Here is a 72,089-nt window from a genome sequence, read left to right on the forward strand (position 1 = left end):
AGTTTGATTATGAGAGGCGTCATGACCTCTACCTCGAGATGCTCGCTGATAACCACCACGACCTCCTTGAACCGAAACACCATTCGTTCGGTCACGTAAAACAGGGCAATTAAACTTCAAATGGCCCTCTACCCTACAATATGCACACTGATTATATCGCAAAAACAACAGATGATGGACCGAATGTGGATCAATGTCACACACTCACCCCAGTCCAAGGATCTGGGCCCAAATCCATCGTTTTTTTGCACTCCACACCACCCTGGGTTAGACAATGGCGATATGCAAATCAGCTCTGACCCTGTGCCCCATGGGAACAGTCCAGTCCGAACTACAAAAGCCATGTCCTTAGACAATGGCGATATGCAAATCAGCTCTGACCCTGTGCCCCATGGGAACAGTCCAGTCCGATGTTCGGTCCGGTCCTCGGATGCTTGATTCCGTTCTGGGAAGGACATGGCTTTTGTAGTTCGGACTGGACTGTTCCCATGGGGCAACAGGGTCAGAGCTGATTTGCATATCGCCATTGTCTAACCCAGGGTGGTGTGGAGTGCAAAAAAACGATGGATTTGGGCCCAGATCTTTTGACTGGGGGAGTGTGTGACATTGATCCACATTCAGTCCATCACTTGTTGTTTTTGCAATTGCCGCCCTAAGTGCGCTGGGGATGCCCAGACGTGGGTCCCAGGCACTCCACACCAATTGGAGTCAAGCTAGCCGGGCTGATGAGAGGTGTTACCTCGAAACCGGTCCGGTCCTCGGATGCTTGATTCCGTTCTGGGAAGGACATGGCTTTTGTAGTTCGGACTGGACTGTTCCCATGGGGCAACAGGGTCAGAGCTGATTTGCATATCGCCATTGTCTAACCCAGGGTGGTGTGGAGTGCAAAAAAACGATGGATTTGGGCCCAGATCTTTTGACTGGGGGAGTGTGTGACATTGATCCACATTCAGTCCATCACTTGTTGTTTTTGCAATTGCCGCCCTAAGTGCGCTGGGGATGCCCAGACGTGGGTCCCAGGCACTCCACACCACTTGGAGTCAAGCTAGCCGGGCTGATGAGAGGTGTTACCTCGAAACCGGTCCGGTCCTCGGATGCTTGATTCCGTTCTGGGAAGGACATGGCTTTTGTAGTTCGGACTGGACTGTTCCCATGGGGCAACAGGGTCAGAGCTGATTTGCATATCGCCATTGTCTAACCCAGGGTGGTGTGGAGTGCAAAAAAACGATGGATTTGGGCCCAGATCTTTTGACTGGGGGAGTGTGTGACATTGATCCACATTCAGTCCATCACTTGTTGTTTTTGCAACTGATTATATCCAAGCATAGATCTGGAGGCAGAGGAGTCAGAGCGTGACTGCATTCTAGAGGACTGTGCCTGTGGTCGATACTGCACATGCTGCTATTGTGAATCATTCTGATTCGAGCGCGGAGGATACGCTTGCTGCAACAATACCTTAGTTTTTAGCTCCTTAGTTTTCTTTTCTGCAAGCTCATTCTCTTCTTTTTCCCTATTCTCATAATATTGAGCCGTTGCTAATATTTGAGCCGTTGTTGAGACAGCCCAAGCACTTTCAGAATTTTTCAATTTGTTGCATAACTCAGGCAACAGATTTAACACAAACTTATCGACAAACAATCGCTGACCTCCCTCAGTGCTCATGTCCTGACCACTATGATCGATAAATGCTTCCTCAAACCTAGTAAGGAAATCGGAGACACTCTCGTCTTTCTTTTGCTTGCAAGCAGACAATTTATCCCAGTTCACCCTCATCGCTGGCATAAGTGTTTTCATGAGCGTAATAATTCTTTGGGGCAGATCCGTAATTAACTGTTCAGGCTTAGCCCCACCAACTTGCCGTCCATCAGCCGCTACAAGTGCAGCCCAATCACCACCTAACTCAGCTGCATGATTCTCTTGACGAATGTTCGCCCAAACTGGTTGCGGTACGACATTACCAAACAGCATGTCGATATCAGAAAGGTTCATAATAGAAGCATCCACAAGTTGTGATAACTCCTTGTAATAACCTGCCAGATTCTTCCGTGGATCAGGCAAAGATTGCTTCACCTTCAAGACTTCTGATCGCTTCCATGGGAGGTGTATCCAAACTCTCTGGAAGTGTGGCAAAATTGGGGGATTAGCAGCAGCATTACCTGGCATCCACACTGGGGGAACCTCTCGCATAGGATACTGACCAGATGTCGCTTTCTGATCATCGGAGTCGTCGTCAAACGACACTCGAGAAGGCACTTTGGACCTAAAAGCTAACAAACGCTCAAATGCACGCCGCACATCTCCACCTACGATCATACCATTCGAAAACTGACTCTGAAGTTCAGTCAAATCGGGCGGTACAATATCTAACTCATCATTATCCCACTCTTCTCTCAATAATTTACACATCTCTTCGAACACGAATCTCTGTGTGGGCTCATTAAACTGAGAGAATGTATCGAAAACTATGCGCAAAGTGTACGTAGCAGGGTGTCTAATCCACCTACGCGCCATAGTTACTAGCGACGCACTCTCCCTTCCACAGGGAATTTGACTTCGTCTCTGTGGGGTTTCAGAGACGTCGGATTCAAGGAACGATCAGAGAAGTGGAGAATAGACAGTAGCAACAGAAGTAGAAATACGATTATGAACAGAAGAAGAAGAAGAAAGAAAAACAGGGGCAACAAGATTAGGAGTAAACGTAGGAGCAGTAGGAAGAGGAGGAGGTGGTAAAGGAGCAGGGCCCACTTGAGGAACAAGGGAATTCGGAGGAACAGGACCAACTACGAGCTGACCAGCAGCCGCCGGAACAACAGGCGGAAGAACAGGAGGAACTATGGGAGCTATAGTACCCTGTACATAAGGAGGTGGTGACTTTAGTAAATAAGATAACAAAGGATCCTCTTTCGATGCTTCTTCCTTCTTTTCAGAACTCGACGGTAAAACCGGATAACATTTATCCACCGCCATGCTATGCTGTCTAATAGAAACTTCTTTTTCCTTCTCTGCCTTGTCTCGCTGATGCTGTTCTGCACCTTGCATCATCGAAATGATACCCTCTCTCTTATTTCTCTTAGTCAGCTTGATTTCTTTCTGTCTGGCCTCTTTGCGCCATAACCGAAAGGAATCAAACATCGCTGGCCTAGCTTTCTTTTTAAACAATTTTGCTTCGAGATTATCTAAAATCTCAGTTTCAAAACTACCATGGGGTGGCCAACTAAGTATGCCATCCTTTCTTGTATAGCGGATCCAGAATTCATTATAGACAATAGGGCCTACTCCATGTCGACTATAGAGCTCATAAATCAGAGTTCCAACTGGAGGTATCGGACACGAGTCCTCCAACCGGGAATCCGTGTTGCAACACTTAAGAAGACCAAACAAAATACTACGGCCAGGCATCGTGCACACTAACCGAATTTCAAACTTCAAGGGTTATCGAATTACAATATCCTCGCAAAAATACGAGACCCTCGGTTTTTGGCAATTGCAATCGTCAAAGAAAAACCCAACAACTAATAATCAACAACTAAGAAGCACAAATGCAATGGAACCATGCAAACAACCAAGTTTCAACAACCAAAGTACAAAGCAAATGTCCCAAAAAGGAACCAAAGAACCAACAACTAAGGACTGGGAGCGACCCACGAATACTTAACTGAAAGAACAATGGCGTCACCAGGAAGGCCCGTCTATCGTCTCGCCGTACAAAGGACTACGCCAGGCGCCAAGACAGGTCGACAGTCAGGGCATCAGTCCGTCGCAGCCGTCAGGAAGCGGGAATCTTCGCGGGAAAAATCTTCGGACCACTTATTTCGACAACAGGATCGATGAAGCGGGGTGCAACTTCCCTCGGAGATTTCACACGAAGTTCCTCACGATCGTCAGGCTTTGGACCGGTACCGCTGATGTCGCCCCACATTGGGCGCCAACTGAAGGACTGGGCTAAATTAAGACCCAGCGGTGCCAGGGCATAACACCTGAAACCTGCGTGGGGATACCTGTTCCGGCGTACAAATTACAGAGACACAGGACACTTCCTTCGGCGTCAAAGATCAGCGTTTATTTACTGCAGGGACACAGGAATCGCTAGAAGTACAACAAAGTGTAGGTTCAGAGAGTCTGCTTCAAATTGCAAAAGTGGATCGCTCCTTTTATACACATTTTCGCCATGGCACAACATACGAACAAAAGGTTACAACTCAGTTCCCACAGTAAACTTCAAAAGGGTTGCATTCATATTTTCAGAAGCCCGGAACATAATTACAGTAACATTGCCGGTTCCCAACTGTAGAGGCACACTATCCCACCATTAGGCACATTCCACTCTGGTTGTAAATGAGCAAGGAGAAGGGACAGGAACAGGTGCAGGAAAGAGACAAACAACAGATTGAAAAGAGTGTGGGGGCAATATCGGAAGCATGTTCACAGGATCAAAGGATTCAAGCCTAGCGCATGCAAGGCTGAAACAATAGACCCGCACGGCAAGATGAGCCTCGAGCTGAGCCATCTGCCTTTGCCGTGTCATTCCCCTAGCCATAAAGACACACTCAAAGGATTCTGCATTTTCCACAAGTGTTTAGGCATCCCAGGGTCATCAAGCGGACATTGTCCGTTCGCCGGCTACGTGAGGGCAAGAAACAAAATGGATGCCGTATCTAAAATGGAACCCGAGGGTTCAGATGAAGAAACCCATAAATAAGACAAACCCTTCCGAGTAGTGTAGCAAAAACACGTACACCTACTAAACTCATCATTTGCGGTTCGTAGATATGAAACTCGTCCATATTCGATCAAACTCAAAACGTCATTACGATTCTCACGGAACCTCAGGGGTGAAAATTGCAAAAAACACAGTTGATGGACAGAATGTAGAACAATGTCATACATTCACCCCAGTACAAGGATCTGGGCCTAAATCCATCGTTTTTTTGCACTCCACACCACCCTGGGTTAGACACTGGCTATATGCAAATCAGCTCTGACCCTGTGCCTCATGAGAACAGTCCAGTCCGAACTACCAAGCCATGTCTTTCCCAGACCGGAATCAAGCATCCAAGGACCGGTTTCTGGCTATCAGCCTTCTTCAGCCTGGATAGCTTGACTCCAGTGGTGTGGAGAGCCTGGGACTCACGTCTGAGTATACCCAGCACACTCGGTGTGAAAATTGCAAAAAACACAGTTGATGGACAGAATGTAGAACAATGTCATACATTCACCCCAGTACAAGGATCTGGGCCTAAATCCATCGTTTTATTGCACTCCACACCACCCTGGGTTAGACACTGGCTATGTGCAAATCAGCTCTGACCCTGTGCCTCATGGGAACAGTCCAGTCCGTACTACCAAGCCATGTCTTTCCCAGACCGGAATCAAGCATCCAAGGACCGGTTTCTGGCTATCAGCCTTCTTCAGCCTGGATAGCTTGACTCCAGTGGTGTGGAGAGCCTGGGACTCACGTCTGAGTATACCCAGCACACTCGGGGTGAAAATTGCAAAAAAACACAGTTGATGGACAGAATGTAGAACAATGTCATACATTCACCCCAGTACAAGGATCTGGGCCTAAATCCATCGTTTTTTTGCACTTCACACCACCCTGGGTTAGACACTGGCTATATGCAAATCAGCTCTGACCCTGTGCCTCATGGGAACAGTCCAGTCCGAACTACCAAGCCATGTCTTTCCCGGACCGGAATCAAGCATCCAAGGACCGGTTTCTGGCTATCAGCCTTCTTCAGCCTGGATAGCTTGACTCCAGTGGTGTGGAGAGCCTGGGACTCACGTCTGAGTATACCCAGCACACTCGGGGTGAAAATTGCAAAAAACACAGTTGATGGACAGAATGTAGAACAATGTCATACATTCACCACAGTACAAGGATCTGGGCCTAAATCCATCGTTTTTTTGCACTCCACACCACCCTGGGTTAGACACTGGCTATATACAAATCAGCTCTGACCCTGTGCCTCATGGGAACAGTCCAGTCCGAACTACCAAGCCATGTCTTTCCCAGACCGGAATCAAGCATCCAAGGACCGGTTTCTGGCTATCAGCCTTCTTCAGCCTGGATAGCTTGACTCCAGTGGTGTGGAGAGCATGGGAATCACGTCTGAGTATACCCAGCACTCTCGGGGTGAAAATTGCAAAAAACACAGTTGATGGACAGAATGTAGAACAATGTCATACATTCACCCCAGTACAAGGATATGGGCCTAAATCCATCGTTTTTTTGCACTCCACACCACCCTGGGTTAGACACTGGCTATATGCAAATCAGCTCTGACCCTGTGCCTCATGGGAACAGTCCAGTCCGAACTACCAAGCCATGTCTTTCCCAGACCGGAATCAAGCATCCAAGGACCGGTTTCTGGCTATCAGCCTTCTTCAGCCTGGATAGCTTGACTCCAGTGGTGTGGAGAGCCTGGGACTCACGTCTGAGTATACCCAGCACACTCGGATGAAAATTGCAAAAAACACAGTTGATGGACAGAATGTAGAACAATGTCATACATTCACCCCAGTACAAGGATCTGGGCCTAAATCCATCATTTTTTTGCACTCCACACCACCCTGGATTAGACACTGGCTATATGCAAATCAGCTCTGACCCTGTGCCTCATGGGAACAGTCCAGTCCGAACTACAAAAGCCATGTCTTTCCCAGACCGGAATCAAGCATCCAAGGACCGGTTTCTGGCTATCAGCCTTCTTCAGCCTGGATAGCTTGACTCCAGTGGTGTGGAGAGCCTGGGACTCAAGTCTGAGTATACCCAGCACACTTGGGGTGAAAATTGCAAAAAACACAGTTGATGGACAGAATGTAGAACAATTTCATACATTCACCCCAGTACAAGGATCTGGGTCTAAATCCATCGTTTTATTGCACTCCACACAACCCTGGGTTAGACACTGGCAATATGCAAATCAGCTCTGACCCTGTGCCTCATGGGAACAGTCCAGTCCGAACTACCAAGCCATGTCTTTCCAAGACCGGAATCAAGCATCCAAGGACCGGTTTCTGGCTATCAACCTTCTTCAGCCTGGATAGCTTGACTCCAGTGGTGTGGAGAGCCTGGGACTCACGTCTGAGTATACCCAGCACACTCGGGGTGAAAATTGCAAAAAACACAGTTGATGGACAGAATGTAGAACAATGTCATACATTCACCCCAGTACAAGGATCTGGGCCTAAATCCATCGTTTTTTTGCACTCCACACCACCCTGGGTTAGACACTGGCTATATGCAAATCAGCTCTGACCCTGTGCCTCATGGGAACAGTCCAGTCCGAACTACCAAGCCATGTCTTTCCCAGACCGGAATCAAGCATCCAAGGACCGGTTTCTGGCTATCAGCCTTCTTCAGCCTGGATAGCTTGACTCCAGTGGTGTGGAGAGCCTGGGACTCACGTCTGAGTATACCCAGCACACTCGGGTGAAAATTGCAAAAAACACAGTTGATGGACAGAATGTAGAACAATGTCATACATTCACCCCAGTACAAGGATCTGGGCCTAAATCCATCGTTTTTTTGCACTCCACACCACCCTGGGTTAGACACTGGCTATATGCAAATCAGCTCTGACCCTGTGCCTCATGGGAACAGTCTAGTCCGAACTACCAAGCCATGTCTTTCCCAGACCGGAATCAAGCATCCAAGGACCGGTTTCTGGCTATCAGCCTTCTTCAGCCTGGATAGCTTGACTCCAGTGGTGTGGAGAGCCTGGGACTCAAGTCTGAGTATACCCAGCACACTTGGGGTGAAAATTGCAAAAAACACAGTTGATGGACAGAATGTAGAACAATGTCATACATTCACCCCAGTACAAGGATCTGGGTCTAAATCCATTGTTTTATTGCACTCCACACCACCCTGGGTTAGACACTGGCAATATGCAAATCAGCTCTGACCCTGTGCCTCATGGGAACAGTCCAGTCCGAACTACCAAGCCATGTCTTTCCAAGACCGGAATCAAGCATCCAAGGACCGGTTTCTGGCTATCAACCTTCTTCAGCCTGGATAGCTTGACTCCAGTGGTGTGGAGAGCCTGGGACTCACGTCTGAGTATACCCAGCACACTTGGGGTGAAAATTGCAAAAAACACAGTTGATGGACAGAATGTAGAACAATGTCATACATTCACCCCAGTACAAGGATCTGGGCCTAAATCCATCGTTTTTTTGCACTCCACACCACCCTGGGTTAGACACTGGCTATATGCAAATCAGCTCTGACCCTGTGCCTCATGGGAACAGTCCAGTCCGAACTACCAAGCCATGTCTTTCCCAGACCGGAATCAAGCATCCAAGGACCGGTTTCTGGCTATCAGCCTTCTTCAGCCTGGATAGCTTGACTCCAGTGGTGTGGAGAGCCTGGGACTCACGTCTGAGTATACCCAGCACACTCGGGGTGAAAATTGCAAAAAACACAGTTGATGGACAGAATGTAGAACAATGTCATACATTCACCCCAGTACAAGGATCTGGGCCTAAATCCATCGTTTTTTTGCACTCCACACCACCCTGGGTTAGACACTGGCTATATGCAAATCAGCTCTGACCCTGTGCCTCATGGGAACAGTCCAGTCCGAACTACCAAGCCATGTCTTTCCCAGACCGGAATCAAGCATCCAAGGACCGGTTTCTGGCTATCAACCTTCTTCAGCCTGGATAGCTTGACTCCAGTGGTGTGGAGAGCCTGGGACTCACGTCTGAGTATACCCAGCACACTCGGGGTGAAAATTGCAAAAAACACAGTTGATGGACAGAATGTAGAACAATGTCATACATTCACCCCAGTACAAGGATCTGGGCCTAAATCCATCGTTTTTTTGCACTCCACACCACCCTGGGTTAGACACTGGCTATATGCAAATCAGGTCTGACCCTGTGCCTCATGGGAACAGTCCAGTCCGAACTATCAAGCCATGTCTTTCCCAGACCGGAATCAAGCATCCAAGGACCGGTTTCTGGCTATCAGCCTTCTTCAGCCTGGATAGCTTGACTCCAGTGGTGTGGAGAGCCTGGGACTCACGTCTGAGTATACCCAGCACACTCGGGGTGAAAATTGCAAAAAACACAGTTGATGGACAGAATGTAGAACAATGTCATACATTCACCCCAGTACAAGGATCTGGGCCTAAATCCGTCGTTTTTTTGCTCTCCACACCACTCTGGGTTGGTCACTGGCTATATGCAAATCAGCTCTGACCCTGTGCCTCATGGGAACAGTCCAGTCCGAACTACCAAGCCATGTCTTTCCCAGACCGGAATCAAGCATCCAAGGACCGGTTTCTGGCTATCAGCCTTCATCAGCCTGGATAGCTTAACTCCAGTGGTGTGGAGAGCCTGGGACTCACGTCTGAGTATACCCAGCACAGTCGGGGTAAAAATAGCAAAAAACACAGTTGATGGACAGAATGTAGAACAATGTCAAGCATTCACCCCAGTACAAGGATCTGGGCCTAAATCCATCGTTTTTTTGCACTCCACAACACCCTGGGTTAGACACTGGCTATATGCAAATCAGCTCTGACCCTGTGCCTCATGGGAACAGTCCAGTCCGAACTACCAAGCCATGTCTTTCCCAGACCGGAATCAAGCATCCAAGGACTGGTTTCTGGCTATCAGCCTTCATCAGCCTGGATAGCTGTTGAAAAAGCTTTATTCGAGTTATACACTCATAAAAGCACACACATATAAATTCATACATTTTTTTTAAAACTTCAAACATTCTGTTACAATAAATTTATAATTGAAAATACATAATACATAAGCATTAAAATTGTTGCCAATTAGGATAAAATAAGCTTTTTCATAATATGCGAAAACTAGATGCATGTTGAGATATAGAGACCTCCGCGTTACGGACCATTCCCAAAGTTTATACAATAAAAACTCATACCATACATATTAGCCGCATTTTGTAGTTAAAATTCATATATATCTCCCAGTAGATGTTTGCAAGGATAAGTCAAAAAATGGAAAATGTAGAATTCAAAACACATTAGAGGATAGAGCCCTCCTCCTTATGGACCATGCCCATCCCAAATATTTTGCTGTTCCAACTACGATGGACATTTCAGTGGAGGAACAAGTAATTCTCAACCCCTCAACACCGCTTAGGACACCAAGGTTCCTACAGACTGGAGCCAACCAAGATTTTCTTGGATTTACATAAGCATCGCATAAAAAAAGAAAATGTGCGATGCTTTCATTGGGGGCCCCACATGACGGGCAGCACAAACTACTACTAGTTCTCCAGCTGGACGTCAAACACCTCAGGGGGAGAGAGCCTGCCCTTAACTGGAAAAATAATTTCCTGTCTAATGGGACGGTTATGCTGTCCCAATACTTTTCTAGGGATGGTCTTTGTTTAATTTCCATAAATCTACCCCCCATGGATTCCGAGGTTACGCTCCTCCAAAGTTTCTGATCAATGTGGTCCCAATATATTTCTTTGATACTGGATTTACTAGGGAATACTTCCCCGAGGGGGTTTTCCCATAGTTTGGAGAGCCCAAGCTCAGCAAGGACGTCCCTTAGCATTTTTAGCCATTTAATTTTACGAAAAGCATCTGATTTGGCTAATGCTAAGAACCCCTCAGCGTAGTGTCTTATTTCCACGGTTGTCCATAGCCGTCTCCAATAGAGGATAGGCCTCAGTCGGGCACGGTCACTAAGCGATCTTCTGCCTAGATCAAGGCCAAGCGGTATTAATGGGGTACTTTGGGGAAGACTAGTTATCCCTCTCACAAACCTGTTCTCAGATCTTTGAAGGGTGGTAAGACTCTCAAAGCCCCAGACTTCAGCCCCATAAAGGGTTGCGCCCAAGGCTTTTGCGTCATAAACCATAAGAACAGGTTTTATAGGCCTGGTTTTGGATTTTACTTGCTCGACCCTAAGGGCTCCTGAAATCTGCTGGTGTTTCAACACCGCCTTCTCTATGTGTCTTGACCAACCAGGTTTACTTGATATCTCCACCCTGAGGTATGTAAAAACATTTACTAACTCTAATTTGATATTGTTCAAGAATACCTTGGGTTGAGATTGGCGCTTTTGCCCAAAGGCCATCAACTTGGTTTTATTTACATTAACCTCGAGACCCCGTTCTTTGCAAAATGTGTCAAATATGTTCAGGGCTCGCTGGAGACCCGACGGGGTCTTGGACACAATCAAGGTGTCGTCGGCGAACATCAGAATTGGAACTCTGATGCCCGCTAACGAAGGTGCGTCAACCATTGCGTCCAATATCCTATCTACAATGCCATTAATGAACAGGGAGAACAGCAGGGGTGCCATTGCACATCCCTGCCGTACCCCCCGCTCAACTGGAAAGTTGGTAGTGGATTCCCCATTCCTCCCCCACTGAACCTTGGCATAGTTGCTTTCGTGAAGACGCATTATCAGCGTGAGCAAATCAAGTGGGACCCCTATTTTGGACAGAACCTCCCACAGCGTGCACCTGGGCACCAGGTCAAAGGCAGCCCTTAGATCTAAAAATGCTACATAGAGGCTGCCTTTACCCAGGAGTACAGTCCCCCACCGTAGCATGGTGAAGCGAAAAATTTGATCGACCGTACTGGTTGCGCGTCTGAATCCTGCCTGGAAGGGGGATAAGGCATTGTTGTCATCTACCCAGGCCATAAGTTTGTCGACCAGCATCTTCCCCACTACTTTTTGCATAGTAGCCAGCAAACTTATTGGTCTATAGTTTGCCGGGAGTGACCGGTCGCCTTTCTTAAAAATCGGTATTATTATTGCCCCCTTCCATATATTGGGGATTTTTGCCCCTTTGGCCAAGCCGTTTCCCAACAAGGTCACATATTTTGCCCACTGGACCTTGTCGTGTTTGAAAATGTCTGAAGGGATTCCATCAAGCCCAGGGGCTTTTCCCCCCTGCAGAGTTGAAATTACGAGTTCCGCGTCCTTAGTTAGGAATAGATCACCCTTGCAAAAAACCATAGGGATTGGTTCTATGGCCACTATATCCCTACACTCAGCATACTGGGGTTTAAAATACTCGACCCACAATGCCTCATCGACATTGTTGTCGGGATTATTGGGGGCGCCCCCTCTTCCCCATTTCACAATTTTCCAGAAAATTCTGGAATCCTTTTGCCCTGAAGCCTCAAGAAGCTCCACCCAGTACTCCTCATCCCACCGCTTCTTAGCCTTTCGGATGCTGTCATTATAATATTTCCTGGTGGCGCTAATCGAGGCCTTGTCCCTGCTTTTGAGTGCTCTGCCCAACTCCAGTCTAGCTACCCTACACTGTTTGTTGAACCAGGTTGCCAATGTGATTGGTACTTTTCTGTTAGTCTTCAATGGCTTAGTAAAGTGCGGTTTTATCGAAGAGAAGAATGTGTCATGTATATCAGTTATTTGGACAGAGCCTGGTAATACAGGATCTACTTTTTCCATGGCGGCAATAGCATTGTCTACCTCCAAATTGATGGACTCCAAGGTGGCCAAATTGGCCAGGACATATGGCCATTTCACCCTTCTTGAGTCATTGGCCATAACAGGTACGCTCCCACTACCTGACACTGGGTTGGCTCGTGCGGCCCTCCACCATGAGTGGGAGACACAGAGGGGGTTATGGTCACTTTCTACTCTCCCCACAATTTCCATGTCACACACGCCACACCATAACTCAAGACTACAGATGACATAGTCGATCCTACTTTTATTATGTCCATTGTCGAATGTACAATTACCACCTTGGTCGCTTTTTGTCCTGCCATTAAGGGCCCTCAGACCATACTCCAGACATAACGCATTCAACGACAAAATATCTTTTGTCCACCGCTTCACAGGTAGGAGGTTTAGGTTTGGGATGCCCCAAAGGGCATCTTCCTCTAGTCCTATTGGGTATGCAGTATTTTCTAGAGGCTCGAATGTCCTATTCAAGTCACCAGCCAAAATTACTCTGTTTCCAAGTGACTGGGATTCGAGGGAGGCGGATAGAACTTCTAAGGTAGCAGAATTCCCAAGACTCTTGCCCCTGGCATATATGTTATAAATGTCTATCATGCCACCCTTACCTACAGATAATCTCAATAATTGTATATCCTTGCAACCTAGATCAATCATTTTTGCTTTTACATTTGAATTTTGCTTGATCCAAACTGCGAGGCCTCCCATAGGTCTACCCCTGGGGCCTCTCGTTGCTGGTATACAGAAATTTAAGTAACCCGGGAAATAAATTGGGTCACAAGCCCACGTCTCTTGGAATAGGCACATTTCAAACCCACTTACAAAATCAATCCAATGCTGTGACAACAATCTAGCCCCCAGCCCCGCTATATTCCATGACAGACGTCTCTCCAGGGTATTTTCTATACAAATCCCCTTTTCGTTAGGTGCCGTGGGCGGCAAATCATCCTGCTTCCCGCAGTCACAATCCTCACTTAAAACAATATTTATACAATTTGCATCTGTACCCTCCTTGGTGCAAATGGTAGTTGGGAGGGCCGGTTCACCCACACACCCCTCAGAACATACAATGATGCCCCCATCCCTCACATTCGCCACTTCGGATTTTTGGCTCGTTTCCTCTTCATAGGGCATCAATGTTACATCAGGGTAACTTCCCCCAACCATTTCCTCTTCCAAACGTAATTGTTCAACTGGTCTCTGTCAACATCCCCACCTCGTCTGCCCCTGCCCATTATAGGGGTTAAATGCCTGTATGTAGCAATTATTTGTTCTAGATATGGGAGCAGCAGGGGGGCCAGCCTCTACCCAGGTACAGAGACTGGGTCTCGATTGCTCCCTGCAGCCCCCTGGGTAGATCACCGGTCTGGGATAAAAGAAAGTGAGGTCCACAACCCCAATCCCACCAATACTAATGTTCCAACCAGGTCCCGTAATCAGCCCCACAACCCTTGGATCCTGGAAGTTGATTATAATACACTCACCCCCCTGTTTTTTTAAGGTATTCCCTATACAATTTACCCTTCTGGCCCCAATTATCAGGCCATCCACTCCCCCTGGCAGGGGTCTATTGACACAAAGCCAATGCATGGCCTTGTTTTTTAGCGTGTCATAAGTTTCTCTTTGACCCTCCGTTAGGGGTGGAACGTTAGTAAGTATGGCCACATATGGGTAGGAGTCCGGGGTGAGCTGTACTGGCGGGATCCTAGTCGGCAGTTTGGTTATTTGGGTCTTTGTTTGTGCTTGTTCTAAAGGAACACGGCACTGTGTAAGGATGTTTTCCACTGTCACACAAGTATTAGTCCCATTCCCGATGCGATGAGCATTGTTCCCGGTGCCATTACTAGAGTGGATTTTATCATTTCCTGACCGTTGGACCATAGTTTTTCCCGGTCCGGTCGGCAAAAGTGTGGCATTTTTGCTAATTGTGGTGGGTGGGTTTTTTACACTATCCTTACTACCCTTGTTGGTGATGTTATTGGGCTTAGTTTTCCCGCAATTACTAATGATTTTGGTGGGCATTAGATCAGTTACATTCTTACTATTCCCCCCTTTATTATCCTGTGCAGGAATACCACTTACAGGCGGGGATTGTAAGTCAACCAACACGACTCCTTGATCTTTATCGACTGTCTGTTGATGTTTCCCAGTCTCGCCCATTTTATTGCCAGACTTAATTAAAGATTTAATAGAAAAAAAGTTATCTAGGCTAGCTTGTTCTAGATGGTCAAGTTGTTCAGCTAGCTTTTTAAGTCTATGCTCTACGGGATTTAGAAGGGAACGCATTATTTTTTCCACTTCTAACAGAAGATCGTGATTGGGAGATAGTAACCCCGAGGGTGCTATGATAGTTGGATCTGGGGCTGGCACCGCCAATGTTGTCGAGGGCACCATAATTATAGGATCCACTTCTACTGGGGCTGCTTCAGCCTCCCCCATTGGCATTAATACGCCATTCTTTGAAGGGACATGGCTTGAAGACAATTTAGTACCCAGCTTCCTGTACTTTCTTGCAGGTTTTTGAGGTTGAGATTTTTTTACAGTAACTCCCCATTTCCTTTTGACGCCAGGCTTGGATTTAATTGCTTCCAATTGTACACAGTGTTTTTCTAAAGCTCCTTTCCCTTTAACTAATTGGCTAGGTACATCAAAATGCGCAACAGATAGATTAGTTGCTACAATGTCCGATGAAGATTTAACAGCTAACTCAGTATGCAAAGGCAAGTCGAGTAATAGGTCCTGGGTGGCTGGTAAAACAATAGATGACAGAGGTGTAACCAGCGCAGGAAAGTTCAGGCCTTGATTTTTCTCAGGCGGGTTTTTCAAAAGCTCTATCGAGAGCCTACGCCCGGCTCGTCTTTCCGCCAGAGCGATCTCTTTGTCAATATCCTGTGGCAAACGCTTGAAGTAGGAGTCAAGAGGGCCCATGACAGCAGGCTCTGCTTCACCCATAGGAGGCAACAGGGTAGAGATACTTGTTGAGCAAGCCATAGTGCAAGAAACCCCCCTTCTACCCACCAATAAGCTAGCAATTCACGAATCAGTTACAAAATCAGTGGGTTAATCAGTACCTGGACCGTAGATGTTCATGGGGTGGCCCAGCCCGGCCTCCAGCGGCCCCGGACGGCCACAGACGGTCCCGCCCTTGTCCCGGGCTTCTCCCGCGCGCTCTCCCGCGCTGCGGGAGTGTAATCAGTTATTATAGGACTTGCACACAAGAGGTGGAAGGGGTGGGAGGGGTCGGGGAGAGCGGCCCAGGTGATGCTGCTCCGGGCTGGCGCTCGCTCCTGGGAGATGAAGTCCCTCAGGGAGCAGGCGCGCTCGCTCGCAGCCCCGTTGCTGACTTCCCTCAGCTGTCCCTTTAGAACTCCAGGCGGCAACCCGAACACTCCAGCGATGCGGGACCCGCGGAGCGGGTTCTGCGAGAGGTAGGCAAAGACTGGAAAGACTGAAAAGCTGGTAGGCTGGTAAGCTGCAAAGTACTCAGTCCCAAACAGTAGGCAAAATGCTGAAAATACAAAAAGGCGTCCCGCTCTCGATCACAGCTGATGCTGCTTAAGACTGCTCGGTGGAAGGGTGGGAGTGGTCGGGGAGAGCGGCCCAGGTGATGCTGCTCCGGGCTGGCGCTCGCTCCTGGGAGATGAAGTCCCTCAGGGAGCAGGCGCGCTCGCTCGCAGCCCCGTTGCTGACTTCCCTCAGCTGTCCCTTTAGAACTCCAGGCGGCAACACGAACACTCCAGCGATGCGGGACCCGCGGAGCGGGTTCTGCGAGAGGTAGGCAAAGACTGGAAAGACTGAAAGGCTGGTAGGCTGGTAAGCTGCAAAGTACTCAGTCCCAAACAGTAGGCAAAATGCTGAAAATACAAAAAGGCGTATAGCTTAACTCCCAGGCTCTCCACACCACTGGAGTTAAGCTATCCAGGCTGATGAAGGCTGATAGCCAGAAACCGGTCCTTGGATGCTTGATTCCGGTCTGGGAAAGACATGGCTTGGTAGTTCGGACTGGACTGTTCCCATGAGGCACAGGGTCAGAGCTGATTTGCATATAGCCAGTGTCTAACCCAGAGTGGTGTGGAGAGCAAACAAACGATGGATTAAGGCCCAGATCCTTGTACTGGGGTGAATGTATGACATTGTTCTACATTCTGTCCATCAACTGTGTTTTTTGCAATTTTCACCCCGAGTGTGCTGGGTATACTCAGACGTGAGTCCCAGGCTCTGTACACCACTGGAGTTAAGCTATCCAGGCTGATGAAGGCTGATAGCCAGAAACCGGTCCTTGGATGCTTGATTCCGGTCTGGGAAAGACATGGCTTGGTAGTTCGGACTGGACTGTTCCCATGAGGCACAGGGTCAGAGCTGATTTGCATATAGCCAGTGGCTAACCCAGAGTGGTGTGGAGAGCAAAATAACAATGGATTTAGGCCCAGATCCTTGTACTGGGGTGAATGTATGACATTGTTCTACATTCTGTCCATCAACTGTGTTTTTTGCAATTTTCACCCCGAGTGTGCTGGGTATACTCAGACGTGAGTCCCAGGCTCTCCACACCACTGGAGTTAAGCTATCCAGGCTGATGAAGGCTGATAGCCAGAAACCGGTCCTTGGATGCTTGATTCCGGTCTGGGAAAGACATGGCTTGGTAGTTCGGACTGGACTGTTCCCATGAGGCACAGGGTCAGAGCTGATTTGCATATAGCCAGTGTCTAACCCAGAGTGGTGTGGAGAGCAAAAAAACGATGGATTTAGGCCCAGATCCTTGTACTGGGGTGAATGTATGACATTGTTTTACGTTCTCTCCATCAACTGTGTTTTTTGCAATTTTCACCCCGAGTGTGCTGGGTATACTCAGACGTGAGTCCCAGACTCTCCACACCACTGGAGTTAAGCTATCCAGGCTGATGAAGGCTGAAAGCCAGAAACCGGTCCTTGGATGCTTGATTCTGGTCTGGGAAAGACATGGCTTGGTAGTTCGGACTTGACTGTTCCCATGAGGCACAGGGTCAGAGCTGATTTGCATATTGCCAGTGTCTAACCCAGAGGGTGTGGAGAGCAAAAAAACGATGGATTTAGGCCCAGATCCTTGTACTGGGGTGAATGTATGACATTGTTCTACATTCTGTCCATCAACTGTGTTTTTTGCAATTTTCACCCCGAGTGTGCTGCGTATACTCAGACGTGAGTCCCAGGCTCTCTACACCACTGGAGTTAAGCTATCCAGGCTGATGAAGGCTGATAGCCAGAAACCGGTCCTTGGATGCTTGATTCCGGTCTGGGAAAGACATGGCTTGGTAGTTCGGACTGGACTGTTCCCATGAGGCACAGGGTCAGAGCTGATTTGCATATAGCCAGTGGCTAACCCAGAGTGGTGTGGAGAGCAAAAAACGATGGATTTAGGCCCAGATCCTTGTCCTGGGGTGAATGTATGACATTGTTCTACATTCTGTCCATCAACTGTGTTTTTTGCAATTTTCACCCCGAGTGTGCTGAGTATACTCAGACGTGAGTCCCAGGCTCTCCACACCACTGGAGTTAAGCTATCCAGGCTGATGAAGGCTGATAGCCAGAAACCGGTCCTTGGATGCTTTATTCCGGTCTGGGAAAGACATGGCTTGGTAGTTCGGAATGGACTGTTCCCATGAGGCACAGGGTCAGAGCTGATTTGCATATAGCCAGTGTCTAACCCAGAGTGGTGTGGAAAGCAAAAAAAACGATGGATTTAGGCCAAAATCCTTGTACTGGGGTGAATGTATGACATTGTTCTACATTCTGTCCATCAACTGTGTTTTTTGCAATTTTCACCCTGAGTGTGCTGGTATACTCAGACGTGAGTCCCAGGCTCTCCACACCACTGGAGCTAAGCTATCCAGGCTGATGAAGGCTGATAGCCAGAAACCGGTCCTTGGATGCTTGATTCCGGTCTGGGAAAGACATGGCTTGGTAGTTCGGACTGGACTGTTCCCATGAGGCACAGGGTCAGAGCTGATTTGCATATTGCCAGTGTCTAACCCAGAGGGTGTGGAGAGCAAAAAAACGATGGATTTAGGCCCAGATCCTTGTACTGGGGTGAATGTATGACATTGTTCTACATTCTGTCCATCAACTGTGTTTTTTGCAATTTTCACCCCGAGTGTGCTGGGTATACTCAGACGTGAGTCCCAGGCTCTCCACACCACTGGAGTTAAGCTATCCAGGCTGATGAAGGCTGATAGCCAGAAACCGGTCCTTGGATGCTTGATTCCGGTCCAGGAAAGACATGGCTTGGTAGTTCGGACTGGACTGTTCCCATGAGGCACAGGGTCAGAGCTGATTTGCATATAGCCAGTGTCTAACCCAGAGTGGTGTGGAGAGCAAAAAAACGATGGATTTAGGCCCAGATCCTTGTACTGGGGTGAATGTATGACATTGTTCTACATTCTGTCCATCAACTGTGTTTTTTTCAATTTTCACCCCGAGTGTGCTGGGTATACTCAGACGTGAGTCCCAGGCTCTCCACACCACTGGAGTTAAGCTATCCAGGCTGATGAAAGCTGATAGCCAGAAACCGGTCCTTGGATGCTTGATTCCGGTCTGGGAAAGACATGGCTTGGTAGTTCGGACTGGACTGTTACCATGAGGCACAGGGTCAGAGCTGATTTGCATATAGCCAGTGTCTAACCCAGAGTGGTGTGGAGAGCAAAAAAACGATGGATTTAGGCCCAGATCCTTGTACTGGGGTGAATGTATGACATTGTTCTACATTCTGTCCATCAACTGTGTTTTTTGCAATTTTCACCCCGAGTGTGCTGGGTACACTCAGACAGGAGTCCCAGGCTCTCCACACCACTGGAGTTAAGCTATCCAGGCTGATGAAGGCTGATAGCCAGAAACCGGTCCTTGGATGCTTGATTCCGGTCTGGGAAAGACATGGCTTGGTAGTTCGGACTGGACTGTTCCCATGAGGCATAGGGTCAGAGCTGATTTGCATATAGCCAGTGTCTAACCCAGAGTGGTGTGGAGAGCAAAAAAACGATGGATTTAGGCCCAGATCCTTGTACTGGGGTGAATGTATGACATTGTTCTACATTCTGTCCATCAACTGTGTTTTTTGCAATTTTCACCCCGAGTGTGCTGGGTATACTCAGACGTGAGTCCCAGGCTCTCCACACCACTGGAGTTAAGCTATCCAGGCTGATGAAGGCTGATAGCCAAAAACCGGTCCTTGGATGCTTGATTCCGGTCTGGGAAAGACATGGCTTGGTAGTTCGGACTGGACTGTTCCCATGAGGCACAGGGTCAGAGCTGATTTGCATATAGCCAGTGACCAACCCAGAGTGGTGTGGAGAGCAAAAAAACGATGGATTTAGGCCCAGATCCTTGTACTGGGGTGAATGTATGACATTGTTCTACATTCTGTCCATCAACTGTGTTTTTTGCAATTTTCACCCCGAGTGTGCTGGGTATACTCAGACGTAAGTCCCAGGCTCTCAACACAACTGGAGTTAAGCTATCCAGGCTGATGAAGGCTGATAGCCAGAAACCGGTCCTTGAATGCTTGATTCCGGTCTGGGAAAGACATGGCTTGGTAGTTCGGACTGGACTGTTCCCATGAGGCACAGGGTCAGAGCTGATTTGCATATAGCCAGTGTCTAACCCAGAGTGGTGTGGAGAGCAAAAAAACGATGGATTTAGGCCCAGATCCTTGTACTGGGGTGAATGTATGACATTGTTCTACATTCTGTCCATCAACTGTGTTTTTTGCAATTTTCACCCCGAGTGTGCTGGGTATACTCAGACGTGAGTCCCAGGCTCTCCACACCACTGGAGTTAAGCTATCCAGGCTGATGAAGGCTGATAGCCAGAAACCGGTCCTTGGATGCTTGATTCCGGTCTGGTAAAGACATGGCTTGGTAGTTCGGACTGGACTGTTCCCATGAGGCACAGGGTCAGAGCTGATTTGCATATAGCCAGTGTCTAACCCAGAGTGGTGTGGAGAGCAAAAAAACGATGGATTTAGGCCCAGATCCTTGTACTGGGGTGAATGTATGACATTGTTCTACATTCTGTCCATCAACTGTGTTTTTTGCAATTTTCACCCCGAGTGTGCTGGGTATACTCAGACGTGAGTCCCAGGCTCTCCACACCACTGGAGTTAAGCTATCCAGGCTAATGAAGGCTGATAGCCAGAAACCGGTCCTTGGATGCTTGATTCCGGTCTGGGAAAGACATGGCTTGGTAGTTCGGACTGGACTGTTCCCATGAGGTACAGGGTCAGAGCTGATTTGCATATAGCCAGTGTCTAACCCAGAGTGGTGTGGAGAGCAAAAAAACGATGGATTTAGGCCCAGATCCTTGTGCTGGGGTCAATGTATGACATTGTTCTAAATTCTGTCCATCAACTGTGTTTTTTGCAATTTTCACCCCGAGTGTGCTGGGTATACTCAGACGTGAGTCCCAGGCTCTCCACACCACTGGAGTTAAACTATCCAGGCTGATGAAGGCTGATAGCCAGAAACCGGTCCTTGGATGCTTGATTCCGGTCTGGGAAAGACATGACTTGGTAGTTCGGACTGGACTGTTCCCATGAGGCACAGGGTCAGAGCTGATTTGCATATAGCCAGTGTCTAACCCAGAGTGGTGTGGAGAGCAAAAAAACGATGGATTTAGGCCCAGATCCTTGTACTGGGGTGAATGTATGACATTGTTCTACATTCTGTCCATCAACTGTGTTTTTTGCAATTTTCACCCTACTGCGAGTGGCAAAGTAAGTACATACAAACATGTCGCAAATTACGATCTGTCGCAAAATGGACCTTTGCACATGCAACTTACCATGAACTGAAAACAGGTGGTAACAGGGCCCAATCTAAAAAAAACAGTCCTGGAATGCATCAGAGACTTTCTAAACAATGGCTGCCTAGTAAGTGCTAGGAGGCAAGGTTGGGCTGCTCAGCAGAGTAGTCAGAGACAGGAGGGGATCTTCAGTGCCAGGCTGACCATGTTTGTAAAGATAGAGGAAGAATATATAGAAACAATACAGGCTGAGCAGCAATGTGATCCTGGAGCTAATAGACATCCTAAAGCAAATCCTGGATAGCAGTGAACTGCGTAGCAATGCTGTCCCCACCCATGTCCAGGTGTTGTGCTCCTTCCACCGATTGGCAATTGGTAGCTATCAAAATGTCATCATAGTGGCCGTAGGGGCATCTCAGAGTGAGCTATTGTGATTCTTTGGCAAGTATCTAGACGCCATGATCTATCACATCACAACCAACACATCTACCTGCCTAGGGATGATGTAGAAATTCAAAATACAATAACCCAATTTTACAGGAAAGCCTGACTGGGAGTGTGTCCTTGAAGCCTTGGGCCTTTGCAAAACAATATATATATATATATATATATATATATATATATATATATATATATATATATATATATATATATATACAAATCATTTTCTCCTTCCTTGCAGATCGAAGAAACCAAAGGACACTGTCGGGTTTCAGGGGTTGCAGTTTATTAAACTTCTGTGCATGACCGGTTTTGGCTTGTGCCTTCTTCTGATGCAAAGTTCAATTGCGTGCTCTCCTTTCACACGATATTATATGGGCTCCTCCTTCTAATGTTTCGGGAGCCTCACCTGCAACGGATCATCAGATTGCGCCAATGACTAGGACTACCAGTCCCATAATGCTGCATACTGTCAGTCCGGTGCAAAGGAGAGCCGCCACGATGTTATACGCAATAAACGCCTCCTGTCCCCTTCTTTCTTGCCACACACTTCAGGGACACAAGCTTGGAGACGCGAGTGTGTTCCCAGCGTCTCGCCGAGCAGTCTTGGCCCGCCGTACAACAGCGGCTTCTTGGTACCTGGTGAGTGGGTGGCGGGTCACAAATAAGTTCGATGCCTCGACGTAAATTCACTTTTCCCATGTCTTTGTGACCGCTTTTTGTGAAAGGGTCCTTGGTAGCGCTTCACGGGATGGCGCGTAGTATGCAAATCATTTTCTCCTTCCTTGCAGATCGAAGAAACTAAAGGACACTGTCGGGTTTCAGGGGTTGCAGTTTATTAAACTTCTGTGCATGACCGGTTTCGGCTTGTGCCTTCTTCTGATGCAAAGTTCAATTGCGTGCTCTTCTTTCACCCAATATTATATGGGCTCCTCCTTCTAATGACTTGGGAGCCTCACCTGCAACGGATCGTCAGATTGCGCCAATGACTAGGACCACCAGTCCCATAATGCTGCATACTGTCAGTCTGGTGCAAAGGAGAGCCACCACGATGTTATACGCAATAAACGCCTCCGGTCCCCTTCTTTCTTGCCACACACTTCAGGGACACAAGCTTGGGGACGCGAGTGTGTTCCCAGCGTCTTTCCGAGCAGTCTTGGCCCGCCGTACAACAGCGGCTTCTTGGTACCTGGTGAGTGGGTGGCAGGTCACAAATAAGTTCGATGCCTCAACGTAAATTCATTTTTCCCATGTCTTTGTGACCGCTTTTTGTGAAAGGGTCCTCGGTAGCGCTTCACGGGATGGCGCGTAATATGCAAATCATTTTCTACTTCCTTGCAGATGGAAGAAACCAAAGGACACTGTCGGGTTTTCAGGGGTTGCAGTTTATTAAACTTCTGTGCATGACCGGTTTCGGCTTGTGCCTTCTTCTGATGCAAAGTTCAATTGCGTGCTCTCCTTTCACCCGAAATTATATGGGCTCCTCCTTCTAATGATTTGGGAGCCTCACCTGCAACGGATCGTCAGATTGCGCCAATGACTAGGACCACCAGTCCCATAATGCTGCATACTGTCAGTCCGGTGCAAAGGAGAGCCGCCACGATGTTATACGCAATAAACGCCTCCGGTCCCCTTCTTTCTTGCCACACACTTCAGGGACACAAGCTTGGGGACGCGAGTGTGTTCCCAGCGTCTTTCCGAGCAGTCTTGGCCCGCCGTACAACAGCGGCTTCTTGGTACCTGGTGAGTGGGTGGCGGGTCACAAATAAGTTCGATGCCTCAACGTAAATTCATTTTTCCCATGTCTTCGTGACCGCTTTTTGTGAAAGGGTCCTCGGTAGCGCTTCACGGGATGGCGCGTAATAAGCAAATCATTTTCTCCTTCCTTGCAGATCGAAGAAACCAAAGGACACTGTCGGGTTTCAGGGGTTGCAGTTTATTAAACTTCTGTGCATGACTGGTTTCGGCTTGTGCCTTCTTCTGATGCAAAGTTCAATTGCGTGCTCTCCTTCCACACGATATTATATGGGCTCCACCTTCTAATGATTGCATCAGTGATGTCATGAGTGATGTCACTGACCATGTCATGAGTGATGTAATATGTGACGTCATCAGCAGTGCATTGCGGGCGCGCAAGTTATAGTTAGCTGAACTAACTATAACAGGGGAATTTCATAGGTTTTGTATGCGTAAAATGACCAGCTAACTATAACTGGTGTGAAACCTATGGTTTTTTCAGTGAATATATATATATTACCTACTGGCGTTCGCCAGTAGGTATATATAGTTAGGATTTTTTCTCTATGGGATTTTTGAAAATTCTATGTCTAATAACTTTGGCGTTTGTGGACGGAATTGGCTGAAAGTTTCAGGAAAATGGAACATTTTGTTTCTGAGCAGCCCCTGACAATTGGGGGGGGTTTCATCAAGGGGGGGCCGAGAAAAAAGGGGGGTCCCAAAATGCGTTTTTCCCATGTTAATTTCCATAGGGCGGTTGGCCTCACTTTTAGCTCGAACAGCTGAATGGATTTGCACGAAACTTGGCAAAATTGTAGGGACTGTTAGCCCGATGTGCCTTTGCTAGGTCTCAATATATGTGCTCCAGTGGATTTTGAGTAATTTAGGTTCAAACAAAGATATATATCTGGGCGGAGCCTAACCACACATCTGATCTGATTGGCTGTCAGCACTTCATCCAAGAAGTGTTGGCAGCCATCTTGGGACCAATATACATGATAGCACCTCATTAAAAAGCATTGTAGTTAATAGAGGGTTTTAGGACTTTAGTTACATTATAAATCATTTGTTGATGGTACCATACTCGTTTTAGGAATTGTGGTGGGTTCTAAGGTGATTTTACCATGTGAAAAAACCTTCTGCTGTGATATCATGAATATTGTTTGAAAGAAAACTAATATCTCATGATTTTCCCACAGTGGTTTGGAAGGGGATCTATAAGCTAAACTGAAAGAATATTTTCTGTAAATTCACATTATCTTTCTCAGTCATGTGAAAATGAAGTCTGACATTCTCAGTAAAACATGTACATCCAACAAGGACAGAGACTGTCAGTTGATTCCTTTGTGCTCTACTGCAGCCTCCTAAAGTGTTCTAAAGAACAACTAGAGCGCTAACAGTCCTACGTATTACAAAGGTATAGCACACCTGGAGCCATTGTGATGGGAATAAAGTGGTAACTCTTAAAACATTTAATTTAAAAAGGAACAAAATGAGGGGGTATATTATGCAATAGAAGGTATTATTAGTGCTGCAGAAAGAAAAATTAGGGCACATTTTGAGTGACTTTTCAAATCCTCTTCTATTTCATTAAAAAATTCTGACATGCAGTCTCCCAAAATGGCCACCAGAGACAAAAGAGCCCAAATGTAGCCCAAATATCACCCAGATGTAACCCAAGTATAGCCGAATGACAGAATGTCCCAGAGTGTTCTAAAGAACAACTAGAGCGCTAACAGTCCTACTTATTACAAAGGTATGGCACACCTGAAGCCATCTTGATTGGAATAAAGTGGTAACTCTTAAAACATTTAATTTAAAAAGGAACAAAATGAGGGGGTATATTTTGCCATATGAATTATGATTAGTGCTGCAGAAAGAAAAATTAGGGCACATTTTGAGTGACTTCTCAAACCCTCTTCAATTTCATTAAAAAATTCTGACATACAGTCTCCCAAGATGGCCACCAGAGACAAAAGAGCCTAAATGTAGCCCAAATATCACCCAGATGTACCCCAAGTATAGCCCAATGACAGAATGTCCCAGAGTGTTCTAAAGAACAACTAGAGCGCTAACAGTCTTACTTATGACAAAAGTATGGCACACCAGAAGCCATCTTGATTGGAATGAAGTGGTAAGTCTGAAAACACTCAATTTAAAAAGGAACAACATGAGGGGGTTAATTTTGCCATAGAAAGTATGATTAGTGCTTCAGAAAGAAAAATTAGGGATCATTTTGAGTGACTTCTCAAATCCTCTTCTATTTCATTAAAAAAATTCTGACATGCAGACTGAAACATGCACTTTGAATACCAGCAGCAGACGTCCCTGGTGAGCAGTAGCTTTACTACAGTGATCTAATGTGCAACTAGAGTGCTAACATTCAGAATTTATGGCAAATGTGTGACACATCTGAATGCCTTCTTGATGGAACCAAAGTAAACAAGCATTGAAAATGCAATAGATCTCGCCCTCGTTTAAGTTAAAGCCATTCTGTTTGTAATGAGGTGGCTTTTTAGCTTTGATTTTATTAGTGTTTTTTCAACTTTCATGTAAATAACATGCATCTGTATGCATATAAGTATATGTATGCATGCATTTATGTTTGTATTTATATAGATATACAGATGATATATGTTTATATATGTATGTATATATATATATTCACTGAAAAAACCATAGGTTATAGACCATATATAGTTAGGAATTAGCATTTACAAAACCTTGAAAATTCACTGAAAAAACCATAGGTTATAGACCATATATAGTTAGGAATTAGCATTTACAAAACCTTGAAAATTCACTGAAAAAACCATAGGTTATAGACCATATATAGTTAGGAATTCGCATTTACAAAACATTATTTTACTCACACAAAACCATTGAAATTCCATATATAGTTAGTTGCACTAACTATATATCGCGCACCCGCAATCCACTGCTGATGATGTCACATATTACATCATTCATGACATGGTCAGTGACATCACTGATGACATCACTGATGACATCTCAAATGACATCACTGATGACATCACTGATGACAACATCCAGTGACTGTATGTTTCTGTAAAGTTAAAATATGTCTTACATATTGAAGAATGAGTGGATGTATAAGTGTCTGGATGAAGGATTTAGTAGGTGCATGACTGACTGTATGAGTGAGTGATTAAATGTGTCTCACTGAGTGCATGGGTTAGTGACTAAACGGTCTTAATTTGTGCATCATTATGTCTGTTGTTCTGTAAACTGTTGCATTTGTTGATAAGTATCTATATGAGTAACTATATGGGTTATTGATTGGTTGCCCAAGTATTTGTATGGGAGACTGAGTGTGTGTGTGGGTGGCTGGGAGGTGTATGACTCTGTGCATAGATGTGTGAGCAGTTGATTCACTAGATGTATGGTTTCAAAAGTGCATGTGGAAACAGCTGTATGGGCGGTTGACTGTGTGCATGAGTGTATTGGTGAGTGAATGGATATCTCAGTGCTACATGTCAAAGTAAGTACATATGTAAAACACAGTACATGTGAGAGTTGACATATATAAATAACTGTGCATAAGAGCCAGTGAATGTGTGAGTGGCTGTATGGATCATTGTGAACTTGTATCAGGGATTGTATAAGAGAGTAAATATGTGTTAGTATATGTTTGAATAAGTAAAGTTTATATAACTGTATAGTTGAGGAAATGGAGGTGTGATTGATTCTTTGCATGACTGACTAGGTGTGTGAGTAACTCCATGGATGAGTGACAGTCTGTGAGTGTCTGTTTACACTGATTGTATCTAAGGTTATATTAGAGTCTGAAGAGGTTCATCGTATTATCACATGAATGATATCATCAGTGATGTGATCAGTAATGTCAAATGAGATGTCATCAGTGATGTCATCAGTGATGTCATTTGAGATGTCATCAGTGATGTCATTTGAGATGTCATCAGTGATGTCATCAGTGATGTCACTGACCATGTCATGAATGATGTAATATGTGACATCATCAGCAGTGGATTGCAGGCGCGCGATATATAGTTAGTGCAACTAACTATATATGGAATTTCAATGGTTTTGTGTGAGTAAAATAAGGTTTTGTAAATGCGAATTCCTAACTATATATGGTCTATAACCTATGGTTTTTTCAGTGAATATATATATATATATGATAAAATGATATAATTGAAAGTATTTGGTACAGTAAGATGTTGGTATTAAGTGGTTAATATTCACTTGAAAGGGTTGCAAGGCCTCTTTGTAATGTTTTATATACCTCCATCTCTAGGGTAACAATTATCTCTAAAAGGGTAAATATATTTTTAGCAGTATCAGTGACCATGATGTACGGCAATGGCTTTTAGCTGGGTATAATGTGTGACTGTAATTTAGAAGCAATACATGCTTAGCAGATTTCTTGTCGGTGTACATATTTCAAACTATCCATGCAAAATGAATACTCAGTATAGGGGAATATGCAGCCTTTTCATTGTTCTCTTAACCATTACAAATGCAGGAACAATATTATAGTGTATTAAAAGATGTAACTTCTACTTCCTGATATCTGCAGGACAATAATATTGTATACATGCTGAACTTGACCACTTTTTACGTTTTCTAGTCACTGGATACGGCAACATGTCTAAATAAGCATTAACTCCATTAGCGCTTGAATGTTTCTAGAGAAAGCTTGACACATACATACTGAAGCCACAAATCTTCACATTGCAAGAAGTAACACAAAATAATATTCTTGCTAACAGCATAAAAAGCTTAATAAATGCTCATGCTTCTTGAAAGTTTCGTACCAAGTGGAAAACATACGAGACGAGAATAATTAAGAACTACTGACTGAATGACAGAAAGGTTAAGCTGTATTTTCAAAACACCCCTTCAAAATTATTCTCTTTTGCAAACTACCAGAGATCAACGGAGGCCAAATCACAAAAGCATTTATCGATGTTAGAAGCAGTACTACAGGATATTATTTTAGGTACTTCTACATTATTTTGTGAATAGTCCCTGAAACTTCCAATTTCCTAAAATTAAAAGTGCAAAAATGACACAGTCTTTTCAATTGGTACGAACTCAATATAAATATGGATATTCCCTTAATTTTCCCATTTTATTGACATTTGAGACGCTTTCGTGTCAATTTATCAAGGCATGTAAGAGTACCAAAAGAGAGCTACAAGAGTTCTACTTTATGTACTTCAGAATGACCTTGTGAATAGATCCCATTGTATTTGCTGCATGAATTTTAAACTTTGATCAGACATGGTCTTATAAGCTAAATTAAGGTTCCACATTTAAAATTATATTACTTATAATTGTGAACTATTCTTTTCTGGGAAAATGGGTGAAAACGGCTTTTCGTTGAGGTTTGGTTGATCTACCAGAAACAGATGTGGATAAACATAAAGAATTTGATAGTAAGTTTGATTTCATATCTGACGAAATAGTCAGATGAAAAGTTTTGGGGTTGATTTAAAGACAGTCAAATGCCCTTTTGCTGTTTGCGGACCATTGGTAAACGGATATCCTCTGCATGGTAAATTGCTGTACACCCCTGCCCCGAGTTACTGAACTGCATGTGAATCTGGTATCCTGACTTTCTTATGGCCCAGAACCCGCCATACCCTGCAAGCATGCTGAGGCATTAGCCCAAATGTGTCTGTTCCCCATAGTTGGGGTCTGAGCATAAATGACTATTTCCATAAGCGTACCCCTTTAGTGACACAAAACTACATTGTTTGCCCATGCAAAATGCACAGCAGCTATGGTGGCAGCCTACCATTGTAGAATACATAATGTGGTTACAGAACTTGTTCCTGTTCTCCAGAACCGAGCACCTTGCATATTTGCCCGCTAATGTAAGGTTACTCTCATCTGGCATGCCCAGACCCTTTATGACAACCATCTGTGTCTGACTAATGAGTATTCTGAGTATTGTTTGTCCTAGCAGGAGTCTGTGGGCCCGATTCACAGAACTAACTTAAGACAAAATCCTAAACTTACTACTTTTGGTATTCACAGAAGTTAGGATTTTGTCTTAAGTTTGTCTTAAGGCAGACTTAAGACAGACTTAAGTTAGGATTTTGTCTTAAGTCTGTCTTAAGTCTGTCTTAAGACAAACTTAAGACAAAATCCTAACTTCTGTGAATACCAAAAGTAGTAAGTTTAGGATTTTGTCTTAAGTTAGTTCTGTGAATCGGGCCCTGTGTTGGTAAGGAATGTATGCATGCTATAAACTTGGGGATTCATTTTTGATTACCCTTGGGTTTGACATAGCACAAAATGTAAGTATTGATACAAGCTTCCCAGACAGGGGAAGTGTATTGCCTGCATTCCTGAACTTGAGACTGTAGCCTCAGACACTGAAATATGGAGGCATGGAGACATGGCTGTCCTTAAAAAGTCAACGTAACCTATTTAGCAAGGGTCTGCAGATTAAATCTTCCTGAGTCCAGCCACTTGGGTTATGGTAGGGGAATGAGAGTGTATGAGCATATTCCTTGTGCTTCTCTTGAGTGGCTGATCCAGGAAGGCTGATGACAGCTAGATACAGAGCTTTCACACTCATTTTGCTCGTATTATGAGTAATCGTACTTTGATCATCATTACTACCTGCTATGAGAACCATCACCTTGCAGAAATATTTGTCTGCACTGTGGAAAGGAAGTGAAGCTATGATAAGAAACCACTCCAAACTGTTTCCTAAATTTTAGGCTGTTTATCCACATCTTTGTATAAAAGTGGGTTCCACACTTTCCCACTTGGTTCTAGTTCCAAACTACTTTAGATACAGAGGTTGAGGGTACTCTGTAGAGTACTCAAAGAGCTCCTATAATCCAGGACTGGTATTGCTGATAGCTGGTCTACAAGAGGCGAGGGAACATCTCCTGTCAGCACTTCACATCTTGCTGTAGAAGTTATGCATCTGCCTGAGACCTGAGAACCTGTCTGACTGCTAAGAGGGAGGAAGGAGAGTGCCTTGTACCACCGAACCGCTGGCTAAGGAGAGTGGCTTGTCCCACAGGAGCCGTTTGGTCGATGAGGCAAAACCTTGCTATTAAGTCAGGGAGAGAAGCAGCCAAGAAGAACCATTTGCTCCCAGCCTCCATGTTCAAGCAAAGAGCTAGTTTGTTAAACAAAGATGCATCTGAGCACCCACCTCTGAAATTTCCACAATGCTGCCTCTACAATCCCCATTGACGACAAGCATGAATGTTTGATCCATGGAAAGAGCTGCTGCAAACCCTTGTAGAGATGATCAGAGTGCCTATAAACAATTAGGTAAAGGAAACACCTGAGCAGCATTTAATGTGGATGGTCTGAACAGAGCTGCTTGGTGGGACTAGTGTAATGCCTGAAACCTGCAAAGCAGAAATGCGCGTCATAGACTACAGTGAAGCTTTTAGTTTAGCAACAGTGACCTGCACTGCTCTTAACTGAGAGATGTCTATTTTACTGTGTAATGAACCTCATAGACCCAGTAGTATTTATATGTCAATAGTGCTGCTTCATCTTTTCAGTATTAAAGTATTTCTATTTTCTAAAAGAAAGGCAATGGTCTGTACATTCACTTATTGTAGCAAGTGTGCAATTGTTTAGTTCTGAGCCCCTATTATCCCACACCTACTCCTAAAATGCCTCACAAAGTTTACCCTTGCTACCTGAATAGTGACTTGCTTTAAAGGTGTACTTAACTAAGTTTGCAGCACCATAGTAGGACGGGATTCTAGTCATCCGTAATAAACACCCCAAATGACATAATTGGAAGCATGTAATCCCTGCCTGTTCTCAGGGCTCTGACACTACAGTAAGTTTTTGCACTTCTGATGTATTTGGATATTTAAACGTTTTTTCCTTGTGAATATTAGGGCATCATGAAATTTTGTTTACACTGGTGTAATGTCACATAATTACCAAAACTTTGCATTAGGATTGTTACACAAAATGAGAATATGCCATTATACCATACTGTGGGAGCATGGAAATAACATGAACAAACACACACAAATGGCTCTTTTTTCATATGGTGTACTTTTGTAGGTTTTATTTTTGGGAAATGCTCTCTTGCCTCCAAAATGGACATGAAAGAGCATTTCACGCAAAATAATTACACAAGGTGATGCATGTAAAAAAGTGCCTCTTTTTGCATGGATAGCCCCACTTTTTGTCTGCTGCCTGATGCCTGATGTCTTTTCAAACTATAAGTGCCCTGGGTCCCTTCTAACTGGGGTCCCAGTGCAGATCTCTTTCCCCAAAACTGTGCCATGATTTCCAGAACTTCAGTCACGGGTAATGAAGGTCCTCTAGGACTGCAGCACTGAATGTGCCACAACAGGGCCCCCACATCAAGGCTTTGCACTCTGCCACCACCACAGTGCAGCAAAATCCGAAGAGTCAATATGGCACACAGCCCTACCTCCCATTCACTGCATAAGGTATAAGTGAGCCACCCACTGCAGCCCTTCTGCCCTAAGGCAGGGTGCACTATATCCTATGTGCGGGCCTATCTGCATAAGCAGATAGGACCCTACAAGTCCAGCCTATTCTGTGATGTTGTAAGTGAACAGGGTATGATAATAATGTATTCCTTTAGATTAATAAAGAAAAACCTTGGAAATTCACTGAAAAAACAAACACTAAGGTTACAGTAATGTTATAGTTAGGTGAAATGTTCAGTAAAACATTTTAAGCTCTAAAAACCACAACAATACAAAATGTATAGTTACAATTATCTCAGGTAACCATAACTCATGCCCTAAGGTAACTATAACTCACACCATTACCATGCATTGCTAATAGACCCACATATTACATTACTCATCACAACTTTTATGACATCATTAATAATGTCACTGCAACATTTGCTATGATTATTGATGATTAGACTGTGCATGGCGGGGGTGCGAGCAAAAATAAAATTAAAAAATGAAAATCTTGCATTTTCCACTTTTCAATACCAGGCATCCTATTTTGTGTGCAGCAAGGCCTAATTGGGGTTACTTAATTATCAGGTAATTGTATGGTTCTTTCTGGTCAAAAAGGGCTATTTTGACAGGATCACCAGCAGGTTTAAAAGATACAGAAGTCATGCTATACATAAAGCTTGAAACTATGTTTTTCCTTGTCAGCCATGTGAATGGTATAGAATGTGCTGTAGTGCACATGTGACATTTAATTTATCATGCCATAAGTATTTTCTTGGATCATATTTTGGCATTACGGGAAAGTTAAATATGTCAAATAGGGATTATTCAATTTTTGTTTTGCTAATTTATTGTATGAGAGCACATACACTAGGGACTGAACAGAAGTGCTCTAATCTGTAGAGTTGAAAAAAACCCCGCAATAAATGAGGTTTATTATACCAAAAGAGGAATTTTCTCACCCTGGTCTCTCCAACGCTTTCTCTACGATTTTCTTAGGTTCGATTGATAATACTAATTTCGTCCCCTAAAAAGTCCACCACCCTCCCTATTGGTGCTTATATTGGAGAGGGAACAGTACATCTAACTCCTCCAAAGTTCAACACTTTCCCTGCTTTTGCTTAGATTGGAGTGGCAATAATCAATTTCATCCTTTTAAAGTCCACTGCTTTTTCTACTGTTGCTTAGGTTGGGGTAGGAATATTACATTTCAGTACTCCAAATTATAACACTGTATCTAAGCTTTTCTATGGTGAGGTTGGAATGTTATTTTTTTAATCATTTGTTTTTCAAATATTACTTTTATTGGTATTTGTTTGCTATAAATAAGTAGCATTGTTCATGTTTATTAGTTTGAAGGTAGAATTGTGAATCGTTTTTCAATTATTTAAACATTTTATCTACTTCTATGAATGTTTGTGAGTTTATTATATTATTATTTTGAACTTTGGTTGATATTTTTTATTTTACTTTAATATTTTACTTGTATTTATCTGAAATATTTTAGTGGTAGCTAACTCAAGTACCTATAACTTGCTCCTTTGCTCTAAGCAGTAATTTAATTAATTATGTAATTAATTTCAGCTGTCTTCAGTGATATTATCAGTCATGTCATAGAAAATGTCATGAGAGTTGTAATATGTGAGCTCATAAGTCAAGACGCACCCTCTAAATTACGAGTTGGTCAGAATTTCAGTTTGTTAGGTATTTAAAACATCCGATATTTATTGGCTGCATTAATTTCATCAACCATCGCTAAACCTGTTGAAACCTAACTGGGGATAAGAATACTGTATTTACCGTATCATGAGGGTTTTGGTGCATCAATCACCAAAATGTTCATGTTATTGCCCACCAACTTGTAATACAGCACCTGATAAATAATATACCCCTTGGTTGCATTATTTATACGTAAATGTCTCTAAGTTGCAAGGTAACAGACTTGACCAGCCCTAAACGTGAGAGTCCAGCTGCGCCTCTGCAACCACGAGCCGGCCTGGATCCTTGCTCCAGCCGCTGCAAAGCTACGGAGTTCTGACTTCCATAATTTTGAACAGGAGCTTGTCGCATGGCAAGCCAGAGAACCCTCATCCAATCTGGACTGATGGAGAGCTTCGAGGGACCCTGACAGAAAAAGCTCCAGAGAAGTTTCTAAGTCAGAAGGCAAAAACTTTGACCGAGGCCTACTGCGAGGGGTAGCCGCACAGGGCTCCATCGCAGGTCGGCCTGAAACTTTGACTTCGTCCCGTCCTAGCATGACCAGATGTCTCAATAAGGGCTATAGGTTTCTATACAGTGCTAAATATTTAAGAATCCATGTTTCTAGTACCCGTCATTTTTAGTTTTGGTGTCATTTTAAAGATAAAAAGTATTTTCTATTTTTATAAACTGGTGTTGGATTTTTTAGCCTTCCTGCTTACAGCCAAGCTAGCAAGGGTTGAGCATGGAACTGTATTATTAGACCTATTCTGAGCCCTAGATGGTGTTAGTGACCTTATTGCCAGTAGTAGATATATAATTTACCACTACTAATAAACCAATTTCCAATAAACATGTCATGAGTGATGTAAGATGTGAGGTCCTAAGCAGTGCATGGCAGGGGCACATGTTATACTTAGCTCTGCAAGCTATAACTGGTGAATTCCTGTGCTTTTCTGCATTCAAAACATTAATCTTGTCACTGACATATTCACTGAATAATAATGTTACTTTATCCTTTTTTCAGTGAATTTATAGGTTTTATTAATGTAAATTAATATTTAATTTCCATACTTAAAGCCACAGGGTCTGCCCACAGGCCAGGCCCAGCGAAAACCCCCCAACATGCATCCAACCATACATGTGCACTGCCTTTGGCCATGCACTGCAGTGGGTTGTCTACAGGGCACCCCCCACAGGCAGGCTAGTCCATGCAGCATGTGCGCAGCTATGTGTTGGCCACAAGGCTTGGCCTGCCACCAGGCTCTGTGGCCAAATCCCCAGAAGGCTTCGTGGCCGCCCTCCCTGAACTTTTATTGACCACAGGGTCCCCATCCACCTGGGCTGTCTCACTTGCTTTGTCCTGGGGAGCCCATCAACGGGACGCAACAATTACCATATCCACACCGACGCAGTCATGGAAACTTGTGTGTGCTTCTACCTGGCGGGAGCATTTTTAAAACTGAGGCAAAATGGGAGCAAATACAAAGTCTGCTCCCAGCAGGCTGGAGTGTTGCAAATGCTCCCGGTGGCTTGGTGCAGAGATCTGTATCCCTAGCTGCACTGATGCATAAATAGCCGTTTCCTCTGGGCAGGAGCAATATTTGTTCTGTTTCCCTGCCCACATCAGGATGGGCAGGGAAACACAAGTCTGTTCCTAGCTGGTTGGAGCATTTTCAAAGCTCCCACCCACTGGGAGCAGACTTGGTGTTTGAGCCCGTTTGGTGGGCCTTTTGAAAATGCTCCTGCCTGGTTGGAGCAAACACAGGTTTCCCAACCCGCGCTGGTGTGGGCAGGAAAATAGCTGAGTCATATGGTTGGGCTTCCCAGCAGACAACAAATGAACCTGTCTCAAGGTTTGGATTCCCTGAGCCAATAAAAGCTCAGGGGTGGGGGAGCACAAGGCCCTCCTCCCTGTTAAAATAGGGACCAACCCTGGGGTGTGGGTCCCCAGTGCTTTTTCAAGGCTCAGGGAGGGTGGCCACTCAACCAACTCCCCTTTTTATGACATTTCTCCCCAGGTGGTGAGATCCCTGGGGCCAGTGATGGCTCGGGAGAGGGGCTACGTGGTCCCTTCTTTTTTTTTAATGTATGAGCCCTGGGGGATAGGACAGTCCTATATTTATGTGCAGATATTCCACTGTCATAAAGATACTACTAGTAAATTACTTTATTAATAGCAAACAAACATAAACTTACACAACAGTGTAAGGTTACCTTTGTAAATAAATCAGGCCCAAAGTTAATATAAAGCAAGAGGGATCATATTCTCTAACTATAAATTAATGGATTCACATTTAAATATCACTTTCAAGGTGAAACTTCCCAGTGGATTTTTGGTAATACTATTTGAAAGAATATGGTCGAACTGGATAGCAGTTTTCAGAAGATTAAAATAAAACTTAATGTGCTACAACCAGGTACGTCGTTTTTCAAAATCAGAAACTGTGCATTGTAAAGGTATTCCCTTTTTTTGCTTAGAAACATATATTTCAGTTTTTGAGGATTTAAAAATTCACCAAGAGTGTCCATGTCAGTGTATACGAATTGTGCATTTCTATACATGTAGCTCCTCCATCAGTGTGGCAAATAGGTGTTAGCACATGTACACATGTAACTTTTTCACCAGCCAGAAAATACATTTAAAGGGGAAGACATTAATTTAGCTACACAATATTTCTTTATTCTGTATTGGTGTGTGTGCATATATTTTCTGGGTAACAATGGCTGTGTCAATGTGCCCCAGTAAATAGTGAAAGTGCAGTAATTACAACGAAATCTAGAATCCGCAATCAAGTTCAAACTCTTGATTACTTTCAAATAGGAATTTACATTGTACTGAAAATATTAACTTTACAATTGAAGGATATCAATGTAGCCTTAATATGGTGATTGGAGTTCATTTATGTTTCATTAAAAAACCTACAATGATATAAGACTATACGATCTGTATTTGACATTCATTCCTTACTTATAAAAAACTACTATAATTGGAAAATAAAGTTCAGGTTGAATATCATAGTATCAGGGTCTTTATTTTTAAAAAGAAAAATAACCCTTCATTTTAAAGTCCTAGAAAAGGCTTGCTTTCCTTTGTCAAGGTAGTTACTTTATTTGAGCCTGTGAAAAAGCAGTAAAACGCCATCAAAATAAACCCCTAAATAAAACATGCCCACTGTGGCAAACAGAACTCTGTGTTTAAAATATAAATGAGCCTATTCCTTTACAAAAAGAGATATGATTCATTTATTATCTAGTTCGCACAATAGTGTGGCTTGCAAACTTAACTTTTTTATCACACTAAAAGAGTTTTGGGTGAAGTTTTATACTTTCTTTTTTATTATATGTTCAAATTGCAAAGGACAGCATTTGGTCCACAAATACATTTATATATGTAGCAAAAGAAATACTCTGGAGTGAGTCATTTTCACATTTCAAGGATGTTTTAAAAATGTAATACTTAAGGAATTTATTGATGGGCATCCTAGCAGATGACTGTTTTACCCTTAGCATCTTCGTGAATTTCGGTCTTCCACCCTAATGCAGCTCTCTCAGACAGCGCAAGGGGAATATCAATAGGCAAATAAGATAGTTTTAACAATAAGTCATTAAAGTGTTACATTAACCCCTTGGCTGCTGGCCCAATTCCCCTGCTGTGCTGGGGGAGGGAGGGCGCGCACAGCCCCCCCGGTGTTAATGACGAGCTCAGCTCATCATGAGCCACGGTTCTCGTGCGCTCATGACGAGCCGAGCTCTTCACGGCCACGCCCATTTCAATAGAACGCTCAGCACAGCAGGGGAATTATCCCTGCGTGTGAGCGTTCTAACGGCCATTACGAGCTCAGCTCGTCATGAGCGTGGGGGGGTTAAGCACTAACAGTAGATAAGGAATAACTTAAGTGTACCTCTATATACCCAACTCTCAGTGTGTTCTTGAAATTAACCTGATATTTCTGAAGCAAAAGCATAACAAGATTCAGTATTCATTAATACTGAGCAACCGCCTGCCTCCATTAATAAGGAAACTACAATCTATTTCATGAATGTGCATTCTTTTAAGATTACGGGCCCGATTCACAAAGGTAAACTGAGACCAAAAATCTAGTCTACAATAAACTTAAGACCAAACCTTAAGTTAAACTAAAGACAAAAGTCGAACTTTACTACTTGTAAATGCCCTTTGTAGATACTGAAAATTGTAAAGTTCTTTGTGAATCGGGCCCTACATGTTTAGTTGCACGCTGGCATTCCGATGCAGATGAAAAGTAAGTGACATTCATCAGTAATCTGCAATTCTTATATCTAAAAATATATTTCTATATCTACATTGTAAGTAAATGGGTTGTTGTTTGAGTGTGGGTCAAACCCTACTCAAGCAACAGACCACAATCCTTGTAAGGGAGAACCACTAATGTCTCTAAATTAACCTGCGGTTAACCCTCTGGTAGCTTGACACAAAAGCAGCCAGGCTTTAATTAGCGCCAATGTATAAAGTATTTCTGCAGCACCTCAACAATAATAAAGTGAAAACACAATCATAAAAAAACTCTCACTAATTTAGAAAAATAGAGGTTATTTCAATAAATTATTTGACACCAAAATGACAAAAACCTAGAGCCTAAATGATCAAAGCATCATACGCAGAAATTCAGTCGCATGAGACAGGGGAAAAGTTGAAAGTTATCGCCTTCCGCGATGGAGTGCAGTTCGGATACATAAAGTAGGTTGGGCCAGGTCTTCACTTACCTTTGGACTGAAAAGAAATTTCAAGATAATATGTCTGACAAGGTAACTTTTGGCAGGGCGGCCAGCGATGTCCATAGAGGACATATTATAGGAAGCCGCTGGAAGATGTCTCAATGAAGATTTCTATGAAGTGAGAAATCTCCAGAACTGCAGAATATGTCCGAAGAGGGTTCCAGGAGGCTGGATACCCCTTGGTCAAATGACCGCTGAACAGTATTAGCTGCTATCTGGGTATTTTTCGCACAGCTTCCAGGAGTCCAGGACTCGAGGGTCACCACTTGGAGAGTCAGGGCTCACTCAGACTGGTTTCAGGTTTAGGTTCAAAATGGTTGGAATGTTTTCTGTCCCTGAGCCCCTGAGCAGGGGGTCAGTCAAAAAGCCTTTGGAATCAGTCTATTAGTCCTTGTTTTCAGCAGTAAAACAGGTCTCAAGCAGCAGGGCAGTCCTCTGATTGCACATCAGGCAGCGGGGCAGTCCTCTTGGTGCAGCTGGGCTGTTCTCCAAAGTGTACAGCAGACCACAGGTAGGAGGACAGTCCTCTGAGAGTCCTTCCACAGGTCAAGAAGTGAACTGAAAAGTGAGTCTAAGGCCCTTTTTTAAAAACCTGGTGCTATCTTTGAAGTGGAAGAGACTTCTGGAATTTTTCTCCCACACAAGTGCATGGAATGTCTTGTCTCTGTTCCCTGGTCACAGGATATCTGGTGTCACAATACCCAAATGTGAAGAACTGTGGGCTAAGGCATTGTCTTTGAAGTGCAAGTAGGGCTGTGAACATCTCCGGGTCACTATCCTGCCAGAGTAGCCCATCCTCTCTGTAAGAAATACACAAAGGCCAGCTACCAACTACACTAGCTTTCCTGGTGTCGGAGGAAAGGCAGCAGAAACCAAATGGTTAGAACAAGAAAATGCCAAATTTGTAAAAGTATAAAGATAGCGAGTGCACTCCTTCCCTTAATGTATGGTTAGCATGGAAAACATGGATTACTGAATACTTATAAAATGGGAACACTATGGATTACTTTGGTCAATGTTGGTAAAAATGGTTTACTCGTGGAGGACATTTTTCCTCATTGCAGCAGTGCAGAAGGTGGTGGCGCAATTGTCGCACCTTTTTTTCAGTAAATTTGTCAAAGTGACATTTTCAGAATTAGGACTTTGCAGTTAAAGACGATTTTAAGTTACAGTTCCATAGACACCAAACATGATATTTCTACCTGCTCCCAAACAAACGTTATCATGTATTAAATGTAATAAGGTAATCAATGTTATCCTGTAGGAGAGGTAGGCCTCACTGTAGAGAAAAGAGAGTTGGTGTGTTTTTGGCTACCAAGCAATGTGGAAATTAGAAGTACATTTCCAAATTTCTAAATACAATGCACCCTGCCCTATAAGCTTTTAGGGCCTACCTTATGGTGATTTATATGTATCAAATATTGAGTCTTAGGCACGGCAAGGGGCTTATTTTGCCAGGTTGAATTGGCAGTTTAAAACTGCATACTGGCTGCAATGGCCTTTTAAGAGGCTACTTAACAAGGAGGCACAATATGTGCTACAGGCCCACTTGTAGTATTCAATGTAACTGTCCTGGGTATATGGTATAGCACTTTACTAGGGACATATAAGTCAATAAAATATGACAATTCGATGTGACCAATTTTACCATGTTTTAGGGAGTGAGCACAAGCACTTTAACATTGGTTAGCAGTGCTGAAGTGCACAGAGCTCTAGGATCAACAAGAACAAATTCAGAAAACAGGATTGGAGGTGAATAAAACTTGAGGGTTACCCTGCTGAAAGGGCCAAGTCGAAAATACAAATACAGCTATATAGCTATTCATAGCTATATAAATACATTAGCAGCCCGTCCCGACGTTGTCCGGGTCTGAAATAGAATGTGTGCAATGTATGTAATAGGCAAGGGATTTCGTGGTAGACAACATTTTTTGTTTCATTTGAATCAAGACGGAGAATAAATTGGTTCTTGACATTGCCGGACCTAGAGAGCGCGACATATAACTGTCCATGAGTAAAGCAGTCTTCTCGTAAGTCAACGCCTATGACTTTGTACGTTTGACCGTGAGATTTGTTAATGGTGGATGCAAATGTAATGTTAATAGGGAACTGCAAGAGTTTAAATTGAAATGGCAGATCAGTAGGGATCATGGGTATGCATGGAATGTGAGCTAACTGTCCAGCACGCTCAGTGGCGTGTGCCCCCCGCTTGAGGCCCGGCTCCAGCGGCGACCGGATTACAATGCGAATTATGTGACCCTTGAAAGTTATTTCCCGGTATTATTATTTTTTTAGGACCCACATGGCGTGAAGGCAGGAATGTAACGGCAATTTAGTAAAGCACCAACGGCATTCGGCCCCAGTCTGTTTGACATGCACCCAGCACAAGGTACACACTGCATTCGGCCCCAGTATGTGTGACACGCCCCCAGCACAACGTGCAGGCCCACAAGTGAGTAGAGCCAACGGTTACTTACCACACCTCCAGCTGAACGCAGACGCCCATTGAACGCATATGCCCAGGTGCGCGATTGGCATCATAATTTAGGAATGTTGCGCGATTGGTGGCGGTCGATTACCGCGCCCATTGGCCACGGCCCTTGCTCCCGTGCAATTCCTCAATTGCCACACACATTGTCGTTTGTCACTCCCCTTGCTCCCGCGCAATTGCGCAATTGGCGCGCCTCCAGCTGAACTCAGACCCCCATTGAACGCTCTTGCTCCCGTGCATTTCCGCGCCCATTGGCCACACCCCTTGCTCCTGTGCAATTGTGCAATTGCCGCGCCCATTGTCGTTTGTCTTGCCCCTTGCTCCAGCGCAATTGCGCAATTACAGCGCTTATTGTTGTTTGTCACGCCCCCAGCACACGCCCCCAGCCTTTGTGACACCCACAGCACACACCCCAGCAAAACGCACACGTTTAAGAAACGCTTTTTTTTGCGCCCCGCACACGCCCACAAGGGACTACTTTGCTGGCAAGGTTCTTTTACCTTTCAAATGTATATGGTGGCCATCTGTATAGCCTATGTCCTTCTGCTGCAACTGCCCTTTCCAATGCTGTATTGGTTGTTGTGATTGGTGCTGTGGTTACTGAGATTACCCGCCTCAAAGGATAGGGCTCTCTCTTTATAATATTAGTATGGATAAATACATCATGTACATATGTCAATTAACAGACACTCCCTGTGTCCTGCACATAACTGCATATACATATCAAGAATATTCAAACGTTGTTTGACCAATTATATTTCTCAATCTTTAACAAGAAGCAACACAGTGTTCCTGTAACAGTCTCTGAATATCTACACTTGTTAGGTCAAAAGTTCAAAGCTAGTCTAAACTTTGATTTCTTCCAACACAACTAGCTTTCAGAATTACTTACTCGAATTCTGACTTGTTTGCCAGTAATTAATCATTAAGATTCAGTTGTTCAGAACACAGCACAACTCCAAGCACAAGTGCCAGCTACATCAACAGTTTAATAAAGATTGCTAAGCCAGAAAACTGTGAAACTCAAGAAAGGTTATACCCAGTGACTAAATATGGCCACCACTATCTCCAATAACCATGAGAATTCAAGGATTCCTGAGAAATCAAGTTTCTTTCCTGGAAAGAACTTTACATGAGTGGGTTTGAAGTATTACTCCCTAATGCCCTCTGAACCGGATGGATAAGCTACTCATCTTACCAGCTGAGGAGCCATTGCTGAGGTACCCAATAAACGCTCTTGTCTTTCAACACCCTCCCCTCGCACTGTCTATCTAAATATACTTGTCTGTGCTATTCTATTCTTTTTTTTTTGTCCTCATTTGCCTTCCCTTTCCGTAAAGGGTCATACCAACCACCTTGCATAGCTTAAAGCCATGATTTGATTTTTCCGATGGCATAGGTGTCCCAAAACAGAGAAGGAGTGTATTTAGCTCTATCTAGGTATTTTTCAACCTGTAGGACCCAATCGATTCTAGGCTGGCCCTGGTCCAAGAGCATTGATGGCATAATCATCGGACCCGGGGGAAAAAAAAAACCCTCGGGTTCACTTCCAGTTAATCAAGAGATCCCAAAAGGCCAAATTACGTTTACTAGCAGATCTTTGGAAGTCCATTTTAGATGTTTCATATAAAGAAGAAAGCCACAGAGAATGTAGAGGGGGAGTTTTTTCTATCCACTGAATACAGATCTGTCTTCTTGCCAATAAAATCGCATAGAAAAGGAAAACTTTCTCCTTGCCCTTAATATTATCTTCTATTCCAAAAATGACAAGTGGAAGAGTAATTGACAAGGAAGTATGTAGGATAGAGTTCAGAGTGTTCTTCACCTCTTCCCAGAAGTTCAGGAGATCTGGGCATTCTAGGAACATGTGTATGTCATTTGTTACACTTTTTGTCTGGTAGGAATTTAGACAATTTTAATGGTGTTATATATTCGCGATGAATTGAAAAAAGATGGTTACGTCTTAGCCATGCGGGTTTTACCATTTTATACAATAAGCCACAAGGTTGTTGCCATTTCTCATCACATGGAGTGTCATTCACTGTTCCCCATAATTCGTCTGGTAATTTAAACTCCCCATCATTTTCTTCTAGCATCTGCCAATACCAGGTGGCTACTTCTTTTCCTCCACTGGGTCACTCTACCAGCATTTGTTCTAGCGCATTAATTTTCCCAAAATTGGAATCTGTACGGCTTTGTGATCTCACCCAGCTATCTAGTTGGATATATTTAAATCTAGATATTTCTGTTCCTACTAGTTCTTGTAATTCGTTCCAGGCTATTAATTTCCCATCTCTAATCAATTGACCCCACCTAGTAATACCTGCTTGTTTAATGGTATTTGATAGCCTATCTTTCAAGAATAATGGTAAGCCAGGTGAGTCCCAAGTTGGAGAATACGTAGAATAGTATGACAAGCCTATTTTTTTCCTTATATTATACCAATTTTTAGCCCATGATTGTGCCATTTTAAGTTTAATTTTTTTGAAAAATTTATAATTTCCGAATTTGAACATAAATCCTTCTGGTGTTAAATTTGCCCCCAATATTATTGCTTTGTACATAGAATTAGAAGTTAAATTGGATGGAGTTTTCAATAGCATTCTCGAATGTGAGATCTGAAAAGCCCATGAGTAGTACAAAAGGTCTGGGAGTGCAAGACCCCCCTTTTCCCTTCTTCTACTTAATTTCTTCCATGCTATTCTTGTTGTTTTATAATTCCATATAAAAGAATTAATTTCTCTTTGAGATTTTTCCAATTGTTTCTGCTCAAATGCGGTTGGGATTGTATTAAAAATAAAAGTAAACTTAGGGAGGATACACATTTTAACTAGATTCACTCTACCAGTTATAGAGAGTGGTAGATGTGACCAAGACTTTAAAAGTTTCTTACTTTCAGTATGTATTCTCTCTAGATTATGGGATCCGATTTTATCCACTTCCAGTGTTATTCTTATTCCTAAATAGTGCATAGATGTTGAGATGTTTGCCTCTAACTGGATATTTGGAAGATTCCATACCATTATCTCTGTCTTGCTAGAGTTTATATCGTATCCCGATATTTGCCCAAATTCTTTTGCACATGCGATAATAACTGGAAATGCCTTAACTGGATCAGATGTACATACCAGGATATCATCCGCGTATAAAGCTACCCGCTTTTCCCACTCTCCATAGCTAAATGATGAGATATTAGCCTCGTTCCTAAGCCTTTGAGCAAACGGTTCTATATATAAATTAAAAAGGAGAGGGGAAAGCGGGCAGCCCTGCCTTGTGCCTCTTGTTATGTTGAATGCATCAGTTAGACCCCCATTAATCATTATCCTTGCAGAAGGTGTGTTATATAGTAGTTTAATTGTTCGGCAAAAGCCTTCCCCACAGTTACATTTTTCTAATACGTCATTAAGATAGAGCCAATTGACTCTATCAAACGCTTTTGTTGCGTCTAGGGTCAGGGTAGCTAGGGGTACAGAGGTGGCAGTTGCGATATCTATGGCCCCCACCAGTTCATGGGTTAACTCAGCTAGCTGTCTGCCTTTGATGAATCCCTTTTGGTCAGGGTGGATGATACTACCAATAACGCTAGCCAATCTTGTAGAAATGATGTTTGTAAAAAGTTTATAGTCATTATTGAGAAGTGATATTGGTCTGTATGAACAACACTCTAATGAGGATTTTCCAGGTTTAGGAATAAGCACTATGGTGGCTTCTCCCCAAGATTTAGGTGGTATGTCGCCATTTAGTAAGATTCTGTTAAAGAGTACCGTGAGTTCTGGGGCTATAATCTGTTCAAGAGATCCATATATTTCTCCTGGCAGGTCATCCGGCCCTGCCGCTTTTCCCTTTTTTGAGTGGCGCATTGCTTTTATGACTTCTTCCTCCGAGATCTCTTTCTCTAATGATAAATGTTGATTTATTGTTAAAGTTGGAAGTATAATGGAATCTAACCACCTATCTCTTGCTTGTTGATCGTTAGAGAGGTCTTCTTTATAGATCTCCTCAAAAAATTCATAGAATGCCTTCCCTATATCTTGGTTAGTAAATCTAGTCTCTGTCTCCCCTGCAACCTTAATTTCTCTTATATAGTTAAGGGCTTTGTCAGTTTTTATTTTCCACGCCAAGATTTTCCCTGCAGCTTCTCCAAACTCAAAGTGGGAAGATTTACTCGCTTCCCACCTCTTATTTCCTCTTTCTTGCAAAATATTTTCTAAGTGAATTTTCAATTCGGCCAGCTTTTCATGATCTGGAGATGTTACTACTATCGGATCCAATCTTAATTCTAGAAGTTTAATGTCCTCTTCTATTTTCCTAAGCTTCTCATTATATTTTCTCCGTCTATAAGAGGCTCTGTTTGTGATCTGCCCCCTTAAGAAGGCCTTAAATGTCTCCCATACCATTGTAGGGGTGGCAGAACATTTATTAATATCAAAAAAAGATATAGCTGCGTCTGATTAAAACTTGACCTCTTCCTGCTCCAGCAAAATAGTCCGATCAAAAGACCAGGAAGGATGTTTAACTAAGTTATCTCTTCTTAAGGTAAATTCTATCGCTGAGTGGTCTGATAAGTGTGATGGTAAATAATTTATTGATTTTAGGGTATCCTTTAGACAGTAGCTGAAAAAGCCATAGTCAATTCTGGATTTATGCTTAAAGCTGCTGTTTCTAAAGGATACTCCCGGCTTATTGCCCACTTTTTCTCTCCACAGATCCGCCAAACCTAGATGTTTCATAATTAATTTAAGAGTTTCTCTTGATTTTACCATACTAGCAACTCTGGATTTATTCGATTTATCCAAAGTTAAATCAAGAACAATATTGAAGTCTCCCATCCAGATTATTGGATCCTGAGTTGATATTAATTGGTTTCTTACGGCATCAAGATGTGATGGGTCATCGGAATTTGGACCATAATAGCCTACCAATGTTCTGTTCTGACCCTCGAGTGAGACTTTAACTATCAACCATCTTCCTGTCTTGTCTTCCTTACAGTCTAGGATTTGTGCTTTTGCAGATTTTTTAAAGATAAATATGATCCCTCTTACATTCGCGTTGTGGTCAGTGGAGCAAAATGTATCTATCCATCTATGTCTCTTGAGTATAGTATTAGCCCTCAGATTTAAGAAGGTGCGTTTCCTGCAACACCATGATCTGCGCTTGCGAATCTCTAAGATACTGTAGAATCATGTCTCTTCTTCCTTGCACTCGCAGACCATTGACATTCCAGGACATGAAATTTAAGTTAGTCATAATTTGACTTCACCTCCTACCCTCCTCTTCTCCTTCCCCTTCTTTTTTGAATTAGGAATTTGATATTTATCTAACTTTAAGATACTTTTGTTTGCTTGCTGTGAACGGTTGGTTTCTGAAAACTTAGATTGATCTGACAAATGAGGATTTTTTATTTTCTTACACCCCCCCACCCCCCCTCCCCCTGGGAAACCCCCCCTTACTTATTCTGGCTCGGTGTTGAGCCAGTTTCCACCCGCCGATAACCTGTCCTTCGCTCATCTACCACCTTTCGTGAAAAAAATAAAACATTAGCCGTATCTAATTTTGTTTTATAGAGAACAAAACATCATAAAGAAAACAAAAGGGATGAATGTGAGGATATGCTTAACTATCCTTTTTGGTATTTAAAGAAAGTGAGTGTATGTGCTCTTAATTTTTTCATTTTCCTTTGTGTTTATATATATATATATATATATATATTTTTTTTTTTAATTAACTCCATTTTTTCTTTTCTTTTTTTTTTGTTCCTTCTTTCCTTATATATTTCCTTTCCCCTCCACTCCCATTCTTTCCTTTTCCTCCCTTTTTTTTCTTTTTTTTCCCTGTTTTTTCCCCCTCCTCATCACCCGCTATTTATTTTGATTTTTCCCTTTTTTTTTTAAATTTCTCTATTAATTTTATAACTATTCATTTTCATATTCATACTTGATTTGTTTTATGCGCCTGGGCTTGAGCATGATCCCTGATAGATTCAAGTAACTCATCCGCATCGTGAATGGAGCGAACATTGTGCATCTTGTTGTTATACATAATCCTGAGAAAAGCAGGAAATCTCATCTGGACCATTGCGTCAAGTGACCTGAATTTATCCATACATTGCCCCAACTCCCATTGCCTCTCTAGGGTGGTCTTTGAGAGATCTGATCATTTTTCAAACCCGAAATCTGGACCCTTTATAGAGCCTGCTTTTAAGGCAAGGTTTAGGATTTTGTCTTTAAGGGCGTACGTTAAAAAATTAACTAGAACTTTTCTTGGCTTAGTCCTTGCCGGGTTCATACGGAAAGGGTCCCTATGTATCCGCTGGATGTCTTTTTCCAGGTCCTCAGTCGTTTCTTCCAAATTCAATGTATCTTTTATAAGATGTACAATGAATTTCTTAAGGTCTCCTCCTTCTTTTCCCTCCGGTATCTTGAGGTGTCGGATATTGTTGCGTCTAGAGTAGTTTTCTACCATTTCAATTCTTTCTCTCATATCATCCCCATCTCTTTGGAGAGTGTGAATTTTGGATCTAGCTGCTTCCAAATTTGTGGTCAGTTGGCCCACTGAACTTTCCAATGCCTCCGTTCTCTCATAAAGGCCTTCAAGTTTTTGTCCCAGCTCTTCGCAAGTATCTCTAATCTCCGTTGGATTCGTCTTAGATATTGCAAAGTCCTGCCTTATTTCCTCTCTCATCTCTGATATTGAAGAGACAATTGCTTCAAATGCATTTCCGATCACTGGATCTAAATTTTGAGGAGTAGCCTTCTTATTCTTACCCAATTTCGTTTTTGTTACGCTTTCCTTCTCTAATGTGTCCTTAGATTTCACAATTTCCTGATTCTCTACAGTATGTTCTATATGTGACTCAGTCAGAGTAGTCTGAGTGTCATCGAAAAGGGCTTCTAATACTCCTCCCCCCCCAGGCAGAATAGCGTCAGTTAGATCGAACTCAGAACCACCACATCGTGTTCAGACTGTTCAGAATGTTTAACCTGCTGAGTTTTCAGAGCTTCTGCCATGTCTTGTGTAATCTGCAGCACCTGCGGCAGTGCTCTGAAGTATGAGCGCAGTGATGGAGTTATATCCCCGGGGTCTTTGGGTCTCTTGCTCTTACTCTTACTTTTTGATTGTTTAGATGTATTATGCCTGTCTTTAACTGCCTCCGGTGCTTTCTTTTTTGTTCCTGGGCTTTTTTTTTATCTCCTTCTATGGTGCACTCTGGGAGCTGTAGTTCCCTCTCCAACCCAAAGTCCTTATCCCTTCCTCTGCCTTTTGTTTTACTCCTAGTGACCCTTGTTTGTGTCTCCAGTACCTTTTTATTTTGGGCTTCGCTGGGCGCCTCCCCAAATAAACTGAAAATCTTACTTGAATTTTGATGAGAAATCCCCCCTTGATTAAGTGTACAAGCCTTCTCTGCTTTCTTGTTCGCAGCTCCGCCGTCCACCACCACCTCCTCAAACTTCTCTGGCTCCAGGGCGGATGAAAACGCAGTTCCTGGCGTTTCTTTCTTTACTCCCTTGCCTCTGCCTCCATCTCCAATTAAGCCTCCGGTTGGCAGTTGCCGTGTGTGTGCTCCTCTCCACGGCTGCCCGCCCCCAGTAGAAGGGAGAGTTGGAGGCGGAGATGTGCGGTGCAAGCGGCAGGCACATCCAGCGTCTTCTCCGTGTTGAGGACGAGAATTAAAGTAGGTCAAATATTGGGGTTTCCTTTAGCAGCTCTTTCCCCCAAAGAAACACTGCCAAATTGCGGTTCTCGGTTACGGCATACCGCTCAATAAGACAGCTAAGGGCTCAGGTCTCGGCGAGCGTGCAAGCCGCGTCAAGCATGCGGCCGCCATGTTTCCCCCTATTCTATTCTTAATATTAGCATGCAAACATGTCCATTTTCCTGCTGAACCTGATTTTTGGGATAAAAATGTATTTTCTTTTGGGAAAATACTTCTTACTTTAATATCATTAATGCACTGTATGCATGCTTAATAGTGTGCTCCTTAAGTTGTGTATTTCTGCTGCTTCCCATCCTTGCATCAGGTATGCCTATAACTTTTTAAACAATGTTCACCAAAGTTAGCTGGTTAAAGGACTTTGTGTTGGAATTTTCCTGGTCTGAGATTGGCAGTGCACCTATATGGTTCCCTCTTGTTGTGCTGCGACTGATGCACCTGTGCTGTGTTGCTACAAAAAAGTTTTTTTAATACAGCCTGATAGACATTTCTTTGCCCTCAAGAAAGCCCAGATACGAAACAATTTACTAGATTGAGTGGAATGAACAAACAAACTATGCCCACCCATCTCCCACAAACTTACCTGGAGAGAAGGGGGCACATGCATCAAAGCTTTTTGCTATCGCAAACGGTGCGATTCGCAAAAATCGGTCATTTGGGATCACAAATTTAGCTTTTGCAGTGTATGAAACAATTTGCCACTGGCAATTTAAGAAATCACAATTTTTTGTGATTTCTCAAATTGCGACTGCATTTAAGGAATCGCAAATTGCAATTCCTTAAATGCAATGCAAGATGCCCTTTAAAATAGCGGTGTGTGCGCAACATATGTGCACAGATCAATTTCAGGGTGTGCAACAGGGTGTCCTTTTGACACCCTTGCACCCTTGAAATTGCATGCACAATTTCCCATTCATTCCTATAGGCCCATAGGAATGAATGGGAAGTAATTCCTTATTTGCGACTCGCAATTTGCAACTCGCAAATAAGGAACATGTAGGAATCGCAATTTTTTTAGCGATTCCTACATGCATAGGATTTTGCGAGTCCTTAATTGCGATTCCTTAATAATCACAATCAAGGACTCGCAAAATCCTACCTTGATGCATATGCCGGTTGCTATTTGGCCTTAAGGAATTGCAAATTACCACCAACTTCAAGTTGGTGGTAACTTGCGATTTTCTTTGAAAAAGTACTTTTTTTATTTTTGTGAAGTGTCATATGTTGCACATACATGCCCTTAGCGCATGTATACACAAAAATGTGCACACATGCATATTTCAGGGGTGCAACAGAGTGTCCTTTAGGCACCCTTGCAACCTTGAAATTGAATTCTCAATTTGCGAATCTCTAATTGGTAATCGCAAATTGAGAATGTCTCCCCATTCATTCGTATAGGCTAGGAGGTCCATAGGAATGAATGGGAAGGTATTCCTTATTTGCGAATCTCAATTTGTGATTCGCAAAAAAGGAATATGTAGGATTCGCAAACTTTTTAGCAAATCCTACATACATTGCATTTTGCGATTCTCTAATTGCGATTCGCTAAAAATCGAGAATTTTTTTATACATATAGACCTATATGGCTGAGATGCAGTTCTGCGAGGGACCGTATTGCGCTCTGTCCTGGAAGTATGAAAGTCCTGCTATATCTCTCTGGGAGAGCAGCGTTCATCTGTTTTATACCCTCCAAACTATTTATTCTGAGAAAAATTACTATTTTGACCCCTGATGGCAGGTTGGAGAACTAATGTAGGAATTCGCATGCATACTTATGATATAGCTTAAGGCCAAGATTCCTTCCTTCTTCTAAAGACATCCTGGCTTTGAGTTATAACACATAGCATGAATTTATGAACACATGAACTAGAAGCATACTATAAGAATTAGAATGTATGATCAATGTAATACACATTGTTGCATGATAATAAACATAAATGCATCAACTATTTCAGATAAATAGTGACTTATAGAGCCCATTCACAATATGGGGGTCTTCTAAGATACATATAGGGCAAAAAACATAACAGGCACCTCTGAGTATCTCATCTGATCAATTTCTAAACGTTCTTTCTTCATATATGCAGGGCACCCCACAGCCCAGGAATCCTTTTGTTAAACAGAGTCATGGTAAAGGATAAATTCCTGTAATTTGTTTTTTAACGGGCTGCAAGGATCCTGTGCCACAACCCTTGTTCTTCAAATGACAAGTCACACCTCTGTTTTTTAGAGACTCCTAAAAACAGTCATTTTGAGACCTCAAAGGAATCAATTCACATATGCTCCCTGAAAAGGAATTGGTAATGTACTACAATTTTTTAACAAGATTCAAACACGTGCTATATTTATTTACATTTGTTTCTTTTTACCTGCTTTCTTCCTTGTTCCCTCTCATTCCTCTTTTATTTGAGCTTTCTTTTTTCCTTTAACCTGTTCATTCATATACTTCATTTATTCTCTCCCATTCCTTCCTTAAGCATCTTGCTTTCTTTCTTTGTTTATTTTTGAATCTTACTCTCTTTTTTCCTTTCCTCTCATTCTGCCCGCCCCACCCAAGTTACATGGAGTCTTTCCTCCAGTGGAGATTGTCTTTCTTCCATTTGGCCCTTCCTCATCCCTTCAACCCTCCCCTTCCTCCACCTTTTTAATCCATCAACACTTTTTGTAGATAGAGGACCACATTTGCCAAATATTTTTACAGGCACTCGTGCAGAAGTAGTGGCCCAAACGGCAGTGAAAATCGATTTTTCAGTGCAAAATATATTTTGTGCTGAAAAGTTGACATGGGCACAATACAAAGTAGCTTTGCATGATAAAACACCAACTCCCCATATGATCTAAAAAAGGGGGTTTAACCATTCTGGAACAATGCAAACTACAAAAGAGATTCACACAAATCCGGATCCAGTACCATATTATGACATGGTTTTGCATGAATCTGCACAACATATGAAAACAGGCAGAAAAAAATGACAGATTACTGTGTGACATTTAGATCAATAACATGTATATATGCCCCAAAATTGCACAATTGACACATATTCCACCTGTTTAGAGTGTGTACTTCAAGTGCAAATCTCATCTGTTCATTGCTTAATACTTAAGGTCTTTTTACAATGGTGGTTGGACTAGCGTCCAAATGTTATCACAGAGGGAGTGGAGCCGCCTAAGAAGTAGTCGAAGGTCCTACCTGCCGTATTAAGATGTGAGCGCTGTATAAACGGTCAGAAACATCCCTTTTTCTATAGCGGCTTGTGCTACGGTCAGGAAAGGGCCACAGCACAATCTGCAATAGAAAAAGGGATGTTTGGGGGGCACCACATGTGGCCCCCAAAGTCCCTTTCTGACAGGCTTTCCATGGCAGCCAGAACGTCATGTAAAGGCTGTCGGTAACTGTCCTCCTAATCCCTAGGGCGGTGCCTCTTCAGGCCCCACCTCCATTGTAGGGATTAGGTTCCGTCAGAGATGGTGGTTTTTCCCTCTGCCCGCTGTGCTCTGGCACCGGTATCATAATCCCAAGATGTCAGGTGGAATGCCACCGATGGCCTGTCTGTGATGGTCCGCCCACCATCATAATAAGGCCCTTAGTGTCAGACATTTATTTTTATTTTTTTATTGAAAGCATGGCTGGTGCCATCATTGGAAACAAAACAGGTGATGGACAGAATGTGGATCAATGTCACACATTCACCCCAGTCCAAAGATCTGGGCCCAAATCCATCGTTTTTTTGCACTCCACACCACCCTGGGTTAGACAATGGCGATATGCAAATCAGCTCTGACCCTGTGCCCCATGGGAACAGTCCAGTCCGAACTACAAAAGCCATGTCCTTCCCAGAACAGAATCAAGCATCCGAGGACCAGACCGGTTTCGAGGTAACACCTCTCATCAGCCCGGCTAGCTTGACTCCAGTGGTGTGGAGTGCCTGGGACCCACGTCTGAGCATCCCCAGCGCACTTATGGCGGTAATTGCAAACAAAACAGGTGATGGACAGAATGTGGATCAATGTCACACATTCACCCCAGTCCAAAGATCTGGGCCCAAATCCATCGTTTTTTTGCACTCCACACCACCCTGGGTTAGACAATGGCGATATGCAAATCAGCTCTGACCCTGTGCCCCATGGGAACAGTCCAGTCCGAACTACAAAAGCCATGTCCTTCCCAGAACGGAATCAAGCATCCGAGGACCGGACCGGTTTCGAGGTAACACCTCTCATCAGCCCGGCTAGCTTGACTCCAGTGGTGTGGAGTGCCTGGGACCCACGTCTGAGCATCCCCAGCGCACCTATGGCGGTAATTGCAAACAAAACAGGTGATGGACAGAATGTGGATCAATGTCACACATTCACCCCAGTCCAAAGATCTGGGCCCAAATCCATCGTTTTTTTGCACTCCACACCACCCTGGGTTAGACAATGGCGATATGCAAATCAGCTCTGACCCTGTGCCCCATGGGAACAGTCCAGTCCGAACTACAAAAGCCATGTCCTTCCCAGAACGGAATCAAGCATCCGAGGACCGGACCGGTTTCGAGGTAACACCTCTCATCAGCCCGGCTAGCTTGACTCCAGTGGTGTGGAGTGCCTGGGACCCACGTCTGGGCATCCCCAGCGCACTTAGGGCGGCAATTGCAAAAACAACAAGTGATGGACTGAATGTGGATCAATGTCACACACTCCCCCAGTCAAAAGATCTGGGCCCAAATCCATCGTTTTTTTGCACTCCACACCACCCTGGGTTAGACAATGGCGATATGCAAATCAGCTCTGACCCTGTGCCCCATGGGAACAGTCCAGTCCGAACTACAAAAGCCATGTCCTTCCCAGAACAGAATCAAGCATCCGAGGACCAGACCGGTTTCGAGGTAACACCTCTCATCAGCCCGGCTAGCTTGACTCCAGTGGTGTGGAGTGCCTGGGACCCACGTCTGAGCATCCCCAGCGCACTTATGGCGGTAATTGCAAACAAAACAGGTGATGGACAGAATGTGGATCAATGTCACACATTCACCCCAGTCCAAAGATCTGGGCCCAAATCCATCGTTTTTTTGCACTCCACACCACCCTGGGTTAGACAATGGCGATATGCAAATCAGCTCTGACCCTGTGCCCCATGGGAACAGTCCAGTCCGAACTACAAAAGCCATGTCCTTCCCAGAACGGAATCAAGCATCCGAGGACCGGACCGGTTTCGAGGTAACACCTCTCATCAGCCCGGCTAGCTTGACTCCAGTGGTGTGGAGTGCCTGGGACCCACGTCTGAGCATCCCCAGCGCACCTATGGCGGTAATTGCAAACAAAACAGGTGATGGACAGAATGTGGATCAATGTCACACATTCACCCCAGTCCAAAGATCTGGGCCCAAATCCATCGTTTTTTTGCACTCCACACCACCCTGGGTTAGACAATGGCGATATGCAAATCAGCTCTGACCCTGTGCCCCATGGGAACAGTCCAGTCCGAACTACAAAAGCCATGTCCTTCCCAGAACGGAATCAAGCATCCGAGGACCGGACCGGTTTCGAGGTAACACCTCTCATCAGCCCGGCTAGCTTGACTCCAGTGGTGTGGAGTGTCTGGGACCCACGTCTGAGCATCCCCAGCGCACTTATGGTGGTAATTGCAAACAAAACAGGTGATGGACAGAATGTGGATCAATGTCAAACATTCACCCCAGTCCAAAGATCTGGGCCCAAATCCATCGTTTTTTTGCACTCCTCACCACCCTGGGTTAGACAATGGCGATATGCAAATAAGCTCTGACCCTGTGCCGCATGGGAACAGTCCAGTCCGAACTACAAAAGCCATGTCCTTGCCAGAACGGAATCAAGCATCCGAGGACCGGACCGGTTTCGAGGTAACACCTCTCATCAGTCCGGCTAGCTTGACTCCAGTGGTGTGGAGTGCCTGGGACCCACGTCTGAGCATCCCCAGCGCACTATGGTGGTAATTGCAAACAGGTGCCATCATTGGAGCACTGCTCATCCTAATCATTGTCCTGAGAAAATTTCCCTTATTTAGACTGCAGATTTTGAAGCAGGGCTGATCTGTATACATGCAAGTAAATCTGGTCCAAAATATCAGACCACCAAATGACCTTGCGTATGTATAACCATGGATTAGACTTGCATATCCTCTGTCTCTAAGTATATGGACCTTAGATCTTTGAAGGATGAAGTACAAAATTGATCCAGTGATTAGTGTCAGGATTATTCCATTTGGTACAAAGCTGAACAATTCAAATATTCATCCCCACAGATCTGAGTTAAATCCGTTGTTTGTTTGCACGCCACTCCATTCTAGTTTAGACCCATCCATATCCTAATAAGTCTTGACCCTGCTCCCCATGGGAATAGTCCGGCCTGAACTGCCAAACCAGGTCCTCCCTGGACCAGAAACAAGCATCCTGGCACTGGTTTTGGGGTTTCACCCCTCATCAGCCAGGCTACCTTGAATCTGGTGGCATAGTAAGCACGGGACATATGTCTGGGCATAACCTTCCCACTGAAAGATAAGGATATTTCATCAAAATGTGTAACAATACAATGACTATCTTGGAGGTTCAAAAAAATTAAGCACAACCTCTGACCTCTTGGTCAGGGTACTCTCTCTCCCCTCGTGCAGCTCCATCTTTAAGGCACTGCCCCAAGCACCTTCTGGTCTCCAGGTAATGTGTTTGAGTGGGAGAGCATTGCTCTTCTGCTGGTCCACTCTGCCAGCCTGGTTTGTTTTTCAGTTTGTTTTTCTGTTTTTGTCTATTTGTGTCTTTCTGTTTTGTCTATGTGTGCCTTTTGTCTGCCTGCTACCTTTTTGCCTGTCTGTGCCATTTTTCTGTTGCTGCTTTCACTGTTTTGTTTTTTATTTTCCTGTTTGCCTTTTCACTCCTTTTTTCTGCTGCTGCTGCCCCCTTGGCCCCCTACCATGTGTGTTCCTGCTCACGCCTCCCAGCTGCTCTCCCTCCCCTGACTCCTACTAAATGGCTAGCCTGTCTGCACCCATTCATGAACAGTTCCAGGGACCCTGGCCATCCGACCTCCCGCTGTTACAACTCAGCAACCCTCCACGCACTCAACCCCGAATGCAACAATAACTGCCAGCTCTCAACGCCGAGCATCACCAATGGCCCATTTTCTTGCTGACACCCGGACAGCCACCGCCAACCCACCAGATGCCAGCTCACCCAAACCCCTGAGCTGCGTCCTCCTCAATGTACGTTCCCAGCATAGACAAGCAGTAGAAAACTGGGACCTCCTCAACACCCTCCGCACCCGACATCATAACTGCCATCCCTGATGGGAACAAGATCCAGAGGGAAGACCACCCCAACCACCCCGGAGGAGGCCTTGCCATTGTCCACAAAAGCTCCCTGCAACTGTCAACCTCCATCTAAAATAACTCCCTATGGAACACATCCATTTCCAACCCTACAAGGAACTCTCACCTAGAGACCTCTCGGACTCCGTGCCCCGTTCACCAACACCATTGCAGACCACATCGCGCTCCACTCATCACCTCCACGGACTACGTACTACTCAGAGACCCGAATTTCCACCTGGACAACCTCAGCGACCCCAACTCCACCGCCCTTCTAGACAACCTCGCCAACATCAGACTGAAGCAACTCATCACCACCCTCACCCACAAAGTGGGACACACCTGTGACCCCATTTTCGCTGGATTAATCAAGTTTTGCTTCAGTCACACATGCAATCCCTCTAGACGGACCACTACTGTGTCCACTTCTCCTTTGCAAAACCCACTGCACACAAGCCAATGCCACGCCCCTATGCCGAAACTGGAGCAAGAGCACCAGAGAACACCTTACCTCTGCCCTCAACTACACTCTTCCCCACCACGACTGACGCCAACTCTGCAGCCAATGAACTCCACAAATGGATCGCCGACTGCGCCAACACGCTCGCACTCCTCCAGTACTCCGACAGACAACACACCACGAAAGCCACCTGGTTTACCATGGACTGCCAAGAATCCAATCGATTGTGCCAATGACTCGAGAAAGCTTGGGGAAAAACTTGGAGGAGCAGCAAAACCCCAGAAGCATGCACCACCTACAGGACCGCCACTACAGCACACCACCAACTCATAAGATCTACGAAGAGGAACTTCATCTAGACCAGAATCCTCTCCAACTCCCGCAACTCCAAAGAACTCTTCAACATCATACAAGAATTCACCAGACCCCCAGCGAAACCTCTCACGTCCCTCCCTCCCAGGATCTCTGCAACAAATGTTGCTTCTTCTTCCACCACAAGATCAGGACACTCTATGACAATTTTGATGAACCAAGGCACCGACACAACACCTTCCACCAGCAACTCCACTCAGCCGACATCCTCTCCTGGACCCCTGTCACCACAGAAGACACTGCAAAGACCATGAGGAGCATACACCTTAGAGCACCCACTGACCCCTGTCCGCCACACATCTTCCACAGTGCCGCCTCTACCATCACACCAGAACTACGACAGACAATCAACTGCGCATTCGAAAGTGGCACGTTCCTCGATGACTGGAAACGTGCAGAAGTCAAACCCCTCCCCAAGAAGCCCTCCGCAGACCCAACGTGCCTCAAGAACTACAGGCCCATCTCCCTCCTCGCCTTCGCTGTCAAAGTCACAGAGAAGATCATCAACATCCAGCTCACGAATTTCATAGAATCCATCCTCGACACATAACAATCTGTAATATGACACGTTACAATGCATGTGTTTACAACACATGCGATTACAACGCAGTCATTGCAACGAGTACGATGTTAAAATGCATACCATTACAGCGCAAGTCATTGCAACGACTAGTTATAGAAATGGCGCTGGAGTTTCGAATAGTATAATTTATTATTCCAAATCCAGTCTGTGCAACAGTAGAGAAGGTGTTGGATTTAAAATCCAACACCTTCTGCCCCCTACAGCAAGTCATTGTAACAAATTGCGTTGTATAGGTATGCAATGTAACAACACGGTCATTGTAATTAACTCGTTATAATGGCATGCGTTGTTTCACTTTCATTTTAAGCAATGTTTACCCTCAATCCGGCTTCTGCAGCAACCACAGCACCGAGACTGCCCTCCTAGCCGCCACGGACGACATCCGCACACTCCTCGACCAAGGCCACACTGTAGCCCTCATTCTACTAGACTTTCAGCAGCCTTCAACACCGTCTACCACCCTACACAATGCGCCATACTACACGACGCCGGCATACAGGGAACTGCCCTAGACTGAATCCGCTCTTGTCTCGCAGGCTGAACTCAAAGATTTAGACTCCTGCCCTTCCTCTCTGAACCCACAGTGATCAGAAGCGGAGTACCCCAATGATCCTCCCTCAGCCCCATGCTCTTCAACATCTACATGGCCCCCCTCACAACCATTGTCAGACAACATGGACTCAGTATAGTATCCTACACCGATGACACCCAGCTCCACATCTCCCTCACCAAGTAACCCGACATCACCATGCACAACTTCTAGGAAGGAATGAAGGACGTCGCAACCTGGATGAGCTGCAGCTGCCATGAGCTCAATTCTGAGAAAACAGAGCTCCTCATCTTCGGCTCCACCCGCTCTACATGGGATGGCACCTGGTGCCTCCCTCCTCGGCAGCCCTCCAACACCCACAGACCACACCTGCAACCTGCATACTCGACTCCTCCCTCACCTTGAATCAACAGATCAACGCTGTATCCTCCACATGTTTCAACACCCTTTTCATACTCTGCAAGACCTTCAAATGATTCCCCAAAATTCAGGAAGAATGCCACATACACACTTATCACCAGCAGGCCGGACTACAGGAATACCCTCCACGCTGCAATCAACAAATCTCTACTCCTCAAACTCCAGACCATCCAGAATGACGCAGCCAGACTTGTCCTCAGCATCCCTCGACAAAACCACATCACTCAACACCTACAAGACCTCCACTGGCACCCTGTCGAAAAAAGAGTGACCTACAAACTGCTCACACTTGCCTACAAAGCCCTCCACAAAAGCGGACCCCAATACCTCAATGAAAGAATCTCCTTCTACGTCCCCAAGAGAAACCTCTCCTCCACTGACCTAGCCTTGGTTGAAATCCGGGAGGCAGATCTTTCTCCTACATCCCGGCCAAGACCTGGAATGAACTCCCCCTCAGCATCAGATGCAGCCCAACACTGCAAGCATTCAGGAAGAGCCTCAAGACCTGTCTTTTCGGAGGACTGGAGTTTGTCCGAAACCGCCTCCCCCCCCACCCAGCGCCATGAAACTCTCACGGGTGGGTAGTGCGCTCTACAAATCCCTGCTTGATTGATTGACTGCAGGTGAATGGGTGTAGAATGGGAGAGCCCACCATCTTCAAAAGCAAATTATGGTAATGCAGGCAAACATGGGACAACTTAGTATCCAAACAGCGGTGGCTATCAACTATATGACTTAGCACTATGCAATTATGGTCGGATAGAAGGAGGCACCTTCCCAACATCAAAGGGAGTATGTTGAAGGAGCAGATCGCCAAAAACAAGACCCCAAAGCGTGTATAAATCATAACCATAGTCCTCACCGATACATTGTCCTTCGGTGGTGAAAACAATGTTAGCTCAGTACTGACAATCTGCATAACCATAGGAATGAGAAGTGTCTATAAACCTGGAGGGGCAGTATATGAAAATCATAATCAATGCCCCAACCATAGAAATATTACATGTAAATGAAAATCATCCTTATTGCCCATGTAACAATTAAAGTAGTGGCAAATGTGGACACATGTGAAGAAGTAGAAAGAATGAAATATCCTGTGTCTGTGCAGGTAACAATCTAAAATAAATTAACATGCTACCGTTAGAAAGATGGTCTCGACCATGGCTTCCACACCATGCTGATAATGTCATTACTCAAACAAGGGCAACAGTCAGCTGGCCAGAAAAAAACATTCCTTTTATGCAATAGTGTAACACGCCTGAGCTATTGTTTAAATGGAAGGGTGACAAGTCTGAGGGTGGCCTTGAAAAGCCTGTAGAGAGGCACAAACCAGCAAGTAGAAGTGATTATGGCATATTATGTCCACAGAAAAAAACAAAGTGAAAAACAGTAACAAGCAAAGTGCACGAAACGCTTCCGTACACACATAAGCAACACTCCGTATGAATGTATCTAATGATATGCCACCTGGCTTGTATTGGCTATTCAATATATACCAGACAATTTATAGAGTGAGAGAGAGAGTAAGGGCTTATGCTAGAGCACGAACTGCTGTAAGCAATCAGAGCAAACTCCAAACAATTGCTACAGCTCGAGGATGCATTTGATGGTGAAAGAATGAATGCAGATAACAGTATTGATTATGTATGCATGCTTCTTTTTGATACAGAGAAGTTTGAAGCAACATGAGACAGGATGCAGAAGCAAAAAAGGTTCTCGTTTGAGTCATGACTGCTGATCAGGGATATTCCAAATGATCTTACCACTGCCATAAACAACTGTAAAATATATATCAAAATCGAGTCAGTAGCTTGATGAGCAAAAAGTAAAGGTATTAGTTCAGGTTAGGTTCCCTCACGTCTGGGAGACTGGCTGTAATGCAGATACCAGCCCTGGCATTCTGGTATTCTTCAAGGCACTAAGATCCTTGCTCATGAAGAACTTGTCAATGGAAACAAGTGGGGTAGTTTAGGTCTTACCTTTATACTCATTTTCCAGACACTGCCTAAGGTTTCAGAAACTGTTTGGTTTGGTTCTCTTTCGAATGTAATTTTCTGGCTGTTCCTCAGACACGGTGATGGCTCTGGCAGCAGGTACCAAAGATGCTGGTTCTAAGCAAGAGTATCCTAGATTAGAGCAAAAAAAAAAGTAAGATCTCTGCATCCGGCTGTGATCAGCCCTCCTGCAGCAACAATCAGTAACAGATAAAAGGTCAGGTCATGCCTAGAATCTTCCTTACCATCAACAAGCGAAACTGCAGTCCCATCATTCACCACTGATATCTACTAAACAGAAGGGCTCAAGCAGAACTAATCAGTTGCCCTTTTCTAATACTGACTTTCTAAGGAGATGCCTGTCTCCGTCCCCCTTCAGCTAAACATCTGGGTCTCCACCCTCCAGCCACAGGAATGCAGCCAATACATCTTCAACTGTGTGGGGAAGTGTCCACTCTCATAGTGTTACCCATTCACATAGATCCCACAGGTCCAAGTACTCACACGCACCACACACAGCCCTACTACAATACATGTGCCAAATACCCACTGCACATACAAGCACTTGACAAGCACATGGAATGTCATTATAAGGATGTAGGGCTCACATAACAGCAGCACTCTACTCAAAGATGGGCCCATAGACCACAGTCTCCTAAACATAAACAAAAAGGTCTGGTCACACTATTGATTCATATGCAGCCCTATGCCTACTATATCGACGTGCTTTGTGTTCCCATACAGGTCACAGAACTGGTTCTGGACCCTGAATTGCCAGGGATCGTCCTAGGTCTGTGTAGCTTGTGGTAAGCACCACTGTAGATTGGGAAACAGCCTTTACAACGAGGTTTTTACCTCGTTGTAACTTCACCACACATTTTTCAGAATGCATATTTTTACCACGTGCATGCCTTTACAACGCATGCCTTTACCACGCATTTAAGGTAAGTTGGGGGCGTGGGGATCTCCCCCCACAAATACAGTGGGGCATATTATCAAGGGGGTTTATCTCCGCTTTTTTGGCTTTAAAAGCCAAGAAAGCGGAGATAAAATGATCTCCCTATTACCTAGCTAGGTGGAGAAGTGTGGCTCACGGTGTAGAGCAGGCAGACCCGGAAGCTGAGGTCAGACCCGGGACCAGGGTTCAATTCCCGACGCGGCAGGGTCTTGAGCTCAAATGTCCACGGACTCGATAATTCTCGCTTCGGTGCCTGTTCTAATCATGGGTTCTCACTCTGCAACTCTGGGCATTAAGCTTGCTTAATCTCCACAACGGCCCTCTGCGGCGGGATGCCTGGCTTTCACCTTGGGGATGCCCTGTAGGGGCTATCTCACAGGGAAAAGCCAGGACGGGTTCCCAAGGCAAGCGCCGGGAAACCTCCGGGTAGCTGTGCGCTCAATAAATGCAAAAATAATAATAATAATAATAGCTGTCGCTAACACCAGTTAGCGACAGCTAGTAGGAGATAGCGACCATCTTGGGCCCGCTTTGCATGTCAGTGATATTTATCACTAATGACATGCAAAGTGGGCGTGCCAAGATGTTAGCGACTGGAAACAGTCGCTAACATCGCTATCTCCTATTACCAACTTTTGGAGATATTCCCGCTAAGCGTGAATATCTCCAAAAGGTAACACCTGCCCTGAGCAGTTCTTAGCCATGTTATCCAATTGTAGGTGGATAACATGGCTAAGAGCATTAGCTCAGTAATGCATGAATATCGCGGACTTTTCAGCAATATTCATGTATTTCGGCCGATTTTTATCGCTTAGGAGATAAACCTTGATAATAGCAAGGTTCCTAAGCGATAAAAATCGCCGCAGCTCGGCGATAAAAATATCGCCGCTAAACCAACATAGCGATAATTATCGCTAGTTGTTGGTAATATGCCCCATTGTTTTTATATATAAAAACAATGCATGGTAATGACATGCTTTTAAAAAGCATATGTGGTTAAAACATGCATGGTAAAAAATGTGTGGTAAAGGCATCCGATGTATTTCCCTGCGTTGTACCGTCGTACAACCCTGAATATTGATTGACAGAGTTGAAGAGGGCGCAATTATAAAGTCACCATCTTAGACACACACATTGAGCAATATTTCATTGGAACTACAGCCCATTTTCTAAATATTTCCAGGCAACTTGAAAACCCAATTAGAATGTATGCAGCGACTTTTTAAAATAACTCGCAACACAGATTAAAATTACATTATACACCCTGCTGAATTAAATTCCCAAGGAGTAAAGAACTAAAACATTATCATAATATGCAAACATGAACTTTGTTACATATTAAGATTCAACCCAAATGGTAATTTATTTGTCTACATTTGAAATTCCGGTGGTGTATTTAAACATCAACATTTAAACTGCAGTTTTGGAAAATGAACTCATCAATTGCCTTAATAAAGCCTTCCGTGACGGTGCAGTTCTCTTTCCGTAGATGTTACATTGCGAAGATTTGCTGGGCTTGACTATCCCCAAAGGCTCGTATAAACAATAAAATGACTTCCTGGGAAGGGAGAGCGCTCTGAAATACAACCCCAGAGGTTTTACAGCATTTTTTCTTCTATAGACAAATAGATCAAGCAAAGGTTAAAATCATAAAAGAACTGTAGAGGGGAATGTATCATGTCCATATAGCAGCGTCGAAGGAGCCGTGAATCATCCTTGACTCAGACATGGTCCAGCCCTGTTGTCACAGTTCCCTTGTCATTCAATGTGGATCTGTCTCTAGGATATAACTTTTTTAGGTCAGTGCATAGTAAGCATGTTCCAGAACTTTATATCCGGCGTAGTCAAATAACCGTCTCACAAGGTGCCCCATAATCCGTTAATAGCTGTTTTTGATACGTGTTCAACCTCAAAGCCTTAAGGTGGTCTTCCCCTCAACTTGTCTGGCCTTGTTTTTGATGGTATTAGGACTATGCACACTTTACCACTTATAACCTGTGATAAAGGGCTTTTGTTCGCTCCAATAAACATGGTAATAGTGGCTTATTCTCAATTGGCAAATTTCATTTAATGATGTCAGTAGTAAAGTGGTAATACATACACCCAAGGTCTGTATATTAATGCTACTAGTGGCCTGAGGCACTGATTGTGCCACCTACTTAAATTGTACTTCAACCATGTATCAGGCCTACCATTGCAGAGCCCGTGTGTGCAGTTTACACTGTCATGTCGACTTGAACAATAAACCTTTGATAGGCCTAAACCTTCCCTTTTTATACATATGTCACCCCCAAGGTAGCCGCGGATAACCCAGAGGGCCGGGAGTACTATATTTAAAAGACAGGACATGTACTACTGGTGGTGAAAAACTCTCGACTTTATTTTTCACTACTGCAAGGCCTATCTCTCCCGTAGGATACAATTGCATTTACCTTATTACAATTTATAAAAGTATCATTTACAATTGAGAAGAGATAAGAACTTTAAGTTTGGTGTCTCTGGAATCACAATTTAAAATCCGAACGTATGGTGAAGTCGGATTTCAAATTGCAATTCTGAAAATGCCACTTTTATAAAGTTGAATACAAAAAGAGGACCCTGGCTCCGTTTGACGTTATGCTCTTGTTATTTCTGAGCAACAAACAGGCCACTATCTTTTGTAATTGAATGGAATTTTTATTAAACCATTCCTTTCTTTACAATTGTTTCTATTTACCAAAAAGATTTTAGTTGCATGAGAAGTAAAGAGACACACATTTTTCAAATTAACATACAAAACATGAAGAATACTTATGACGATTCACAATAGACAGTGCATGAAATACTTATTTATAGACACATTTATGTACAACAATGTTGAACTTTTGCATCATAACATCAGAAAATAGAATACTCTTATTGCTATCTTTTTTGGGGCCAAACATGTCCCAAAAACAGAAAAATATTTAGAGTGTATGTGTGGGGCATATGATTCAATGCAAATCCCTCACGTCACAACAAGTTTATTCAAATTCCTCTGTGTTGAATAAAAGAATAATTTTAAGACTTTCGGTATTCACAGAAGGCATTTAGGAGTCCTAAAGTTTGGAGTCCTAACTTTACTACTACTAAATTGAGAAAAGTCCTAATTTTAAGACTTTCGGTATTCACAGAAGGCATTTAGGAGTCCTAAAGTTAGGACTCCTAACTTCTGTGAATACCGAAATGAGTAAGTGTCTTCTGTGAACACCAAAATGAGTAAGTGCCTTCTGTGAATACGAAAATGGTAGTAAGTTTAGGATTTTGTCTTAAGTTAGTTCTATGAATCGGGCCCCCAGTCCTCTAGTACCGGGACTCTCATCAGGGATTCATGTTAATGGTCAGCGATTTCTGATTGACGGACAGAGCTGCTGCTCTGATTCCTATTTGCGTGGTAACCAGAATCTCTCAACAGAATATTACTACAGTGCTCTTTGTAGTTAATGCCTTGGGGGAATTTCTTTCAAATGTTCCCAGGTTGCTCAGAGGCAGGCGTCTATTTCTGTAATCATTGCATCCTGTTTTTATTTTTGAACACATCCATATTCTTTATCCAATATGAACTGCAACTTCACTGTCAGCCAGGAATTCCCCGATGTCGGATTTCATATTGCAATTCTGAAAATGCCACTTTTAGAAAGTTGGCACTTTCTTGCTTTAGCCTTTTGGTGCCTGCAGCCAGTCGGATGACTGAGTGTGGTTGATAGTTGGGCTTTGTGTATTCTTCCTAGAAGACACACACATTTGAAGTTTAGATGGGAGGATGCAAGGGAGGAGCTGGGCACAGCCTCACTTACACCTGAAAAGGGTGTGTACTGTCCAAACACAAAGGCCTGAATAGCCCCATGTAGTGAGCCTGGAGCCAGGGCAGTAAGTGTGGACATCTATGTTTTTCAATGGCAAGTTTTTGCAGTCCCCCGCACCTCAAGGGACCACTGGGACCTCAGACCTCAGACCACCAGTCCAGTAAACATCTTGAACTGTGAATGCTCAGCATGAAAAAAGGACTACTGTGCTACTAAAGGACTGCCACTCTGCCAGACTGCACTCTGCTGGATTTATGCTTTCCTGTGCTTATCTGCTGTTTGCTGTCCTCTTGCCTGGGTGAGAAGGACTGGACCTACATCTCTTGGCACCAGAATCCAGAGTGACTCCAAGGGCTAGATGGCTGGTCTCCTGATCTGAAGCCTCAGAGAGATAAAAGACTTCCAAAACCTGAACCTGGACTCTAACATCTGTGAGTCTACTATGCCAAGTGGTACCACCCAAGTATTGGACCCTTGGAAGCGGGACTAAGGTACTTGACAGTGGAACCAACACATCTTGTCTGCTGAGCAGTGCATCCCTGAGCAGAACTGACACACATCCTTGGATGAGCAACGCATCCCCGTGCAGAACATTGCATTGCAGCTTCTGTGTGGATTAGACCCGTCACACAAGACTTGATTCGCTACTGTCTCTTTCAATTGGGACTGATGTATCACCTACATAACTGCAGCTGTGATGGGTAGACATAGAGTGAGCACTCCTTCACCCACCCCAAGTGGAAGGAGGTACAACGGCTGCCCCGTATTTATTTCTCAAATTGGGGGAGTCCGGGAAATCAATTCCGTGAATCCAGGACCTCTAGGGCCGTAATGTTATGGTGCCAACAGCACTCTTGGTGCCTTAACATTACGACCTGAGAGGTCCTGCATTCACAAAATTGATTTCCTGGACTCCCCCGATTCGAGAAATAAATACCCATCAAAATATTTGCTTTTGACCGAGCAGTTCTTTGTCCCTGGAGCTGTTTAGTGTGTCCATATTTCAATAACACTATCTGCGAATCTTGGAGGTTTCCTTTGTGCCCCAAGTCCTGATGAGGCCCAGTGAAACGGGCTGAAACACGTCGACCTGATAGAAAAGAGAAGCCCTCAGAAATGTGAATTTTTAGCAAAGGAAATTTACAGGACTCCTTAATAGAGAAAGGGGCATTAGAGTGATTTTTCGCCCGATAGGTGCTTACATAAGGGCTATCTCGCTGTTATGAGTTGCGAACCATAATCTGCGAAAAAATTGTTTTTTCGTAGCCGCTTAAGAAATTAGGGCCACAAGGATTCTTTCTGCTTCTTCTCTTTTTTTCTTTTGTATATGATAGAGATTGTATGACTATTCATGTATGTTAAATGTATATATGTATAATATATTTTCCGCATTACTTTATCGTTTGTATATGTAATTAATTTGTGTTTCATTTACAAATATACATACAGAGATAAACATCTAGATCACAGACTGGTGTATGTGCTGTTATGCTAAGACATATGGTTGATTGAGAATATTTCTCATCTGAGGGATTAATTAAGGTTTCCTTCAGCTATAGAAATTATTACTTTAGAAGATTCCACAGCATCCAATTCTTTTTTTGCTGTTCATATTGTCCAGGTGCGTGTGGAGAATTAAGACAACCCCCTTTTGTTGTCACAAATCTCTGTATCGCAGCTTCACCACTCATAGGAACTGGCACATCACCTCAGCTGTCCCTTGCATCCCTGATACCGGACTTCGCATCACAAGCCTTGTTGACAGGAACCTCAGCGTCAACCCATCAGAATTTATCACTGCAGCCTCGACGCACCTCAGAACCACCATATTGCCTATATTGCGCAACGCATCATAAATGCGGATCTACGGAATAAGTCGCAACCAGGATTTAAAGTACTCTGTTCAGCAGGGCTAACTGGGTCCTGTAGCTGGCCCATGCTCAATGGTAGTCACCCTGAACGTGTGACTTTGTCACGGTCGGGCGTAACCAGATATCCTCCATTGCGCTCTGTGCATCTTGGTGCTATTTTTCACAATTAAATTTACAAATCAATATATTTGGTTCTATTAATTTGATTTTTTTGTTTTGGTCATCTTTTGTTTATAAAAGTCAGATCCATTTTTTTTTAACTTGGCGCGGGATCTTTTTGGGTGGTGTCTTTACTGTGTTACTGTTTGAACTGTTGCACAGATATTTTACACACTCCCTGCAAAGTTAAGCCTGACTGCTCTGTGCCAAGCAAACTGAGGTTGAGAACAGGTTTATTTAGGATTTGCCTGTCCTTACCCTGACTAGGATTGTGATTGCTGCTTGACAAGGGATTACATCCCAGTCAACCATCAACCCATTTTCTAACATTACATTTCAATAGAATATGTGATATGTTCAACCAAACAGAAGGTTTATAGTGTGGACATTAAATGCCAACTAGTGGCCTAAATATCAACATGAAAAGGAAGGGCTGCAAAGTGATACTAGTGGGGAGATTTTTTTGCAGAAGATATCATTAGGACACCAGATTAGAAATACCCCTACTTCATGGAAGGAACCCATTGCAGACATTGAATCCTGCTGTGTCAAACTGGAGGATTTGACTTTTATCTTGCATACCAAGGAACTTATTTAGAGTTAAGTTGATGGATGAAATCCACCAAAAGCATTGTCACATGTACCTCATTTAGAGTGCATAGAGGCACAATATACACTAGATAGATCAGATGGAACAGCTGCTGCTTTTTAGCAGATGTCCATCATCTACCAAACTCTAAATAAGGCCCTTAGTCTGAAAATAAAACCAAGGCCTCGGAGAACCACTGTTTTGTTCCAGGCGTATATTCTATTGTATGCTGCCTAAACAGGCATGTAGCAGTGGCGGCTGGTGTTTAACAGCAGTGGTGTGGCGGGTCATGGGGCAGGAGGAGAAGGGAATGAAGAAAAAAGTAAAATAAACACTTACCTGTCAGCCACCACCTCCTTTTGGTCCTCTTACCCACTTCCAGGGCACAAAGCACCCGGCTCCAAGCCACCCAATAGCCAATCATTGGTGATTGGTCTGAGATCCGTTGTTCGTCGCTCAGTCAGAGAATGGGAGGCTGGGTATATTCTCCATGCAGGCTGTAATACGGTCTACATGGAGAACATGCAAAGTGCGCATGACAGTTTGACTGGCCCGAGATGGCCGGCCAAAGCGTCCTACTCACTTGGAGTGGGCTAACCACTCTTCTCCTACCCTGCTCTCTGAGCAGAACAGCCCCACCCCAACCCAGCTGAGAAAGTGGAAAAATAAAATGATAATAGCAATGAGTTATTATAATTTTCTATTTTTATTTTTCGACCTGCTCAGTGGGGCGACGCTCCTCCGCTATAGTGGAGGATCCTCCTAACTGCTTTTTGTCATCTTGGTGGAGTGTTGTTCATTACATTTTTCTTATTTCTCACTAAATTAGTTTGAGAATGTAATCTTAATTTTTTGTTCTCTTCAATATAGCTTTGAAACTGCTAAAATATTGAACTTGGAGAAACGCTTGTCACTCAAGCCACAGTTATAAACGGCCAGCCAAGGATTTCTCCTAGAAACCTGCTTTGTCTTTTTTTTTGCGGTACAAGATTTTTAACCCAAGACATCAATCCAGGGTAATTTATCAGCATATATCCTTACTGCTATGTTAACATTTATAGGGCAAGATGTACGACCAACAAAATTGCGCCCTGCAAATTGTGATTCTTTTGCAAGTCGCAATTTGCCATGTACAACCGTGTGATTAACCCTGTTTGCAAATTCCCAAAGGAGTCACAAATTGTGAGGTTCATTTATATTAATGAACGAGCCTTTTGCAATTTGCGAGCCCCTTGGGAATGACAGGTCCTTCCAGGTATGGGGCTCTGCTGTTTTTCATGACCTTCTCTACCATTTATCACACATTCGTAATGATCCTTTTGGTAAAAATTGCAATCCGGCCCATTGATTACACTTTATTTGGCCCTAGCCAGAGAATACGGTTCGAGCCGGAGAGTACGGCCCTAGCCCGAGAGTATGGTTCGGGTGCAGAGACTATGCTCCGGGTGCGGAGAGTACAGTCCGGGTGCAGAAATTCTAGCCTGAGTGCGGACGTAAAGTTAGGAGTCGTAAGTGCCTTCTGTGGATACCAAAAGTAGTACGTTTAGGATTTTGGCTCAGATTAGTTCTGTGAATCGGCCCCACAGTGTTTTGCCATTGTCTGAGTCAGTACAGAGTTGGGGAGCACTGTGTTTGGAAATACCAGGGAAGAGGAATATATTGCACCAAATTTGCAGGCACTGCTTAATTTTTAAAAGAATAAGTGCCAGGTTTTGCTCAGAAGCCAAGAGTGTCCTAACTGCAGCATTTTGTGCCCTCTATAAGGTTCAAAAACAGCTCAAAGACAGAGCATATAAGGTAAATTAACATAGGGGAGTTGAGGTACAGAATAGGGTTAGAATAGCAGGCAATGACATAATAGCCATCAATAAGGAAACAATGGGTACTCACAGTCCAACAATATAAGCAAGAAGGGAGTTCATAGGAGAAGAGAACAGAAGATAAAGACAATCAGCCAGTAAAAGTACTTGAGACGCAGATAATTTTTTAAGGAGAGTAAATTTAGCATCAATCTAAGTAACAGAGACAAATTGTTCCAAATCGGTGGAACGTGCCTGAGAAAGAGCAAAAATAGGAAAGGTTTCTTTTTTCAAGTAGCAGTGTCGATTTGCAGCAAAGGGTTTGGTGGCCTCTGTAAATTGTTGGATAGATAACCTGGGCTGTTCATCAGATGTAGCAGGTCTCAGTGAGTAGACATCTGAGAGGCATGAGAGCAGGTGAGATGCGATCAGATATCTTTTGAACCGCAGAATGTAGGACAGATTTTAGCAGGACAGTTCTAGTAGTTGGAAGTCCTTTAATGTGCAACCTATTCAAAGCAATCCTAAAGATGAGAAGAACATTAATGAATGATATTTGGGGAGAGAGTGGGTTTAATGTATGGGTGGGTGAATAATTCCTCTCCGCTGTCCGAGTTCGTTGAGTTTTGCCCACTCCGCGCCTTACCAACATTAAGCTGTCGGGTGTTAGAGCGCCTCCCTGTGAGATTTCTCAAAGCTGGCAGTCACCACAGGTCGCAACAGTTCACATTGAAAAGCTGACACTCAAGTAGAAATCTTCTTGAGTGGCAGAAAGAAACAGTGCCTTCTGACACCCCACATGGTGCCATTCAGGCTGACTATACAGCACGGAACAAGCTCCCTACACTAAAATTCAGCGTGACATACCGAAATTCACCTGCTTGCAAAACTCCGGAATCTCTCTGAGTTATGGCAAAGTGAGCTAAAGAACGATGATGAATTCAAACCGAATCTGTAACTGGAGGTGAGTGTCTGGAAAGTTTCAGCGCTCCGTTCATCATCTCGTTGTGTTTGCTTGTTCACCCTAAGTTGGCAGGGTATGCCCAGACGTGGGTCCCTTGCTCACTTTGCCACTGGAATCAAGCTAGCCTGGTTGATGAGGGGTGCTACATCGAAACCGGTCCCAGGATGCTTGTTTCCGATTCAGGGAAGACCTGGCTTAGCAGTTCGGACTGGACTGTTCCCATGAGGCACAGGGTCAAGTTTGATTTGCATATAGCTGGGTCTGAACCGAGGGAGTGAAGTGAGCTAAAGAACGATGATGGATTCAACCCAGATCTGTGACGGGGTGAGTGTCTGAAACGTTTCAGCACTCCGTCCATCATCTCCTTGTGTTTGAATTTAAAATACTAGACCATGATCTATTGGTTCAGAGTGTTAGTTTTGTGGGGGTGGAAGAGCACAAAAATGGCAAAAAAAGGTTTTGTTGAGAAATAGAATTATTCCATAATTTTCTATATTGAACTGAAAGAGGATCAAATATTCATAGGTACTTTGAACGGTGCTTTGCAGCAGGTGTTGAGTTAATGGAGACAGACTTTCTCATTTAATTTCAGATTTTTTAAATCTCAGAGAGAAGGTATGTGACGCTGGAGCAATGGTCCATTTAAAGGAAGGCAATCATGAGAAAGGGAGAGGAGTGATCTGTGATATGATCATTCCATTTGGTGTTCAATTGGCTTCTAAAGAGGTCTGATTTTGTCTCAAGTACATTCTGGTCCTGATTCACAAAAAGCCTTCATACTTGTGGCGGTGCTCCAAAGTCATGGCTGGATCACCACACTTGTGGAGGGATCTCAACACTTATTGCAGACATCCCGCCATGACAGCAGAACCTCATCCACGAGTGTGGAGGCTCTTTGTGAGTTAGGGCCCTATGTCTGTAGGTATTTCTTCTCTATTTTTTTTTACTTTAAATGGATATAGGTCATGATTGTCTAATTTTTTCACTAAATAACACATAAGGATGAATTCTTTATATTAATTTATTGAGTAAATCATCTGAGTGTTGAGTAGCCATATCATTTAAGAGGACATAGACGTAGGATTTGTAGTTACCCATGGGTCAAGTATGGTCAGTCATTTCTTTATTGGTTACATCAAGGAAATGGCCCTCTCAATAATGTACTAATTGAAAGGTATCTGCTTTTGCACTACCCTGTCCTATGTAGGCCGGTTGTTTATATTATATTATATTATATTATATTATATTATATTATATTATGGTTAAGTAGTGAAAAGTGTATTAGAAAATGGTTTGCAGAATCCCTCATTATAGATGTCATCTAAGAGTACACCAGGTTCTGCTATAATTAAGGTAAGAATATCCTGTTCGATATTGGTGGCACATTGTTTTGTTGGATATGGCTGTAGCAGGTAGAAAGGAGGATAGATGCTTCATTCCTGTGTGGGATTGATCATTGCAATGGTGTTTTAAATCACTAAGATATGTGTGCTTCATTGAGGATACTTTCTGCATGACATTAATTAAAAAATGTGTTTATTAAAATAACTTTTTTCATTACTGGATGGTGTGCTAAGAATGTCTGCTTATAGACATCTCTTTTTTATATACCTTTATATGCATTTTGATATATTTTGATGTACATATATGCAAGAACCCCTGGAATGTTAACATGCATAAGTACATTCTACCTGAAGGTTAAATTATACGCGTTTTTAAGATTACTGTTCAGAATAGCCCTTCATCAGGTCTCATC

Source organism: Lissotriton vulgaris, chromosome 8 (genome assembly GCF_964263255.1).
Source record: "Lissotriton vulgaris chromosome 8, aLisVul1.2, whole genome shotgun sequence".
Taxonomy (NCBI): Eukaryota; Metazoa; Chordata; class Amphibia; order Caudata; family Salamandridae; genus Lissotriton; species Lissotriton vulgaris.